This window comes from Pituophis catenifer, unplaced genomic scaffold, assembly GCF_029215685.1.
Source record: "Pituophis catenifer annectens isolate HBS135680 unplaced genomic scaffold, rPitCat1.0.hap2 SCAF_1, whole genome shotgun sequence".
Classification (NCBI taxonomy): domain Eukaryota; kingdom Metazoa; phylum Chordata; class Lepidosauria; order Squamata; family Colubridae; genus Pituophis; species Pituophis catenifer.
This window is the reverse complement of record NW_027256881.1, coordinates 315,199,055-315,257,222: the sequence shown is the minus strand read 5'-3', so window position 1 is coordinate 315,257,222 and position 58,168 is coordinate 315,199,055. Positions and strand designations below refer to the sequence as shown.

The 58,168-nt window shown below is 37.1% G+C and overlaps 1 protein-coding gene across 1 annotated transcript; it reads right to left on the bottom strand.

Annotated features, from left to right (window-relative positions):
• Positions 1–376: 376 nt before the first annotated feature.
• TDRD9 (tudor domain containing 9) lies at positions 377–53,953 on the bottom strand. The gene is made up of 33 exons (XM_070931578.1): positions 53,861–53,953; positions 52,079–52,159; positions 48,716–48,883; positions 46,017–46,120; positions 40,708–40,731; positions 37,494–37,549; positions 36,943–36,997; positions 35,741–35,825; positions 35,183–35,240; positions 32,696–32,800; positions 28,408–28,505; positions 26,740–26,875; positions 26,104–26,265; positions 25,673–25,736; positions 24,701–24,764; positions 24,364–24,408; positions 23,253–23,306; positions 20,379–20,495; positions 19,343–19,450; positions 18,688–18,788; positions 17,596–17,769; positions 16,320–16,431; positions 15,265–15,477; positions 13,967–14,056; positions 13,594–13,854; positions 11,312–11,467; positions 10,353–10,423; positions 9,653–9,762; positions 9,332–9,428; positions 8,849–8,987; positions 5,555–5,673; positions 1,382–1,454; positions 377–579 (listed from the first exon to the last, which is right to left on the bottom strand). Exons 1-33 carry the CDS (start codon positions 53,936–53,938, stop codon positions 478–480), a joined length of 3,480 nt encoding a protein of 1,159 aa, XP_070787679.1. The 5' UTR covers positions 53,939–53,953; the 3' UTR covers positions 377–477.
• Positions 53,954–58,168: the final 4,215 nt, after the last annotated feature.

Here is a 58,168-nt window from a genome sequence, read left to right as displayed (position 1 = left end):
TATTATATTGCCATATACTGCACAGTCTTCCAGGACTGGGTGGAAAATAAATACATACATATTGTATTAATATGGTGTATTCAAAATACATTGAAAATAAATCAATTTTCCTCTTCGGTAAAAAAGAATTGTTTGAAATAATGAAGATGTTTTTTATGCTTACTTGCTGTTTTTTTAACATTCTTTGCAAAAAGTTTTTTAATGCTCAATAATTTTATTTTTATTTTTCAGGTATATTAGAAATTTAACAGAGAATAACTGAAAACAAGTACCAAAATAGGACATATAATTTTTCAGAATATTTTGAAGGCAAAAAATAAAAACTTTTTTAAAAAAAACTTTAAACATATTGTAAATAATTAACTTCGTTCATAAAGGCTTTTTATGAGAACAGGTAACTTAAATCTTAAATACACTTTTTTTCTGAAATAAAGGCCAAATAAAGGCATTAACAACAGAACATCTTCCAGCATGAATTTAGGCATTTAATAACACCAACTTATGCAACTGGTATAGAGAGGAATTTCTCCTGCTTACAGCTGGCTGATCAGATTGATCAATAACAAGTGATGATCTCAGCTAAAAGGGGGAAATTAAGAAAGTTAGTAATAAACCACATTATTTATGTAAGTAAAGTAAGAAAACTGAGCAACTTCTTTCTTCGATACAGTTACAAATATAAAATAAATTAAAGTTCAATAGTACAGGTATTCCTCAACTTACAACCACAATTGAGCCCAATGTTTCTGTTGCTAAATGAGACATTTGTTAAGTGAATTTTGCCCCATTTTACGATGTTTCTTGTCACAGTTGTTAAGTGAATCACTACAGTTGTTGAATTAGTGACATGGTTGTTAAGTGAATGTGTCTTCTCCACTGACTTTGCTTGTCAGAAGGTTGCAAGAGGTGATCACATGACCCCAGGATACGGCATCCGTCACAGATATGACTCAGTTGCCAAGCATCTGAATTACGATCATATAACCATGGGAAAGCTGCAACGGTCGTAAGCTTGAATAATGGTCGTAGGTCACTTTTTTTAGTGCCGTTGTAACTTTGAACAGTCACTAAATGAAATGCTGTAAGTCAAGGACTACCTGTGCACAGTATTTCCATAGTCATAAACAGTTCTAATCATCAAATCCCAAAATTAAAACTTCGTTTCTTTCAGTTTCAAGCAAAAGTCCAAAAGTTGTCTTCATGTATAGAGTTTTTAAAAAAATTCATTTTCAATTCCTTTTTTTTCTTTTATATATTTCATCTTTTGTAGAAACAGACAGATACAACTTTTTATTTTTATCCCATCGTCTTTGTAGCTCAAACTCCAACAGGTTTTTGCTTATATATTAAAACAAGATTAAAAACTGAGGGCAAAACCTACCTGGGTCCATTCATAGGATTTCTTATACCACGTGGGAGGAATAGCTTCACGAGGTTTTGATTTGCAAATTAAGCTGAAAAGAGGAATTGCAAATAAAAGAAAAATTCATATGAATAATATCCCTTCAATGGAGAGCCGATTAATAGGGAAACAATAAAACACCTTCAAATGCTGAAAGGATGTTACAGAGAAGGTCAAGACTTGTTCGGTCTCATTCCAGAAGGCAGAAGGCACGTTATAGGAAGGCTGATTCTGAGTAATGGTTTTTCTATAAAAAAAGAAACCTTAACAGGGAATGAAGTTTAACAGTGGAAATAATTATTCAGAGAGTGATGCTGGCCTTCTCTTCACTAGATGTGCTCAAGTCATCTAATTAATTAGATTTGGGCTCCTGGAATAATCGGAGCGTTGGATTTCAAAACCTTTTTAAAAGGCCATTTCCAACTCTTAAGATTTTATCATTCTGTTATTTTTTTGGACCTAAAGCTAAAAAATAAAAAAAAAAGTACAGGTAGTCCTCAGCTTACAACAATTCGCTTAGTGACTGTTCGAATTTACAACGGTACTGAAAAAAAGTGACTTGTGACCATTTTTCACACTTATGATTGTTACAGCATCCCCATGGTCACGTGATTTACAGTCGGATGCTTGACAATTGACTCACATTTATGACGGTTGCAGTGTCCTGGGGTCACATGATCCCCCTTTGCAACCTTCCCACAAGCAAAGTCAATGGGGAAACCACGTTCACTTAACAACCGTGTTACTAATTTAACCACTCCAGTGATTCACTTAACAAATGTGGCAAGAAAAGTTGTAAAATGGGTCAAAACTCACTTAATGAATTTCTTATTTAGCAACATAAATTTGGGGCTCAATGACGGTCATAAGTTGAGGACTACCTGTAAAGGGTTAATGCAAGATTTATCACATGCTCAAGTGATCTATGATTCAGAACAATTGAGATTTCTTTCCCTTGTATCAGCCTTTTCTATTGGATAGACTCCATATGTATTGGGTTGTAACTCTCAGCATTTATAAGAAAGGGGGAAAAAAGGTTGAAAGTTATGAAAAGGAAGGAATGGCCTTTAACAAAGTCCAGAAGCTCCACTTCTAAATCTATACAAGATAGTCAAATTATTGCACAATCTAAGGTTAATGAAGTAGCTCGGACAGCAGTCCCCAACCTTTCTGGCTCCATGGACCAGCAGCAGGGGTAGAGAGGAGAGAATGGTTTCTCATTCACATGCCCGCTACTTGCACAAATGGAGCTTCGCATGTTCATACACTGCTTCCGTGGCCCGGTTCCCAACAGCCGGTAGACTGCCTGCCTGTCCGCAGACCAGGAGTTAGGGACCCCTGACTTAGGATGATGGGCACCTCTCTGTCCTTGCTTCAATATCCTACCACCTCAAATACTAACTGGAAGAATTTATTAAGTACATTCTGATGATAGAGAAAATTTTAAAATTATAATTTTAGTCAGAATGTTTAAACTTTGCACTAGCCAGGTGTATACATATAATTATGTACCATCAAGTCAGGACTGATTCTTAGTGATCACATATGTTTTCTCCATGATGAATTTGGATGTATGGATGTATATACAATATATTTATGTGCTTCTGTCTATCTATCTACTCATCCATCCATAGAAAGAAAGCTAGCTATTTTTAGAACGTCTTATTGTGTACAGCAACTTGATTGCTACAGATTCTTTCTCTGCCAACTCCTCCCTCTCTAAACTGTGCAACAGAAAGCAGCATTTGTATTCTTTCTGTCTAGACATGTTTTTCAAATATATAACTTCCTCTTAGGTAGTGAAGACACATAAGACATACAATTAAATTAAAATGCAGATATATGAATTGCCTATGATTTTATGAAGTCATTTCCCTCTATTTTTAATGCACTTTAGGATCCAGGCACGTTATTAATTTTATCTAATTCTATATTTTTTAAAAAAAAAACACTACAGAGCAGATCAACGTGGAAGGAAAGTAAACCATCCATTCAATTTCTCCTTAAATGACAGTTTTAACATTATTCCTAGAATTGCAGAATTGCAAAGCTAAGAAAAAAAATCATTTTTTTTTTTGGCATGCTGTTATTGCTCGTATTTTTCATATAGAGGAATCCAACAAAATGTGCATCCTTACCTGATCACAGAGATTGTGCTGGGAGCAAGGCAACAATATTTCCACTCTTCCTATTATAAAACCTGAAATTATTCCCTTTCAATGTCTTCCTATTTTGGGGAGATCTGCACTTCTGATTTGTGATTTTTTTAAGGCATTAGAAAACACGGGCTACTTACATTATAGCTAACTATAACTTCATACAAACCAAGTGAAACCCAAATGAATGTTGTATCCAGATGTGAACCTTAATATTATCCCATTGCACTTCTGCCTTAACTGTTTGTGGCACAATAACGTACAATCCACACAACGTGTTCATATTCTGAGTCTATTTTTAAAATTTTACATCCCAGCAGATAATGACATAATATGCTTCTTCGACCCACCTCAACCTCTTTCCACTCCCTCAACACATATAATTATAAGCACAGCTCTTTTACATAGCCGCATGCAATTAATCTCTTCCGCTCTATTTCTCCATCCATCCATTTCCAAATCCCAACACTTCCAACTGCAACAACTGTATGTTTGTTCTTTTGAAATTCAAGTCTAGAAAACTAACCCTTCCCCCCCAAATAACACACAGTGGAATTGCCTATTAGAAGATGGCTGTTCCCTTTCTATCCTCAAAACTTTCTCAATAGGGTTTTTTAAGCTCCATATCTTTGGACTTTTCCACTACCAATTTAAGCTTTCATAATTAAATCGATTCAGTCCACTTATAGCTAAAACAGAGTTAGGAGAAATAAATCACTGGTTGATACCAAAAATGACAAGATCATCTGGATGCTCAATAAAATTGCTGTAAAGAACTATGCATACAGCATATGAAAAGGTCCACTTGAGCGTGTTTTATATTATAGGTGATCTGTAATTAGATCTCTCCACATGATTTGATGAAAAACTAGCTACAGGTTTTAAAAATGCATTGAGGAGACTACACCCTACAATTTCCCAGGTTTAAATTGGCATCTTTATTATTATTATTATTTTTAAATTTGATTTATATGCCGTTATTGAGATAACATATAAAGAAAGAGCAAATAAAACAAAATCACCGCTTTCATTCCTTCCATTTCTGGCTTCTTTATTTGTCTGATACACCCCCTACCTTTCACTCAGGCGTTTAAGACAGCAGAGATAAGATAGCACTTCCTTAGAGAAAAGGTGAAGGTGATTGGGGGGGAGGGGGGAGGAAACCTATTAACCAGCCTTCCTCTAGGCTTGATTTAGGCTGACAGACTCTGGCTTCCAGTTGGAAGAACTCAAGTAAATGTCCTTCCTACTGTAATTACTGAAATGCCCCTCCAGGGTCATCTGCAGCAAGCCAAGATTTTGTTAAGATGACAAAGCATGTGTCACAACATCACAACGCAAGCGGTACTCCTTATGCATTTCCATGTGACATCTGAGGCACAAAAGGGGCAGAGTTTGCATCATGATGTCAGAACTCATTTCATCATTTATCCCTCCTGTGAATGCCCTTAGCCTCTTCCCGTACGATTTACTACATGAAACGTGGAACCAGGGTGTTTTGGCTCAAGGCTAACATGGGAAAAACAGCTAAATTTCCAAGGAGCCTTTTTTAGATATTATACAAAGATGCAACCTTGTGCATTTTCCTCTGGGTTTAGAGGATGCCCAAATATAACACACAGGGCAGGGGTGAAATCCAGCAGGTTCTGACAGGTTCTGGAGAACCGGTAGCGGAAATTTTGAGCAGTTCGTAGGCGGCAAATATCACCTCTGGCTAGCCCCAGAGTGGGATGGGAATGGAGATTTTGCAATATCCTTCCCCCAGGAGTGGGGAGGGAATGGAGATTTTGCAGTATCCTTCCCCTGCCATGCCCACCAAGCCACGCCCACAGAACTGGCAGTAAAAAAAATTGAATTTCACCACTGACACAGGGATTAATATAATTATAGAACATTAGACAAATGAACAGCCACATTTGCTTGTTCACAGAACGCAATTATGAAGAATAGAAACAAACTTAAAATATTGAAGAGGTAAAGGAAAAATAGAGTTTACCTTAAAAGCTTTTCGCGAGCTGTATTCTGCAATTGGGCAATTTTCTCAGGACCAAACTGCAGCAGGCCTTTTGGTTCATCAGAGGTTAATTTGTTAATATATGTCCTCAGAATGTTTATCTATGAAAATAGTATTTTTTTTAAAAAAAATAAGAACAGTGACAGTTGACAATTATGTTTTAAAAAATAAAATGAATTAAACTTTTTAGCTTCTGACAAAAAGAATTTGCTTGATTATATTTAGAAGACTTTTAAATTCAAGCTTCAGCCTATTAAAATTTGAGATATCCAGATTCTCTGGCCAACCTGTAGCCATTAAATCAATGATTGGATTGGAGAAAGATCATAGAAACTGAACTCCAAGGCATTTGGAATATCCCAGATTCCTCTTAAGAGCAAGACCATACAATTTAATCAACTCATGTTACCGCCTTATAAAGAAAAAGCACATAAGCCTGGTTCAGACAGAATACTTAATCAAAATTTTTAAAGTCATCGCTGTTGAACAAGTTAATGTGGCCTAATTTGTTTTTTTTTTTTCTTTCCATTCAATCATATCCAATTCTCAGAGACTGCCTGGAGAAATCCTGCAGTTTTCTTGGTAAGGTTTTTCAGAAGTGGTTTCTTCTTCCTTCTCCTGGGACTGAGAGAAAGGTCAGCTGGTTTTGTGCCTGAGGTAGGACATTATACTAAGCCAAACCCTAAACACATCATATTACAGATTCAGGGGTGTCAAACTCAAGGCTCGCGGGCCATATCCGGCCCACGAGATGCTTAACTCTGGTCCTTGGGGCTGCCCTGGAAACAGCGAAGGAACAGCCCGCGGTGCCTCTGCCAACAAAAATGGAACTTGGGAGGGCAGCGTGCAGCACCCGCCCGCCCCTCAATTTTCGCTGACAGAGGACTGCAGGAAGCCATTGCGGTCAAAAATGGAGCTCGGGAGGGCCGCGTGAGGCCCTCCCTAGCTCCGTTTTCACTGGCAGAAGGTTGCAGGATGCTGCCTCAGCTAAAAACAGAGCTCAGGAGCCCTTTTCACTGGCAAAGCGCTCAGGCCACCACAGGCGCTTCTGACATGAGTGACCTCAAGCTGGCCAAGCCCACCCCAGCCTCCCAAGGTCAAGCACAACCCTGATGCAGCCCTCAATGAAATCGAGTTTGACACCCCTGGTCTAAATGTTTTGTCTTTGCATGCAGTAAAGGTCTCCATCATTCAATAAACTTTGAATAATGGACAACGTCTTTTGTTTCTGCAGCTGAACCCCTGACATAATGTGTATATTTTATATCATAATTCACAAATTATTTAAACTAATAAATGTCCAGTGGTTAAGGCATCAGGCTAGAAAGCAGGGGACAATGAGTTCAAGTGCCGCCTTAGCGATGGGTGACCTTGGGGTAACCACTCTCTTAGCCCAACCCACCTCACAGGGTTGTTGTTGTTGTGAGGAAAATAGGAGGAAGGTGTGTTGGATATCTGTGCTACCTTGAGTTATTTGTAAAAATAATAAATACATAAAATACATAATAACACAAATGATCTTACTTTCAACAATTTGCAGTATACTAACAACTTACCTTCACAAATGGTCCATTAAACTGCAAATAATCATACTCCCTGGGAACTATGTGAGCTATAGTTCCAATGTATTTTAGGCATTTCAGATTGGGGGTTAAATTACAAAATAGTCCCAAACTAATGAAGTATGATTTCCGAATGCCAAACTTTTCCACTAATAGTAATTTTCAATTTCGCAACTGCAGACACAAGACCTAGTTCTCTGCACTTCTGATGATCCAGATTAAATCCGGCTTTATTGCCAACCAATATTATACAGTATACATCAATTAAATGAAACTACTCTTAACTGGTATTTTTAATGGTTCGCCATTAAAAGGTCTTTAGGAATGTGTAATCTGCAAGTAGCCTAGGACAGAGCTAAAGAATATACCCACATTCCTGTTTACATAAAGGCAGGCATCAATTAGATGCAGGCAATCTGCCAAGGAAGCTGTTAAAACATTTGGAAGGCAAACTGTTACTTCCTCTTCGGGCAATGAATGTTAATGTTTTAAAATGTAGTATTTTATAAGCTAGCACATACATGGGGAAAACTGAACAATCAATCAGTTTTAAACAGATTTAAATGCATGGTGTGGACATCCCCAAACAGTTGTTAAGTCTGAGCTGCTTTCCCGATTCAAAAACTCAAGAAAAAGCAGCTTGAAAGACAGAATTGGCATCCAGCACTCTCTACTGAGGCCCTGGTAATCTAAGTGGGTAAAGTCAAATGTTTGAAACTTTTTTAAAAATACATTAAAATTTAGGGCAATTTTAAGAATCAAAAGAGGTATCTTAAGACTGGCAGAAACTTGATATTGTATCAGCCATTTTTTCCCCCAAAAAGGCTGGCTGAAATTAGGGACATTTCTGCCTCTTAAACTCCACATGTCCTCAAAATAGAGGAGAAAAAAATGGCAATTATTTCAGCCTTACCCATTTAAATAACATCACAATTTCATTAGTGAATTCCCTTATCATATTACCAAACACATTTGATTTGCCTTCCCCATGAGTAGCATAGACATTCAGAAAGTTTTCTTTCTCCTATGTCATCATTATTTTTACTAGCCTTTTTTAACTCAAAAAAATAAACCCCCCAAAAACTTATTACAAACTCCTAACTTTTAGGAGCTGAATAATATATTTGAAATGGATCTCCTTCACCCGATTACCTCAAAACAGAGGCTCATTCATAAAACTTAAACTGTTTGTAGTTTCTGTAACTCCAACAAAAGTGACTCTTGGGGGAGTCACTATAGATCTTTAGCCTTAGTACACCACCATTCTCTTATCATCATTGTTTTGCAAAGCAATTTATGTGCAAAATGAATACACAATACAATGGCAAATTATTGCAGAGAAATAAAAACATGCTAGCTTCGTTCATGCATTGAATTAGGACACTGGTTAACAATGGCTTTGTACGCTGCCTATTGTTCCATTTTTATTTGTAAGGAATTGGTAATCCGGTTACTATAGGAAATCATACCATTTTGTTACCTTATTCTGCTGCAGATTTAAGATTTAGAAAATAGTTATATAATACTATGCCTACAATTGAACAAGCAAAATTATCTATCGGTTACAACCAGGCAATCTTGTTTCACAGAAACCAGACAGTTTCTTAATTCTGAAGAAGCCAGATTCATTCCAAGAAACTTAAGAGAGTAGGTTAAGATGTGACATTCCAATCATGTGCTGTCATAACATCTGAAAAGCTGAAGCACATTTTACCTGCGTTATGTCATCTGCATCAATCTGCACATCAAATGCAAGTTCCATATCATGGTCTTGGAGGACTGGGCTTCTCAGAGTCTGGTTCCAACCCAAACCACATAGGACACCTATGTATCTCCTTCTGCTTTCATCAACCCTGAAGTAACAACATTATTAATAGTAAGTGTAAAAAAATATAGCACCTATGCCTGATACATAATGTCATACCAATCCTATACAGACATAAGAGTTTGCATCATTACATCATTTCCATAAAAGAAAGAACTCTTTCCATTTGCAGAAAGCTTTCTTAACTGGTTTCAGTTAAAACAATGGATGAATTGAGACCTTCCTTATCCCATCACCAAGTTCCTAGCGCCCGCGCCTCCCCCCCCCCCCACTCCAATGAAAGTAGATTTCCAGGGGCTGCAAAGAAAAATGAGAGTAGAAGCATTTTTTCCCCAATGATCACCAAGTTCCTCCTTGGAAATGTTCACATACCTGAGGTCTATCACAGGAGCAAACAGCATGCTCAGTAATGCTGGGAGACCCGGGATATGAGGCATGAGAGAAGTTTCCTTTAGCAGCATTGTTGAGCCTATCACCATAAAAAGCAAATTATTATGACCTTTCAAAACAAAAAAGTCATACAAATAGTTATAGCTTTGATTAGAAATATAAGGCAGGAAAGATTATACTACGTACTATAAACCTGGGGTGTCCAACCTTGACAACTTTAAGACGTGCAATTTTAAGACCTGTAGACTTCAACTCCCAGAATTCCCCAGTCAGCATAAATACTTTGACAAAGCATTTTTTTACCTGTTGCATTTACAGATATGGAAGCAGCAACCAGTATTTGTTGAAATGCATTCTCAGGAGCATCAACTACAACCACAGAGTTTACGCTCTCCTTCTCTACCAAGATCGTTCTAAAGGACGGGAAAAGATTCAACATGATTTTTTAATGAGAACTTTTAGAAGTCCAATATTGCAACATTTTGTTGACGGAGTCAGTTTACTGAAAATTTTCCAAATGTTTAAAAATAAATACCGCTATTACTATTTAATAAATCTCTATATACAACTATTACACAAACCACAAAGGACAGAAAGCAGAAAATAAATAAAAAGGAGGAGCACTTCCAGACTGGAGAATTCAAAGAACTACTGGGGGATGGGGGGGATGTGTAGGTTTTCCATCTTTATTTCCTTATTGGTTAACTAAAGAGGAAAGGTTAGAAAAATGGGAGTGGTGAAATGAATTGAAGATGCTGTAATCTGCAGCTTGCATAACCTTCATAAAATGTTATGAATGGACAGGGTTAATAAGCAAACACAAAAACGTTTGGGCTGCTTTCAGCCTTAGTTCTTAATCAAACATCTGGACAAAAGGTCCATCTGAAGCAGTGTTCTGTATTCTGCAGTGGTCTACCAGATATCTTGGAGATTCCTAAAAGCAAAACATGAAGTTTATAATCTTACACAGTTGCCCCCAAAATACTGTAGAACTGCATCTTACCTGAATCTGGAAATTCTGGTCATACTGCTGAATTTTAGGTTGTAGGCATTGAAAGGGCCAAGTAGTGTGACCTTTTGAAAAGAGAAAGAGAGAGAGAAAATGGGATTAAGAAGACATCTGCAACACTTCAGTTTGTTAGCTTTGGGAGTTGTCTTTACTACATTAAGTGAAATACAATCTTTCATTTTTTTGACTTGGTTCCCTAGATAACATATACACCACCAAAAATCTCTTCTGAGGATCCAAAACAGCTTGTACTGGCATTGTAAAATGTGTTTCATAGGATTAGCATGAAGCCCAAAAGGAGGCAGAAAGCTCTTGACTTTAACAAAATATAAATAATATAATGCTTGGCCATTCTTTGAAGATACAAAAATCTTGACACATATATCTTCTCTTCTCTTTGGTCACTTCCAAAAAGGGATTGTTTAAATAACATGTGAAACCTAAACTGCAATTAATCTTAATCAGGGTATTTTGAAACAAATCTCTCTTAATTCAAAATGTAAAGTTGGTTGTTGCAACAAATTGTAAGATTAAACAGGTAGGTAGGTAGGTAGGTAGGTAGGGAGGGAGGGAGGGAGGAAGGAAGGAAGGAAGGAAGGAAGGAAGGAAGGAAGGAAGGAAGGAAGGAAGCTCTTCCACAAAATCCCAGAGAGGTGAACTCGCACCTATACCTATAACCTGGTCTTGTTCGTTTTTCTGAACCAGAAATTGTCTAATTCTCTATGAGGAAGAAATTAACAGCACAAATTAACTTTTAATAGGTACAAATATTTTTTGATTTTTCAACTGTTTTCACAATGGTTTTAATATGGAATGATGAAACAATCCTGTTATTCATAGAAACAGAAAAAAACCCAGCATTTCATACTTCAGGTAAATCATTAGATGCTCACCACTAACACGGGTAGGAGGGGTGGAAGTGGCAAAGACCTTTTAATACCCTTTAAACTTACTTTGCAGTTTGGGATACTAATCCTCTTAGCAGAGCAGCTCTCCAGTATTTCAGTCAAGGCATTCTCTTCTCTTGAGCACATCTGGAGGGATACCGATTTATTCCCATCACACCCTTCTGGCTTTGAAAACAGTTGTTTGAGAGTTTCATGATTTAGCTAAAGATTGGGGGGAAAGATTTTGATACGTGAGTGAAAAGGCAGGAAGAGAAATTTGTATTATTATGGTTGGTTGAACAGTAAGTCAGTCAGCTTACACTGGATTTGGCATTTTTATCCACCTATCGCGTCCTTCCCAAGGAGCTGACATAGGTCAATGTCGCATATTTTAAGCTGTTCCAAGTAAAACTGCTTTTGCAATTGAATGATGGTGATTCTATCAATGCAGCCGATGTTCCAGTGGTACTCCAGCTGTTTTGGAATTACACCTAAAGTACTTTATTACTATTGGTACTATTTTTGCTTTCTTTTGCCACAGTTGTTGTTCTTCTATTCGCAGGTCTACGTATTTTGTGGTTTTCTCAAGTCAGGTACTGCAATGTCCATTATCTAGACTTGTTTTTTTATCAATATTATTATTTAATAGTTTATATTATTATTTAATAGTTTATATCATGCCTTTTTCTATAGCACTCCCTCGTCTAATTTTGCTTCACAACAATCTCCTTTGATGTAAGTTGGGGAGAGAGGGAGGGAGGGAGAGAGGGAGGGAGGGAGGGAGGGAGAGAGAGAGAGGAAGGGAGAGGGAGGAGGGGAGAGGGAGGGAGGGAGGGAGGGAGAGAGAAAGAGAGAGAGAAGCCATACATTGTAACATACTCCCCATTACACCACACTGACTCCCACAATAAACATCTCATTACCCCACCCTGTTCTCTTCAATGGATGAAAAGCACTCTGGCCCATTTCCGACTTCTTCTCACTTCAAATAGAGGATTCAACAAGCTTACTTTTAATCCTTCCAGTGGAAGAGGCCATATCTTCACCCTTCCTCATGACAAGTGAGAAATTCTTTCTCACACATAAGGAAAACTGTAAGGCTCAATTGCACCAAGGAAAATTTGAAAATCAAAGTCCAAGCAACAAGTAGAATACAAGAAAAAATGAACAGAGAGAACAAAAAATTCTTGCAGAGCAAACACAAGGTCATAAGCATTATTCCTCAAATAAGAAGAGCAGTGAAAATAATTGAAATGGGAACCCACAACTGCAAGCTCAACTGGTTCTAATCTGCCGAAGTAGCTAGTGAGAAGAAAGTGCCAGTTCAAGACGTCTGTTTTATAATGTAGTTTACAAAAATAACATATTGCATAGAAGTTGTGGTACTCTATCTGTGTCTTCTAAATTTATTAGGTGCTGGAAAAACCAACAGAAGTTTAGAGGAAACTAAGATGTGTATTGTGGGACATGATAGCTCAGTGGCTAAGATGCTGAGCTTGTCGATTGAAAGGTTGGCAGTTCAGTGGTTTGAATCCCTAATGCCGCATAATGGGGTGAGCTCCCGTTACTTGTTCCAGCTTCTGCCAACCTAGCAGTTCGAAAGCACGTAAAAAATGCAAGTAGAAAAATAGGAACCACATTTAGTGGGAAGGTAACAGTGTTCTGTGCACCTTTGGCATTTAGTCATGGCGGCCACATGACCATGGAGATGTCTTCGGACAGTGCTGGCTCTTCAGCTTTGAAACGGAGGTGAGCATTGTCCCCTAGAGTTGGGAACAACTAGCACATATGTGCAAGGGGAACCTTTACCTTTACCTTAAAATGTGTATTGTCTAAGATTTCATGGATCACAGTCCCTTTCACTAGATGCATGGAAGAATTTTATACATGCATATGTAAAACCTACCAGAGAGCTGGGAAGGGAAGGGAAGACAGAATTGTGGGGGTGGGGAGCGATAAAAGCTGAATTGATATAATAAAGGTATCCTCATTATATGCTGTTGAGCTGTGTAGTGTAAGTAAGTTTACACTCTACTTAAATCATGAGAATGTTAAATCTCCCAATCAATTTCAGCTCATCTGCTTCACAATAAAGTTCATCTTTTCTAAACGTTCTTTTGTAAGGGCATTAGAACATGCCCCAAAATAGCATATTTTAGCATAGCAAAGAGAAGCACAATAGTGTGCTTCAACTCCTCTGTTTCCTGCATCCACAAGTTCAAGTAACCACTCAGAGCCCCTCTATGAAGGAGATGGGTGGTAGGGCAGACGGACAAAGACAGACAGATGCATACTATAGCTCAAATCGTTTCCCTAGCAGAAATAACATAAAGAGAAAAATCTCTTACTTTTGATTCATAAGAGTCATCTGCAGGTTCTGCATAGCCTTCTTCAATAAGTATGGTACAGATATTCACCATGTTCGCAATGCCAGAGCATTGAAACACATCCACATGCAATATGCCGTGTACAATTGAGAAAATCTTCACCATCAGAACATGGTCACTGACCAAGGAAGCAAATCTTTGGTTTGCAGCATAACTCCACTGTTCTCCACAAACAAGAGACCACGCAGAGGGACGTATTCTGCGCACCTTGAATTCCAGAGCCTGAACAAAAAATATCAAAACACATATTTTCCAAGAAAATGAAATAGTCTGACTGCCTCATTTCCCCAGAACCACTGTCCTGTCATTCATTAAAAACTAGAGAAAAGTTTACCTGAAAGGGAAGCTCTCGGAGGTCGCTTGGAATCTCTCGTAACTGGTCTAAAGCCACTTTTGATCTATTGCCATAATCTACATAGAACACCTGCACAACAAAAAACAATTGAAAGAAACTTCGTCCAAGGCTTAGAGAAGAAAAGAGTGCAATCCTAGGCGACAATGAGCTGGATTCCAAATACAACACATTACATAAACCCAACTGAACAAAACGTGGATTAACACAAAGTGCAGAGCTGTTGTGAAAGTGGAGGTCTGCTTCATTCAAAACAGGACGCTATTTCCTATTGTTGCTTCAGTCAGCTCTCTCTATTATCTCCCCCAAAGAGTATTGTAATTGACTATTCTTTTCCAAACATTCACTGAAACGTGGCCCTGTACTTAAACTTCTCCAAAACAAACCAAAGAGCATCCCAAAGAAGCAACCCTGAAAAACAATTTGATCTATGGATACCCCTGGATGCTTCAAGAGTATTCCTGCTAGTGCCAGCAAATGCCAGAAATAGACAGTAATAGCAGAAACAGTACAACTTATTGCTCAATGTGTATCTCAGATGGGAAGATAATACTGTAGAGGTACACATGGACTCTTGCTATTCAGAAGTAGGATTTTTTTAAAAAAAATGAAAGTCTTCTATTCTGTCAGAATATGAATATTCATGGAGTGAAATAGATCAGCCAATGAATAGGCATGGTAACAGGTCAGCTGATGGGACCTGTTTCTTGTTTTGGAAACAAGAAACTTAAGCTAGAAGTCTGGCGTGGCTAAGCTCTGTGCTCAGATCTAAAACGAAACTAGTCTGCTGCTGGAACTGAAAGCAATCTCTCCTCTTCCTGTGAGTCTGCTGTTGGTATTGTAAAATTTACTTCATCTGTTATTATGTATATAAAGAGAAGTTAATGAATCCTGCTGAATCAGTTATCTGTGTGTGCTTCTAGATTTGATTTTTGCAAGAAACTCTGTTATATTCCTTTCCAAAAGAGATCCATGCTTTTATTGCCTTTACTCCAAGCAATACATAATGTATTTTTAAAATGTAAACAGAGACCAGTCATTTTTTTTCAGACCCTGCCATCTGTTTAACTTGTTATGCTAGACCAGTATCTTTTAACCTTGGTGACTTAAGATGGGTGAACTTCAGCTTCCAGAATTCCCCAGCCAGCTTTGCTCTCCCCTGGAGAATTCTGGGAGTTGAAGTCCAACCATCTTAAAGTCATCAAAGTTGAGAAACACTGCACTAAACATATTCCGTACGATTATACTTGAACATACTCAAGGATTTGAAAAAGAAGCACCTCGGCACTGTCTCCAGACACATACAGGACTTGGACACGGTAGTACGTCTCTGTTTCCCGCTCAGTAAAAGGTGCCAAACAAACCAAGTCTGGATAAGGGCGAATAGGCAAAGAGGTCAACTCCAGCTGACCAATCTCAGCAGACAGTTTTTGTAGTAAAGCCATACTTCTTTCATCTGTTCTGTATCCACAGAAGTGCCCAACCTCTACAATCTGAAAAGGGCAAGATTTCTTTTTGTAACATCCTCTGACACATTACACACAGAGAAACAAGCCTGGGTTTTCAAACTGCTCTATCTATTCTATTCTATTCTATTCTATTCTATTCTATTCTATTCTATTCTATTCTATTATTCTATTCTATTCTATTCTATTCTATTCTATTCTATTCTATTCTATTCTACAAGGCAGGAGGGAAAAGTCTAGCATTTAAAAATCCTGGAACACGCGAGTCTTTGTAGAATAGGCAAATGTGATGTGTATCTGTGGTTTCGTACTTGTTGCCAGTAAAAAGGCCTATCTTGCCCACTTGTGTCTTTGCAGAAAATCAAGCCTTAAGATATTAAATGACTGGATAGCTGATATTTGTAAATGTTTCTGGTGTGAAGTTTGACACAAGTCCTTTTAAGATTTAGTTTCCTAAGAAACTGTTTATCTGGATATGAATTTGTCTGGTCATAATAGAGGAGATGGCCTTTTCCTTTGTTACTACTACATATGGAAGACTGTTTCCTGGAAGTTTTATTCAGCCACTTCCTTTGATTTAATTTGAATTTAGTTTAATAATTTAAGCTACTTTTACAACATTATAAGTATTTACATTTCACACTTTTTTGGGGTTGGAACGATTTTAACTTTTATTCTATTTATGACTGTTAACTCTATGAGCAGAACCATCTAATTAGAAATAATATAGACTTGCATGCATGGGAAATTGGTTCAAAATTTACTCACACCCAAAAGCTGATTTTCAATCTCCCCGCTTTTAAGAATTCACCCCACTAAAGTTGAACTGGTACTGCACATAATGGCACACAGAAATATTTATCACCTACCTCAGTGACACAGATAGATAAATCAAGACTATTTATAGTCTGCAGTTTTTCCAAGGTATTACAAAACTTCTGCATGGGAGTCATTGTACGCTTCTGAAAGTCAATGTTCACTCTATCAAAATAATAAACAAATGCTAGTCATTAATCATGTACAATCTAAAGACATCTCTGTCAGTAAGTTACCTTCAGCACTATTCCAGAAAGATGGCACATGAACCCTGTTTTATATATATATATATAAATATTTATACACACACACACACACACACACACACACACACACACACACATACATACACGCACACACACCAATGTGATCAGGATTGGAAGAGTAAGTATGGAGAACCCCACATTCCCTTCATTGTATCTCTGCATTTCTCTCCTGAGCAGGGGTGAAATGTTCCCGGTTTGGACCAGATCGCCCGATCCGGTAGCGATGATGGCGGGTGGTTCGGAGAACGGGTAGCAAAAATCCCTGCGCCCTGCCCCCCCCCCCCCCCAAATGCCCAGCTGAGCCTACAACCTCTTTGGCCGAAAAAATGCTTTTAAAAGTAAAAAAGAAGCCTCTGATGATTGCGCAGCTCAGCTGGGATCGTCAGAGGCTTCTAAAAGCATTTTTTTCTACCTCTTCGGCCGAAGAGGTTGTAGGGAAAAAATGCTTTTAAAAGCCTCTGATGATCCCAGCTGAGTTGCCTGATCGTCAGAGACTTCTAAAAGGATTTTTTACTGCAACGTCTTAAGGTTGTAGAAAAAATGCTTTTAAAAGTTAAAAAAAAAAAAGTTACCCCCCACCCCACCAAGCCACGCCCACAGAATCGGTAGTAACAAATTTTAGATTTCACCCCTGGGGTGAAGCCCTTTTATTTTCTATACAAAGAATGGACGGTTCTTGCATGCCTCCAACAGAACCATTTCTTGCCTATGACTGTTATTAAAATATTAAAAAAATATTTTAATATTATTAAGATATTAAAAAAACCAAACAGTGGACTAGAAAGGAGCTAATGAAAGTTACTCTTAATTCATGTCATAAAATGCCAGATCAGGCAAAAAAAGTTATATGCCATGTTCTTGGACATTCCAAGCCTCTTCTCCATTTCAGAGTTTCACATCACTCAGTCTTTAGTATTCCAAACTCTGCATTTTGTTTCTTTTAAAGCTCATTTCCTATTAGACTCTTGCAAAGTATATTTTGGCTCTGCTTAGGCGTCCTGAATCAAAGCACAACAGCTTCCCTGTCAAATAAGGAACCAAATCCAGTTTCATAATAACATACCTCATGTCCCTTAGAATGGTGCTACTTCCACCTGCCATTTTGTCCTCTATCTCCTCTGGGGAATGGATGTTCAGTTCAAATGGAATCCTCATCTGTGCCATTTTAAGAGCAAAATACACTGCAGGAAGTGTTTTAAAACGCTCTGTAGGATTCCGAGTAAATTCTACAAAGGCTCTAGGTAAAAAAATTTAAAAGAAATAAAACTGTCTCATAGGGACTACAATAGGTGTGCATGCGTGTATGTACAAGCACACACACACACATATACAGATATAGATATTAAGATATTAAAAAGATGATGATAGATGATAGCTAGATAGCTATATATAGATCATGGCTGTCAAACTCATAGCCGGATGCGTCATGCGCTGACTATGGCCACGGCCAGTTTAGCGAAGGGGGAAAAGTCACAATACATCATGTGATGCCGCCACGACGACGCAAGTTTGACACCCATGATTAGATGGATGGATGGATGGATGGATGGATGGATGGAGATAGAGAGATAGAGAGAGAGAGAGAGAGAGAGAGAGAGAGATTTGCCCTCACTTCATTCACAAATGGTGTAAGAAAGAATGGAAGTGAGGTGCATGGGAGAGGATGTGCAAAAGAAGAATAAAGTGAGGTAGGATATTGTTGGTAGAACTGTCCTAAGAAATGCTCCTGGTGCCATCTGATTCTCCAGGATTCCCATGGAAATATACAGAAACAAAGCACAGCTATCAGGAGGACTCTTCTAAATATTGATGGAAGTAACGTAAAACTGGAAATGTAGAGCAAGCAAAAGGGAACAAGAACCAAGAGAGGGGCAATTCCTATTTAAGTATTTTCTGTTGCTTCCTGGCATAATGATGTCTTCTTGCCATAATAGAGCCACCGTCGACACACAAAGATCTGAAACCACAATACAGAAATCTGAGAATTCCCAATGGGCAAAAGGAGAGGCCAGGAACCTCAGAAGGGCTGTCAGAAGAGCGACCGAACAAGCCCCTGGCTAAAGAGGAGAGAGAAGAGCTGCAGCCAATTACTCAGAAGATGGTTAACAAAAAAAAAAAAAAAATGCATAGAGTGAAAACATATAAATCCCCTTACTTGGTTCCATCATAAACAATGGATTTGACTTGACCACATTGTCTGAACAGAGATTGCAGCTGCTTGTAATACAGGAAGCCATAATGAGGAATGTTCTTTAACTGTTAGGAAAAATAAGTATGCATCTTAAGAAAGGTAGCATTCTGATATTTTTAAACATGATCTTTACATTATTTTAAAAATAACCATAATAATTAAATAGCATGAATTACACTTAAATCATTATTCAACACATATATTTTAAGACAGATTACCAGGGCAAATACCAATTGATTATAAAATCCAATTCTCCTATCTTGAGCAGCCTAATTTCTATTAGTATCCAATTTCTGCCAAGTGTGACTTTACTTCCTGTTAGAAGAATATAGTTTCCTGGCTGCCATGAAAAGTTCTGGGTTTTTTTCTTTATTCCCAATCTATTCTTCCAACATTTTGCTCTTCTCCTCATATTCTTCTTTTAATCCGCTATAAATGGACTTGAAATAAATTGGGAAATGGAGCAGCTATGGTTGCTCTAGCCATGAAAATGTATGCCATAATAAATACTTAAAAGTGCCACAAAATTCTGTTACATCGGCCACAAATGATTAATGCAGCTACTATGTGGAAAATTAAGACCCCATTGTGATAGCCACTTAAAACTTAATTTACATACCATCACCGTTGTTTTGGGATCTCTGCCTGACAATTCCCTCACAGCAACTTCTTTATCATGGTACACAAAGGTAAAATAATTTGGATAGAAAGCTCCAGCAATCACCACCTGAGAAATAAGAGAGTGTCATCATCATCACCATCACCTTTTTTGTCTATCCATTTCAGGATGAGGCTTCTACTGCATGTTTCCAACCTGAGCTTCCTTTTGCCAATTGGGCCCGCAATACTTGCTGATTTCAAGAGGGAGTAAGTTGCTGTAAAACAGGCATTTCTCTTAGCAAGCCCCTTCTTCCCTCTGCAGTTACTTGTATATGGTCATGCGAACCACGCTTATTCCTAGTTATATGATTTTACTCCTCTAACTTACATTAGTTTTATCCCGTTGGCTACAAAGCTACTTGGCCATGACAATTCTGTATGGAATAGCTCCTTAAAATATGAGGATGATTTTTTTCACCATTTGTCACTACACCTCCTGAATGATAAGTATGCATGCGTGAAAGTCTTGCAATAGTCTCAACATTCAGCTACAGATCACATATTTTCAAGCAGAAAATGTAGGTATAACGTTTGGACATTTGTAATAAGGATAGGAAGGCCTCAATTAGGAACATGGAAAATATGACCCCAAGGAAAATTATTGAAAATGTCTGCCTGTCTGTGTGTCCGACCTTTTTATTCTTGGAGGGAAGTAAGTGGCATACTGTATAAATGTACTGTAATAAAGAAACAATACAAAACACTAAACCATGCAAATTAATTGGATTTCCATATACTGTATATCTCATATCTAAAGTAACAAAGCACTCATATTTAAAATCTAAAAAGAAGAAAATTATGATCACAAAATCCATGTATCTTTACTTTAACTATAGTTTTGTTTGTATGCTTCTAAATTGTACAATTAAAATAGAAAAGAAGGAATATAAAAATTCAAAGCCACACTCTGAAATTAACCTGTGTTTAAGTCTCAGCAGATTCATAAATATTTTGAATATCCTTGAAAACATTTCTAATATAATCAACTCTCTCACCTGCAAAATAAAACGCTGCTTATATGCATGCTCTTGATCCATGATGGGAGAATGAGTGTTGACATGCATATTGAATACAGCAATTCTTTTTTTCAACTCCTCATACAACTCAGCCACCTAAAAATTGTAAAACTGTTTTAAAGTACATGAGGACCTAAAAGGTAAAGATGTATCACTTTATTTTGTACAAAATAAATTCTCGTATATTTATGTCCGAGACCTAGGCCTTTGCTGATAACCTACCTAATATTACCTAAGTAACAGATTGAAGTTATCAAAAAGCAGCCGTCCCATATTCTAACACAGTGATGATGAACCTATGACATGCGTGTCAGAAGTGACACATTATGAAGTTTTGGGTGACATGAGCCAATGTTTACCATCAATAACTATTCTTGAAAGTACGTCCCTTTTTTGCACAAATTCTGGAAACTGCAGAAGCCACATGAGAATGGGGTATGCTCTTGCGTGAAAGTCTGGGCCGTCCAGAAATCACAATAGAGGTCCATATTCTCACAAGGCCTCCGCAGACTGTGAAAATTGCATGAGAACAGGGCAGGCTTTCATGAAGTTTTCAGAGGCCATGGAAGAGCATTTTCCAAATCTGATTCAAGAGCAAAGGCCTCATAACCCAGAGCAGCCTGATATGTTGCAAGGGCTCGTCAACAGAAACAGAATACTGCCTGAGGGTAAACAATGTGTGACAGATCCTGGAGAGGATTGGGCCGCAGGGGCATTCATACTTTGCAGGATGGTGCAAGGTAGCCCTTTAGAGTGGCAACAATGATGTTAGGGCAGAAGTAAAGGCCTGGGCTTCCACTTCAGGCCTAGTCTTGGCACTGCTACCAAATGCTACTATTCAGGGTAGCCTAGACCTGGGGTGGCAGAGGGTTAAATAGATAATTGTTTCTCTTTTGTTTGAGGGAGGTGACATGCCAACAGATTCAATTTAGGCATTTTCCAAATTTTTGACATGCTGAGCCCAAATGTTTCTTCATCACTGTTCTAGTGCCTCCCAGATGTGTGTTGTTAGTAATTTCCAGAATTTCTAGCCAACATGGTAGCTAGGAACTCTGAGAATTCTTTCAATAAGATCCTCAATTCTCAGTGTGCATATGATTTGAAAGTTGGCTGCTGAATGCAACGTGAGTTTTGCATGATAGAAATAAAGCAAAGCACCTATGGAAATTAACAGGCTGCTGAGCAAACAGTTTAACACTGAACAGGAATAAGACAAGTAATGTCCCCTTGGCTATTTCATGCACTTTAGTTTAATAATACAAAAATACTGTGTATTGGTTGAGGACATGAATAAGTGTACTTTTCTCTGCATATTATGTGCATTGTTAATTAAGATCATGAATGCTTTGCAGTTATATAGCTGAATGATTCAGAAAGGAACATAGGTTTGAATATTCAGTAATTATGTTTGATCTGAACAATGGGGTGAAGATACATGGCAAAAAAACTAGAGTCAGTAATTGAATTTGTGTATTTGGCAGAATGTTTACCAAAGATACAGGATGGACGAGACATTTTAATACATATAAAAGATGGCAAAAACAGAATAGGTAGCATGTGACATGCTGTAAGAATTGTTAAAAGAAGCAAAAATATCTGTTTACAACAACATGTTTCTGTCCACTTATAGAAATGAGAGCATGGTAAGAACATGAAGAGAAACAGAGAAGTAAGTTGAAAGGGCGTTATTAGCCCCCTCCATTACTAGAAGAGAAAGGGAGAGATCAGGGGAACAAGAAGCAGGGAGTGTTAGTAGATTAGAATATTAGTCTATATTTTCTCTTTCAATTTGCTCCCATTACAGAACTAATACTAAATGCAAGAGTTACCTTAGTGAAAGAGTACTCAAAAGTACCCATAAGCAATCTATTCTAATTGCCTACAGCAGGAACATGCAGTTTTGTTAAGCAGTGTCATGTGATTCCAGTCAACAAATTGCAATTTTCCCTTTCCACTCCACTTTAATAGAATTTAACTGAGATAGTATATGATTGTTTGTCTTATACGAATGTGTTTTATTTCTCTTGGCCGTGAATAAGTCTACCTTTTCTCAGGAGAAAAGCTATTCTTGGAAGCTAAAGGCAATAGGAAAGTAAGTTTGCTTGGAAAGGAACATGGGTTCAAATTTACATCTTTGGGCACTAGGCTTCAAATTTTTATATTCTCTTATCATTCATAGCTCTCTTGTATCATTCAGAGTTTGTTGTCAAAAGTTAATGTGAAAATTCCTACCTCAAATAAAACTTTAAAAGTATTTTTAATACTTTTCAGTGACACAGAAAACATCCTGGGGATGCAGACCTGATTAATCTGGATTGCCTTTCTAAATCATATTTGGAGAGCCAGGTCTTATATTTCCATCTTAAAGGCACTAGGTAGATGGTCAGTTCTAGTTTTGCCTAGGCATGGAAGTTGGCCAGATGACTCTGAGCCAGTCACTGTCTCTCAGCCCATATTATCTCTCATGTCTTGTTGTGTGGGAAAAATGTGGGGAGGAAGGAGTACTAGATATGTTGAACTATTTATAAAAAAAATAATAAATAGGATATAAATAAAGTGAAGTGGCACCATAGGCAAATGATGCTTTAAAAATTATAACCTATTTGAAAAGAAGGGGGGGTATTTCTAACTAGGGAGTAAAGTTTTATTAACCTGAAAAAAATTTGCAAAAATAAAAAGCCTATCTAAAATTTGGCACATCTACTACCAAATATCAGCAGTGTAAACTGGAAGCTGCAAACAATACAACTAGGGGGCTGCAAAAAATATGTAATGAGATGGCCAAGCAATTATTTTTATGATGTGATGGGAAGGGAAGAACAGTGAAACAGGCAAAGAGATTATCAAATTCACCTCTCTCATTCTCTTGATGTAAATGTAGTTGGAACGGCCCCAGTCCACTTCATTCTGGAGGGGGAAACAAGAGAGTTAAAAATAACTAAAATTGTAAACAGAAGTTGAAAAAGCAACTTGCATAACCTCAACTGTTTTTATTTCTGTGCCATGCCCTAATTTTAAATCTACCAAGGTTTTGTTCTTGTAATCATTAGCAGCCTTTCAGAACTATTCAGGCAGTTGAGTGAAGAGCAAACAATGAAGAATTTTTACTCTAGATATAGGTTCTTCCCAAGCCACAGATTATGTGTCATGTGAAAACACAAACCTCCATGCTTGTATCATGCAAGCACTCAATTTTTTAGTTGCAGGATATTTTATATGTGTAACCAGGATTCCAGAGGCAGGCTAAATTGTGGTGTTCAGACTCCCTTTAGCTTCCAGTTAAATTCTTCTCTATCCTACAAGAATTTCTGCAGGTGGGCCAAATCCAAAAGGAAGAAATCAAGAGAGTCCCAGCTCTCTACAATAATTACTGCTAAATACACAAAATCTTAAGAGAAATCTAGCAACTCAAATTCATGAATATGCAGAGTGGAATCAGTGCATCAGTACCCCAAAATAGCTTGGCAGCTTAGAAAAGTTAGAAAAGCTTAACAATCATCTCATGAATTAAGACAGGACAGAAATATTCTAATAAACAAATGTTTTAAGGACTCATATCTGATTAGCTGCTTTCCTTAAAACAAACAACCAAGGTAATATTCTCAATGCCAGAATTATACCAATCTGTTCAAATACTAGTGCTGGATGAGAAACAATGTTGTTAGTCAATATACACCAGATGCAAGAAAACTTTCTACATACAGCTGTTAGGATAAATGGTCTATTTGAGTATCAAGACTCATTTATTAGACACAGATTTGTGCACACTAATCTCTTCTCCTACAATTGGATGGGTTTCCCTCAGTTTCTCCTCTTTTCTAAATTTAGGACACTAATCCAGCATCTTGAAAGATCAAATCAGCACTACTGAAAGATGCAGAAGGGGAACATCCATCCCATCAGTGTACAGAACATTGATCAAGTAAATATCCAAGTTAACAAACAGATTACCAATAGAACTAACCTTTGGATGCCTAAGCTTTCCTTTTTGCCTGTTTCCTTGCCATTCCTAACAATAACAAAAGAAGTCATAATGTAATTTGTAATTAACCTTGATACAGCATATGAAATGCACATGGATCCAAAATCCTATAGCCAAATAGCTTTGATTTTTATTACATGGAAAATATTTTATATTGCCCTTTAATTTAAAATTTTAAGGACAATTTGCAGTAGCTCATTCAATAGTAATAATCACTAATGGATAGGAAAAACAAATAAATGCAGGCAGTAACACAAAGAAATCCCCAATTATGCCAGTAACATAATATATAAAAGCAGGAATAAGGAAGATTAGTTACCTTAAATGCATTAACAATTGCAATGCAATCACTACTGCTGTTCCCAGAAAATTGTAGCTTGTTCCTGCAGAGCAAGAAGAGGTCTAAAATACATATATTCTTTTATATAGTATTCTCTATACTATTTCTTTCTGTTTTGGCCAGCCCTTTTATTTCATGAATTCAAAAAAAAGTATGTCTGTAGCAAAACATATTTTATTTCTGAAATTATTTGCAGTTATATGAAAAAAGAAAAAAGCCAAGTCAATTTTTATAGTCTTCAGAAACAGCAGATACAAAGTCTGTAAAATATTTGAATCTGATGTGGAGGGCTTAAGAACATACAGGAACAAAAACCCAGCACCTGTCTGAGATCATGGAGACTGATGTGAATGCTTTAAAGAGTAGAAGTCCTATGTTCCATATATTTCAATGTAGTTCTATTAAACTGAATCAGAAGCACTGCATAGCCCTAGGTACATTGTATTAAAGATTTATATTGTGAAGCTCCCAAGGCCTAATATGAACCTACTTATAACCAAGCTTAAATACATGCAGCTGTTACAACTACATAATGCCCCTTATTTATTTGTATCCAACTTTATTATTTTTACAAATAATTTGTATGTATTGAACATATCCAATACATCTTCCTCCTATTTTCTCCAAAATAACAACTCTGTGAGGGAAGCTGGGCTGAGAGAGAGTGACTGGCCCAAAGTCACCCAGTTGGCTTTCATGGCTAAGGGAGGACTAGAACTCAAATCTCTGGCTTTCTAATCTGGTACCTTAAGCCCTAGACCAAACTGGCTCTCTTCTGAAGAAAAAGTGGGATATAAACTTGCCTTCCACTTCGCGGTTGCTTCCCTTTATGGAATTTTAAGATGTTTAAAACCTTGGAGCAAATTTTATGAAAAAGAGTAGTATATACACACACATACAAAATGAATGATCAAATGTCAATAAATCAGATGGTGGCTTTAGGGAAAATACCTATATCCATCCAGATGTTGCTTGAAGGGTATCACAAAGAAACTGTTCAAAGAGAGGGCTGCAGCTGTTAAGAGAGAGAAAAAATAACATTTATTGTTACAAATTGTATTTGCCCTTTTAATCACAAAAAGGCAGCAGACTCAAGTTTTATTTCCATGTGCAGAATTTATATAATCTAATTATCAGATGCAGGGGACTAATGGGGTATTTATATATGTATCCATTCCTCATTACATCAGTATCTCCCTTCCAGCATCACTGATTTTAACAAATTTCTTTCATCAATTTCAGTACATTATTTTTAGGTGGCTCTTTGGCTATAGTCATGCATTTCTAAGTTTAAAGATCTGCCTCATTCTTATTTTTCTATTGTGAGCAGCTTGTAAGATATTACTAACCTAAGTTGAGATATGTCTGTATTTGTTACTCACCTATTATAAGTGTTTCTTCCAGACATCCAAAGACATGTCCAAGAACTATTAGTTTGCCTAGGTGATGATTCACAGGTAACTGTGCCAGCACCTTTCCCAGAAAGGTCAACTCACCATCGTAAGGATTTCTTTCTTCAAAATGATCATTAATAGCAAGTGCTCCTAACTATTCCAAAACAAAATCAATAATAATATGAATTGGAGACACAATCATGACTTTTAAGACTAATCTTTAGTATAAGCCAAAAGTTACATTCAAAGCTTGGTAGCAAATGTCAGGCTAGCACAATTTGCAGCCCACCAATGCTGAATGCACATATGAATGAGTAATGACAAAACAATAGACTTTTTTGTGAAACACGTGGTCTCATCCCCTGATTTCATTTTTAATTATTCACCTCCCCAAAACTGAATTCTGGAAATTAGTTATCCATGCTCAGCAGGTAGCACCATACTGGTTAGGCTGATTTACAGTGACACAACATAGTCAAATTACAAATGTTACGGATTATTTAACTTTTCATCCTCCTATTAACCAAACAGATGGCTTGGTTTTGAAAAGAAAAGAAAAGAAAAAAAAACCACACCCCCTACTTAAAAAGAATTGTGTACAATTGTTTTAACTTAATAAAACACCTACCTCTTTAAGGTGCAGAATCGTGCGTTCAATATCACTGCTAACAGGAGGAGAGAGAGCGGTTGCTAACAGAGCTCTTGGTTCTCCCATGTCAAGCATCTTCACTTTTAGTACAGTAGTTTCCAATGGACAACGCTAAAAGGATAAATAAAAGTCCTGTGTTTGACACTCCCCAATTCTGCAGGGATATTTTTAAGGATTTTTTAAACAGTAGTAGCTGGTAAAGCTAGTTGATTTTATGTTATAAGCAACCTATAGATAACAGAATAACACAGTTGGAAGGGACCTTGGAGGTCTTCCAGTCCAACTCCCTGCCATGTAGAAACATTGTCATATTTTTTATTCAATAAGCAGAAATACTCTCTTTTTCTAAAAGTGTACGTGAAAACTGTAACAAGCATATGGGGGAGTTCAGCTGATGTGAAAGAGGAAGCACACCCAGATGTTTACGGCGGTCTAAAAAAATGTTTCAAGGAGACACTGCCTTAGTTGATTTGCTGTAAGGCTGCCTGGAAACTTAACATTTAGTTTGCAAAATTTACAGTTTACCCATGAGTAGTATTAATGAGCTGAGCAGCAAGTTGGAAGCCATATAACTGGCCACACAAGAAGTGAGAATGATACAACAACATTCCCTATTCTTTTTCTCACTTCCTTGTTACTAAATGCAGAAAGTCTTGGCCAAAATCTCAGTCCTCAAACTGCACATTCTAACAGTATGTGGCTTCCATTTTGCTGCTCAGATCCAAATGGACAACCACAACAATCCAAGGCCACACAAGAAAATGATCAAGAGAAAAATGGCCAGCTGTAAAAAGAATGGATTTTGTGGCTCTCCAAATGAACACTAAAGCAAAAGTTTATGCAGCCAAATGCAATCCCAAAACATAGGAAGCAGCACTTGAACACCAACAGAATTGACAAAACACCAGTCAATTGCAAAACGCAGCTTTTCTTGGAACAGCTTACATCCTGCAAACAGCTCCTCCAAAAATTACTTATAACCTGTCCTTGAAATTACAACACACATACCACATACACATGGTCATAATTCAGGCACTTGGTAACCGGCTCACATTTATTTATTTATTTGTTAAATTAATTTGCCACCAATCTCACCATGTGGTTACTATAAGCGGCTTGCTCTAGGCAGATTTATGACTGGCTGCAGTGTCCCATGGTCAAAAGACCACAGTTTGCAACATTTTTAGCAATGTTGCAAACTGGAACATTCCAGGATTCTGGGGAAAAAAATTCACTCAGGAGAATAGATTTGTTTAATGATCACATGATTCGCGGAAAGACTGTGATGACCATTGTAAAAATTGTAAAATTGAGTCAAATGAATTGTAAAAAAGAAAAAAGAAAAAAGAATCAAGGTAACAGCCAGAGAAAAATATTTCTCTTTCAGAGTTGTGTACTGAATGTACCAGATTTAGGTAACAATTGTTTGCTGATGGCTTAACGATAGTTAAACAGTTATCAATTGTTCCTAAGAATGTCAGAATGTAAAACTGCCCTTCTATCATCCTTTGACATTTTATCAGTGCGTTCTCATCACTTCCTGCCATTGTTCTGAAACATAATGGCTATTTTTTGGTGGTCAGCAGAAATATAAGTGGTTTTCCCAATCTAAAGTCCTGCAAATGGGTGTATGTTATTCTTACCGTCATCTCAGGAACAGTGCTTTCCGGTATACAGTTTGTCCAGAAGTCTTTGTATACTAGTCTGTAGCAGTATCCTTTAGACACACGGCCAGCTCGACCTTTACATTAAAAGAAAAATCTTCAGCACTCACAATTCGAAAGCTGCAATACCACTTAACACTTATTAATGGCAGCAGGGACCAGTATTGGAACACACTGGTTGCCTGTTCACAATCAAAGCCTCAATATCTCAGCACAGGCTTCTGGAAACATCAAAAGATTGTTTCGGTCTAGTGCAGGGGTCAGCAACCTTAAACACTCAGAGAGCCATTTGGACCCCTTTCCCACAGAAAATAAAACACTGGGAGCCACAAAACTCTTCCCGTGCCTGACTATTTCCTGAGTGGCCACAAAACTAGCATATATAGTTGAATTAAGATTCTGTTTTCTTCTGAAACTTTTCTTTTCTTGGATTTATCCATGGTTGGCCTACCGAGGGTCGAAAAGCTTAATAAATTGTGTGTCGGTGGGTGTCACACATCGGCAGTTGTGATGCATATTTTGAGCTACAGGGAGCCGCAGTAGAGGAATGAAAGAGCCACACGCGGCTCCAGAGCCATGGGTTGCTGACCCCGGGTCTAGTGAAATGATGGAGATCCTCTTGGGTTCAGGGTTCTCAAAAATTGGGAAAATGCCTAATTTGACTCTGCCTGTGTGTCATTAGCAAAACACTCCACAATGCAAAGGTTGTGAAATAATGATTTAAGATATATTGTTACAAGGAACACCATTTTTTAATTTAATACAGGATAATTTTAATTAACACATTTTATGAATACCACTGCTCTTAATCATAGATCACTGTACTTTAAATGTAGAATTATACAATCATTGAGTTGGAAGGGACCTTGAAGCTGTTTTTCCAGTCCAACTCCTGGCCGGTGAATGAATCCTTACACCATCCTGGAAAAATGGCTGTCCAACCTCTTCCAAGAATGGGGCACTCATAATTTCAGGGGCCAAGCTGTTCCATTGCTTAATAGCTTTCAGCTATTGACTGTTGTCTAAAGTGAAATACTATCGACTTCCGGTTGGCTCCGCGAGCCTCGAAGATGCTCTTTTATGAGCGCCCAATCCCCGGTTCCGTAAAAGCCCCAGAACAGCTGAAAAACAGCTGTCTGGAGGCTTGGAACCCTCTCCCCGGGCAAAGGGGAGAGAGAAGAGCCGACAGGTGGAGGTAGAGCCCCCCCAAGTGCGCTAGGAGGAATCCTGGGGCGTGAAGGGTGTGGGCTCCCTATTGTCAAGCTGCTCCGGACCAGGGACGACTCCGCTAAAGTGGAGCTAGAAGCCGTGACCAAAATCTGCTGAAAATAAATGGGGGGACTTTTAACATCTTTACTTTGATTGCAGACAGAGCAAATCAGGAGAAAAAAGGAAAAATTGCAAGTAACACTTTAACTCCGTTTTAAAATGCAGAAAATGGCGTCTGAGAGCGGGAGGAGGAAGCTACTAGGGAAAGTGCTTGTTAACGCTTGTTAACATTTGCAACAGTGATACAGCTACTGGATTACACCTTAAGAGAAAGTTTTAAAGTGGAAGCGGCCAGGAAAAGAATTTGGTACCGAGGAAAAGAATTTGGTACTGACTTTAATTAAAAGCTTGCTTTTATACTGTGTGGAAAATAGTTGGAATTGTCGTCCTGATAGCTGGATGAATACAAAGTGGCTGAAATATGGCTGACATCAGGGCTGGTGAATCAGCAAATTCCCAAGCTGTGACTGTTAAGGTCTTTCAAGAACTTCTAGACTTTTTTAATTCTGCTCTTTTGGATACAATTGAAACAGCTTTTTCAAAAAACAGCTTGGGAAAACATAAGCAGTTGTTGGAGGGATCAGCAAATTCTCAAGCTGTGACTGTTCAGGTTTTTCAAGAACTTCTAGACTCTTTTCATTCTGCTCTTTTGGATACAATTGAAAGAGCTTTTTCAAAAAACAGCTTGGGAAAACATAAGCAGTTGTTGGAGGGGCAGCAGGAAATTACTCAGAGGAGTTTGTTTTTGGAAGAGCAAGAGGCTGTCAGGATTGAAAGGCAGGCTGGCACAGTTGAAACAAAGGTTGTGGTGGATGTTTCCATTCAATTGATAGAAAAGCAACAAATAGACTCTTTATTGCAAGCTGACAATCTTTATGGCAACAAATTTTGGCTGTATGGACAAAGGAATGGACTGAATGATTACACAAGCAAGAAGAGTCGAAATGGGGATTTCAAATTAGAAAACATGACCGCAAGAAGAGAGCGAGTATTTCAAAAACATCAACCTCAAATCAACATTTTAAAATTTCCAAAAATAAAATTGGGGGGACTGTTGAAAGAATTTATTAAAAAAAAGGATTGGAAAAAATATAGAAAGAAGAGAAGAACAGAAGATTAAGAAAGATATCTTCCTGTAGATTTTGAAATTTGCATTTGGCAAATATGTGTTTTAATGGTATTAAGAGATTTTTAAAATGTTTAACATAAGATTATATTATTTTAAAGGATATGAGATAAATTGTGTAAGCTTTCAAGATGCCCAACTTTTTGAAGCAAAGACGATTAATGTTAAATTCAGAATTCTATTACAAAATGATAATTAGTTTTGGATAGTAAAAGGGCTGCTTTTTTAAAAAAAGTTAGAGATATTAAAATGGTTAATTGAAAATCTGAAAGATATCCTCCTGTAGATTTTGAAATTTATATTTGGTAAATAAGTGTTTTAATGGTATTAAGAGATTTTTAGAATGTTTAACATAAGATTATATTATTTTAAAAGATATATGATATAAAATGTGTAAGATTTCAAGATGCCCAATTTTTCTGAAGGAAAGAGGATTAATGTTAAATTCAGAATTTCATTAGGGAGTGATGTTCAAAAAGAATGATGTTCGAGGGTATGGAAATGGAATTTATTCATGATTTTTACTGTTTGTAATACTGCTAAAGTATTGGATTATACATCAAGAAAAAGGTTTTTTTTATAATTAGGAAGAATGAATTTAACTTAATTGGTTGTGAGAATTTATAAAAGGGAGGTTGATGAATTGGAGCAAGGGGAATTAAAGAACGTGTGGGAGTTTTGAACTTTATAATTAGTTAGTTTATTTTAGCATATGTTTGTTAGATGCTATACCCTGTTTTTGCTCTGGGAAGTCGGGGGGGAGGGTGGGATAAGGGTTGGGGTGGGAAAAAAGTGGTGAATAGAGAAATGTTTTAACAGAAGAAAGTATCTACGATTAGAATACAGGAGTTGCTCAGATAGGAGAATATTTCACAGCAAAGAAGTTAGAAAGGAGAGAGGAGGAGAGGGTAGGAAGAGGAGAGGGAGGGAGAGGAATGGAAGAAAGGAGAGGAGGAAGGGAAGGGGACAGGAGCAGGAGTGAAGGTGAGAAGGGGGAAAAGAAGAGAGAAGTGGGGGAAAGGAAAAGGAAGTAGGATGAGGTAGGAGAGGAGGTAGGAGAAAGTAGGAGAGAAGAGGAGGGAGGGAAGGGAAAGAAAGGAGGAGAAGAAGAAGGTTTGTTGTGGAATGAGGGAAGAAAGAGAAGAAGAGCAACTCCGAATGTAATTAAAATGTTTTATTTTAATGCTTTCTTTAAGGGAAACATGTATATGTAGGATTTATTATGTATAAGAAAATGTATATTTTCTATTATGTGGGGAGGGGGAAAGGGTGGGAGGGAGAAAATTGTTTGTATTTCTTATAAAACTTTTCAATAAAAAAAAATAAAAAATAAAGTGAAATACTATCATAATTGTGCCAACCTTGGATAAAGATTTAATGATAGGGAAGGAACTTTCCCCCTCAATCCATCACATGCACACATATACACAGTAAAGTTAAATTGCTTTGTCATTAAAAGCGGCTTGGCCATCTAATCATCACTGCTTTTATTTCTGAAATACATACGTGGTTACTTAAACCAGTGGTCCCCAACCTCTTTTGCACCAGGGACTGGTTTCTAGAAAAGACCATTTTTCCACAGACCAGGAAGGATGGAGGGGGATGATATTGTGTGGTACCTAGATCCTGTGCATTTACAGATGAAGCTTCACTTGCTTCCACAGCCTGGTTCTTCAGACTAGTACCGGTCGGGACCCCTAACTTAAAACAACCAGTAGGAAGAGCAAGTATGTATGTCTTAATGTAAACAAATAACTGCAGATTAAGTAAATACTTTGACTGCACATATGTAAGGCAGACTCCACATGTAAAATGTTTTCAGGATTAGGGTCTTCAAAAGACCTGGCATTTTATACAATGAAATCCCCTTACCCCTCCTCTGATCACAGCTGTTCTTAGATGCCCAACAAAGTCTCAAACTCTGATAGTTGGTATCTTCATCACAAACAAGGTTTCTACTCAAACAAAAATCAATGACTGTGGAATAAAAGCAAAAGATAAAAAGAAAATATATTAGAACATTCTGAAGTATTTTAAAGAGAAATTAGATTCAATTCCACCTTGTGGGAACAAAACTATTATATACAACCTCAGGTAACATAGTTCATGGTTCTCCCAACTCAGTTAAATGAAGGGGCAGAATCTGAAATAACAGCATGGAATTATGAAGTAGCTATGGGGATAGGACAAATACTACCCTATTTAGAATCTTTTCCTGCTAGAGTGACATTGCTTTACTGGAAGCAGATAAATAAAGATAATGGTTTTAATTATATTACAATGATATCTGAAATCCCTCATGGCTTTCTGTAATTTAACTCAGGAGTATCTCTTGAACTGAGCAAGAGTTTTTTTTAACTTTAATTAGCAGATTCCTTCCTAAGACTTCTTTCCGTATTTTCTTTTTAGAAAGCAAAACCAATAATGAAAATGCACATAAAGGAAGCAGGAACCAAATAAGAAACAAGTTATGTTCTCACTATCCTGTTCCTGGATTACAGAGGAAAACGGTAGAAGATACCATCTCATAAAGAAGATATAATATTGCTATAAATACATTAGCTTTTTGATTTCCAGTCAATATTGTCCTAAAACTAGTATACTTTAAGTAAACAAAAAGAAAGAGTAAAAGCACTACTCTGCTAGTAAGTGCAGAATATATATTGAATTTCCCATTCAATATATAAGAAAGAAAGAAAGAAAGAAAGGGAGGGAGGGAGGGAGGGAGGGAGGAGGGAAGGAAGGAGGGAAGGAAGACAGAAGCTAGGTTTGTCAATAGCCTCTGAACTTTTACTTTGTCAAGTGAATATCAAAGAAATTGATGAGATTAACCACTCAGATATGTCACTGATTTCCAAAGCATATAGAATGCTAGGCTTTCTTTAACCTTAACTTCCTGAGTACAATTTACTGATGCAAGAGTAAGAGTAACATCCCATGAAACTATTATAGCATACCTGATTAAATGTCACTATTTCTGCACTGTTACATTAAACCTATGGTCCTACCTATTACTATGCAACATGCCGATTCTTTTTTTATCAATGTGATTCTATTTGGGCAGGGTTTAATTCACTATTTCAAAACTGATTTCTCTTTATACAGCCATTATAATATGTGTAGTTTTTATGGATGTGTGATAATTTTTGTCGGTATAATTTATTTTTGTACTTTAGATTTATTTTTAGATTATATCGTTTTGCATTTTCTTGTTTTTCCCTCTTTTGTATTATGGTAATAATAAAATTATTAAAATAAATTAATAATATAAAAATACATAAAAATGCGAAGTGTTAGAATATTTAGTTTGTTGTAATTGGTCACTTCCAATTTTAAAAGTTTCAATTTCTAGCCCAATGTACTATTTATTATTTTTATGTGAGTTGACTGTGGAAAACACATCAAACCAAAATGGTTTTGATGAAGACTTCCTACATCTGCTATGGGCTGAAAATGGTACAAGAAAGTTTACAACTGTTCTATATAGCCTTATCCTTTGCCTGCATACAGTAACTACCCGACATCTATTCTCCTCCCTTTAATTTCTACCCTTTCTTACCTCTGAGGTGTTTGTCAAAGATAAACATAAACAATGAACAGGACAGATCAGAATAACAGAGTTGGAAGGGACTTTGGAGGTCTACTAGTCCAACACCCTGCTCAACCCATTTCAGACAAGAGGTTGTCCAATCTCTTCTTAAATGGAGTACCCTTCTGAAGGCAAGCAGTTCCACTCATTAATTGTTCTCACTATTAGGAAATGTCTCCTTAGTTCTAGGTTTCTTCTCTTCTTGATTTAGTTTTCATCCATTGTTTCTTGTCTTGCCTTCTGGTGCTTTAGAAAATCGGTTGACCCCTCTTCTTTGTGGCAGCCCCTCAAATATTGTAACACTTCTATGTCAGCCTTAGTCTTTCTTTTCACTAGACTAGACAAACCCAATTCCTACACTGGGCTTGATGCTTCAAAAAACAAATGAATCAAAACAAATTAAAATGCTATATTTAATTTAATCCAAAGAGTTACCGATCATAAATAAATATCATTTAATAGTTACTAGCACTAATGACATTTTTCACCCTTTTTTGCACAAATACAAGTTGGCATTAACAGAATTTATTTTTGCACATTAACAGAATCTATTTTTGCACAGAACAGTGCTTTTCTGAAAAGCTGCTGAGGGGGAAAGATTATAATAAAGTTGTAGTAACTGTGCCCTTCACTTTACAGAAACAGCATTTTCAAAAGTTACTTCTAAACAAAGATTTTTAAAGATTCTAATCACTGTCAAAGCCAGATTACAAAATAAAAGAACAAAATATGCACAAACTTTGTTTCCATAACATAAGAAACATACCTACCATATTTAACATCTGGTACTGTTACAGAGCTCTGTGCTATGTTTGTAGACAGAAGGATCTACAAGGAGGTTTTAAAATAAGATTTAAGACATTTTAAAAAATCTAAATGTTGACTTCATTTACAATAATTTCATGCAATCACAGATTTTGATGTGTGTTCTTTTGTTATATTATTTACGTATTTATTAAATTTATTTGCTGCCCATCTCACTGTTACAGTGATGCTCAGCGACTTACAAAATGTAATTATACATTCTCCTTCTCCAAATCTAAATGGAACCCAAATAAAAATGACAACTCATTCCAACAAAACTATAGTATTTAAAATATAAAATTGTCATTTTGCACCTGGGGGATCAGAATTAAAATATCAAATTTTAATGAACTTCATTAATTGTTTGCCATCCATATATCAATCAATCCATCTCTTCCTTGTCCTCGGCAATATTTTACTGTAAGCATTTTTTATTCATAATTCAGCTATTGCTGCCTACTCATCCCTACCCTTCACCTTCAAAATAAGAAATCACAGTACTAACTCCCTAATTAAAAACTCACTTTTCGATAACCAGGAACTGGAGCCAAAAACACATTATTCTGTTCTTCTAATGTGACGCTGGAGTGAAGTGGATATACTTGTAACCTAAAAAATTCATTTGAGAAACTGTACAAAGGAACATGTAGAAAGATGTACATTTTCCCAGGCTGGGTCCAAAACAACATATTTGAAATTGTCAACAGATACCTTAGAAATATACACTGGAAATAAGTACTTCAACCACTCTTGTTCCCTATGTTCCAGTCATCTTTATACATGTTTTATGACTTAACCTGTTGTGTGAACCTAGCTAATTGTGGTTTATTTTTTAAAACATTGTTAAAACTGATGGCACTTAAATGTATTAACTCAGTTAACAAATGTGCTACTGTCTAATTCCATCTAAAGAAGACAAAAAGAATGTAATCATCTAGCGGAAGGAAAGCTGCATTGAGCCATGCAGCCAAATAGAGAAACCAGCTCATTCTGGCACTTAAATCCATTACTCTGAAAATTCCTTCCCCTCCTGTTTTACTCTGTATGCTTAAGGGGCTGTGCATAAAAAGAAAAACAAACGGACAACCCCTGCAAAAAGCTTTCAGTTAACTACAGAAATGGAGAAAACCAAAAAGGAGAAAAGGCAGGCAGGAGTGGGTAGGAAATTCATAACTCCTAACCACATGGAAAAAGACAAAACAGATCAAAGTTGTCTGCAAATAACTAGTTGTGAGTTGCATGAATTGGGGGTGGGGAGATTGGTAAAGCCAATTTCATGTAGGAGTGGGAGATGATGGGATTGCACACCCAAGGATTGTATAATACACAGTCCTTTAATATTTCAAAGTCCATTCATCAGGGCTTTGGCCTGTATCTGATGCTTTGATGAGGCTTCTAGTCAATAATCCTTAAAAGAATATGCTCCCCGACAGATAAAAGACCACTATGCTTCCATTTCTTGCATTCCACCTCATGTAGCAATGAGATGAATTAACATACCAACAGCACATTTTGGTTCTCATGCTATTTGCATATTTCAAAATCCTCCTCCTTTTTAAAAAACCTCCATACACATCCAGGGATATTCTGTGCTACCACATCAAACTCTGTCTTCATCAGTTACTTCAGCCTTACCCCATTCTTAGTGCATTGTCACAGAAAAGGCACCCAGCAAGACACTGTGTGACTTTTTAGAATGTCTGGCACAGAAAAGAATTGGTCTTACCTCCTGTGAACCATGTTTGTGAAAAGCTCAAGCAAATAAGTTATTTCCGCCAAACCTAAAGAGTAGAAAATAAAGTGTAATGATGCTCATTTCCTCTCAATGAAAAAAATAATGTAAAATTATTAAAAAGAATAATTTGGAAGTTTCTTCAGTTGAAAATAGCTATCTTAGCATCTCTGATTCCAGCTTAGATGATGAGTTAATGTTCTCATTTTTAGTCATCATACTTATTAGGTGTGTAATTATTTTTATTTTACACCCTGTTAATGTTTTGAAGGACCCCGAAGACCTGCCTCTTAGCCTAAGCGTTTGGCAAGTTTAATTGAAACCCCTTTTCTTTGTTTTCTTTATTCTCATCTGGATTTGCAATATCTAACATCTTTATTCCTTTTTGTTTTCTTTCCCTTTTTTTTAAATGGTTAAACGATTTGTTAATTGCCCAGTCTCTGGGAGTCAGGTGACATAATTTGCAAAAGAAAAGATTAACATTTTTCCCCCGAGTTAGAAAACTAGTTCCTATATATTAAAAAATTACACAAAACAAAACTCACCTGGTAAAAATACTAGCACACTGCCACGTTCTGATACAAATTCCAAATTACGATCCCTAATATTAAAAACAGTTTTTGTCTTAGTTTACATTAAAGCAAGTATTTCCTCCGAAGACCATCAATACATATATGCTTAAAGACAGATTCACACACTTTTCCTAGCACATTTCCAACTCAAGCAGCCTTTTAATGGGTGGATATCAAATCCCAGAAGTCCCAAGCCAGACTACTGAGAATTCTGGAAATTGAATTCTGGAAATCGCCAGAATTGTCTGGCGATTTCTGGACTCTGGAAATATGAGTTAACTGGGTAAACAAATCAGGGATGGTATTCACTTACCTACGCTATCAGTTTGCAAGTGGTCTTCCGGGTGCGCTTCAAGGTTTTGGTTACCACCTTTAAAGCGCTCCATGGCTTAGGACCTGGTTATTTACGGGACCGCCTACTATCACCAATAGCCTCCCACCGGCCAGTACGCTCTCATAGAGAGGGACTCCTCCGGGTGCCGTCAGCCAAACAGTGTCGACTGGCGGCCCCTAGGGGGAGAGCCTTCTCTGTGGGGGCACCTACCATCTGGAATGAGCTCCCCCCGGAGATACGGAGGATCCCGGATCTGCGCTCCTTCCGCCGTGCTGTGAAGACCTTTTTATTCCATCAGGCGGGCTTGGCCTAATTTCTTCCCTTTTTAAATATGTAAATTTTAATCTGTTTTTAAATTATTGGGGTGTTTTAATCTGTCTGGGCCAAAATGATTTAATTTGATTTTATCTGGTTTTTCATTTTTTTGTATTTATGTATTTTATTGTTGGCTGTTCACCGCCCTGAGTCCTTCGGGAGTAGGGCGGTATACAAATCAAATAAACCTAAACCTAAACCTAAATGTAAGTGTGCGCGCAGGGCCTTCCACCCATGCGCAGAGCATCAAAATCGTGGATAAATGGGATGTGATGATGTCTAGGCAGGTGGGCGGACCCTCCCACAGCCGCTGCTACCAGTTCGCCCAAAATGGATAGAACCGGCTAAATACCACCACTGAAACAGATCTATCTATTCACAAAGACTTACTTAAAACTAGGCTTGTGGTAATATATACGGGGAGGGAAGCTAATTGCTAATTATTCACTTATGCAATATTTAATTTGAAATAAACTGGAGTTATGTAACAAGCTTTTGCAGTATGAGCCTTTTCTCTTACATCAGGGATGGGAAAGGGAAAGCTTTCCTAGGCAAAGGGCCTGAAGTAATATTGGATTCTTGGTGTTTTCTAACTCTGTTTTACCGTGGATTACTTGGTGCTCAGTTTGGTTGTTTATTAATTAATAAATAATTATTCTTGCTTATTATAACAGAGCAAAAGTTATTATTATAACCTTATTATAACAGGCAAAAGAGATGGCTGGGTTTGTTGTCTGAACACAGCTAATTGTAATTAATTTAGCAAACTAGGTTAACGATGTGATCCAAGTTACAAAGATGTTTGCATTTCAATCAATATCTTAGAATTTAGCACAACTTAAAATGACATTAGTTTCCCTTAAATAGTGGTTGAATTTGTCTATGTGTTGGGAGATTAAGGAATTTTAAGGTATTTTGACTGCTAGTTGATGTTCATGGATGCATTCTGTCAATCTGCTCCATTTGTCCTACATAGTCACTATTACTCTCTTTATATTACATGTTGTAGAGGACTTCTGCTTTTTGCTGTTTTTGATTGGTTATTGGGTCTTTGATTTTGTTTAAGATGCTTTGGAAGGATTTTGTTGATATGTGTGCTACAGTGATGCTTAAAGGTTGAAATAATCTGGATTGTCTCAGATATGTTTTTGCTGTTTGCGAGAGTTATCTTTTTCATAATTTATGATACGTCATATAACTTATTAACTTATTAAATATAGTTATGCACTGGATGTAACAATAAGATCAACAAAATAGCACTATGCAAGTGTGCTTTAAGAATTATCGTATACATCTTTAGGTTATTCAGCTAAATGCATACATGCTTTCCCCTAACACTGACATAGATGCTTGCCATAGTTAATATCAATCCAATCCTATAGCATTTTATTCTTATTTAAAACTTGGATGACTTTGAAGTTGATTCCAAGGGCAATCAACTACAGGTGAAACTCGAAAAATTAGAATATCATGCAAAAGTTCATTTATTTCAGTAATGCAACTTAAAAGATAAAACTAATATATGAGATAGACTCATTACATGCAAAGCGAGATAGTTCAAGCCTTGATTTGTCATAATTTTGATGATTATGGCTTACAGCTCATGAAAACCCCAAATTCACAATCTCAGAAAATTAGAATATTACATGAAATCAATAAAACAAGGATTGTACATAGAACAATATTGGACCTCTGAAAAGTATAAGCATGCATATGTACTCAGTACTTGGTTTGGGCTCCTTTTGCATCAATTACTGCCTCAATGCAGCTTAAAATTTTTAACTGGTTAATTTTATGGGTAAGGGGTTTTAAATTGGGGAAGCCAAATTGATTTAATTATGTTTTAAATTATTTTATTTTTCATATTGTATGTATTTTGATCTTGGCTGTTCACCGCCCTGAGTCCTTCGGGAGAAGGACGGTATAAAAATTTAAGTAATAATAATAATAATAATAATAATAATAATAACAACAACAATAATAATAATAATAAAAATGCGGCGTGGCATGGATGCTATCAGCCTGTGGCACTGCTGAGGTGTTATGGAAGACCAGGATGCTTCAATAGCGGCATTCAGCTCTTCTGCATTGTTCGATCTCATGTCTCTCATCTTTCTCTTGGCAATGCCCCATAGATTCTCTATGGGGTTCAGGTCACGCGAGATTGCTGGCCAATCAAGCACAGTAATCCCATGGTCATTGAACCAGGTTTTGGTACTTTTGGCAGTGTGGGCAGGTGCCAAGTCCTGCTGGAATATAAAGTCAGCATCCCCATAAAGTTCGTTTGCGGAAGGAAGCATGAAGTGCTCCAAAATCTCCTGGTAGACGGCTGCGTTGACCCTGGACATAATGAAGCACAGTGGACCAACACCAGCAGATGACATGGCTCCCCAAATCAACACAGACTGTGGAAACTTCACACTGGATTTCAAGCGTCTTGCAGTGTGTCCCTCTCCATTCTTCCTCCAGACTCTGGGTCCTTGGTTTCCAAATGAGATGCAAAAGTTGCTCTCATCAGAAAAGAGGACTTTGGACCACTGAGCAACAGACCAGTTTTTTTTTCTTTAGCCCAGGTAAAACACTTCTGACGTTGTTTGTTGTTCAGGAGTGGCTTGACAAGAGGAATACGACATTTGAAGCCCATATCCAGGATTCATCTGTGTGTGGTGGCTCTTGATGCACTGACTCCAGCCTCAGTCCACTCCTTGTGAAAGTCCCCAACACTTTTGTTTTTTTAAAAAAAATAATCTTTATTTACATTTATAGTTAAAAAAGAAGACAACACATCAAACAAAAAACAAAACAAAACAAGACAACAAAACAAAAAGCATAAGTGAATGTAAATAATGCCTTAATGACCTAATATTTAGTACAAACCTTTACAATAAATTCATACTACATTCCGGGGGAGATAGAACAACCTATTTTAAATTTATAAATCAATCAGGTCTATCCGACCTCACTTTATACATATAGTAAAATATTTTCAATAAATACAATGCCTATTTATATTATTCTGATTTTGGTTTTGATTTTCTTTTCGATAGCCAAGTATACCATTTTTCCCAAGATAAACATGTTTGCATTTGATCTCTATCTTTCAGGTTTTTTGTCAGTCTATCTGCTTCCGCACAGTCGAAAATCTTCTTTATTATTGCTTCATCTGATGGGGTATTTTTGTCTTTCCAGAACTAAGCAAATGTTATTCTCGCTGCAGTAATAATATATAATATGAGGTACCACGAGTCTTTTTTAATGTTTTCCGGTTTGGAGCGGAGCAAGCATGTCTCTGGTCGCAATTCAAACTCCTGATTTAAAATTTCTTTTAACCATTTTTTAATTTTCTCCCAGAATTTAATTGCTTCTGGACACGTCCACCATTGATGATAATAAGTACCATGTTCAAGTCCACATTTCCAACATTCAGCGGACTGTCCAGTGAACATTTTTGCCAATCTGTCTGGCGGGAGATGCCATCTATATAGCATCTTATAGATATTTTCCTTGTATGTAGTAGATACTACTAATTTCATATTTCCCCACCAAATCTCTTGTCATTTTTCAAGGTGAATTGGGTGGCCAAAATTTTTCCCCCAGGCAATCATCGTGTCCTTTACTACTTCTTCGCCAATCTCTATCCTCATCAACAATTTATAACATTTAGAGATCATACCCTTTTCCTGGCCCATTAAAATTTTATCTAACTCCAGCAGGTCAACATTTATGCCATTTCTATCTCGATCACTTTTATATTTTGATTTGACCTGCAGGTAAGTCCACCAATCCATTTGAAATCCCTGGGAATTCAACTCCTGTCTTGACTTTAGCTCTCCTCGTACGTTCAGCAAATCTTTATATGTTAATTTTTTTGCAATATTAAATAATTTGGGATATGTCAAAGCTTCCAGAGGTGATATCCAACACAGTATTTTAATATAATATTTTTTAGTAATCTTCTCCCAATTCTGAATTAGAGTGTTCCTTATATAATGCCAAGTGAACCATTTGCTTTGGGGGGAGCTATCCCGCCAGAGTGCCATATGCCAACCTTGTTGTAAATCGTGGCCTTCTATCTTAAGTAGACGATTACTACTTAGAGTGATCCATTCTTTGACCCAAACTAATAAAGTGGCTGAATAATAATTCTCCCAACACGGTAAACCCAAATCCCCCCCTTTCTTTTATCTCCTGCATCATTTTCTTTTTAATCCGGGGTTTTTTCCCCTGTCATATGAATTTAGTTACTGCCTGGTTTAAATCTATGAAAAATTTTTTAGGTAGATTCGCTGGAGCTGTTTGAAAAAGAAAATTGAATTTTGGTAAGACATAGGATTTTATTGTTGCTATCCTTCCCAGGAGTGATAATTGAATTTTGCCCCACTTATCAAGATCTTTTCTTACTTGGGTTAATAATTTAATGTAATTATCTTCCTGAATGCTCGAGCATCTACACGTTAACCAAATTCCCAGGTATTTAATTGTACTGACTACTCTAAATCCTATTGCTTCCTCTAAGTCCTGCTTATCTTTCTCTGAGATATTCTTGGTTAAAATATTTGTCTTCTTTTTATTAATTAACAGACCTGCTACAGCCCCAAATTCCTCTATTTTCTCCAGCAAGGATAAACAAGATTTTATAGGATCTTCCAAAATAAAGGCCATATCGTCTGCGAAGACCTGCATTTTGTATGTCTGATCTCTAATTTTAAGGCCTTTTATTCCTTCCTCGTTTCTTATTTTACTCAGTAAAGTCTCTAACGATAATATAAAAAGTAAGGAGGAGAGAGGGCAACCCTGTCTTGTACCTTTACCAATAGGGAATTCTTCTGTCAAATCACCATTTATCAATAATCTGGCGGTTTGTTTAGAGTAAATAGCTTTAATTGTGTTTAAAAAATTTTGTCCAAAGCCCATGTGTTCTAATTGTAATAGTATGAACTCCCAACTGGCCCTGTCAAATGCTTTCTGGGCGTCTATAAAAACTAAAGCGACCTGTTTACCTGGATGGTTTTCATAGTATTCAAGTACATTTAGCATAACTCTCAGATTATCTCGACGGTAACAATCCGTTTTGATCGATATGTATAAATTCATTTAGAAAACCTTTTAACCTATTTGCTAAAATTGCTGTAAATATTTTATAATCTGAGTTCAAGAGGGATATTGGTCTATAATTTTTTATATCTTTCAGAGGAGGATCTTCTTTAGGTATTAAGCTAATATTGACCTCCCTCCATGAATGGTGAAAGTCCCCAACACTTTTGAATGGCCTTTTCCTGACAATCCTCTCCAGGCTACGGTCATCCCTGCTGCTTGTGCACCTTTTTCTTCCACACTTTTCCCTTCCACATAACTTTCTATTAATGTGCTTTGATACAGCACTTTGGGAACATCCAACCTCTTTTGCAATTACTTTTTGAGGCTTTCCCTCCTTATGGAGGGTGTCAATGATGGTTTTCTGCACAACTGTCAGGTCAGCAGTCTTTCCCATGATTGTGATTCCTACTGAACCAGACTGAGAGACCATTTAAAGGCTCAGGAACCCTTTGCAGGTGTTATGGCTTAATTAGCTGATTAGAGTGGGACACTTTGAGCCTAGAATATTGAACCTTTTCACAATATTCTAATTTTCTGAGATTGTGAATTTGGGGTTTTCATGAGCTGTAAGCCATAATCATCAAAATTATGACAAATCAAGGCTTGAACTATCTCACTTTATATGTAATAAGTCTATCTTATATATTAGTTTCACCTTTTAAGTTGCATTACTGAAATAAATGAATTTTTGCGTGATATTCTAATTTTTCAAGTTTCACCTGTATATCTTAAGAGCAAAATGCTATACATTGCACACTTGTTTTTTTCCCCTTCTACTTTCCCAACATGCACTCCTATTACCCCAATTTGTTTTTAATCGTTTTTCCTCCTAGGCAATTAAGTATCCTATCTTGCTTCCAAAAAACAATACTGAGATTCATCCACTCACTGTTTCAAAGAAATAACTATGTGGAGCCTAGAGACATTTGTGCAAATAAAGATGAAATTAGAAGCTGGTATTTTGCTTTACAGCATGTCAACATCTCATTTAACATTTTTGTAAATTAAAATGATTTTTAAAAATAAAAGCAGGCAGTGTGGTGAGTCATCCATAGGCACATTTGATTGCCTATCCCTGCCTGAGGAATAGAAGGAATTTATATAAACTCAGATTATTTTTATATCTAAATGAGCTTTTTCTATAATGGCTTGCCATGTTGTGTTTCATAATACATAATCTGATCTTTTCAACAGGAGGAACCACAGGCTAGCAACTAAAAAACATTCTCCATATATGTTAGGCATTCTTTTATCTATGATCTCCCTCTTAAAACAAGAGCTTGATGGTTCCTTCAAAATTTGTCAAATTTGCACTTTTTAGGGAGCTTTACATGGTAATCCCCTGCAGTTACCAGACCTGCAAGCTAATAAATTAATAGCATTGTAGTTTGAGCCTTATTAAAATAAAATTCCAAACGAAGAGGAGGATGGTTCAAGGAAGCCTTATAGCATTTATTTGAAAAAGATCTTGTATTTTCATGATGCAGAGTAATTATCTGTTCAAAATTTTTTTCCATCAATTATTTTCTTGCTGCAGTGCAACATAGTTAATGAGTTTTTAAAAAAAAGCACTGTACCAAACTTGTCTTTTTAAAAATTATACTTGTATACAATTTAAAGCACAAAAAGTCCCGATTAAAAATATATATTATAGTTTACATTTCTCCACTCCCCTAAGTGCTAAGCTTCAAAACTCTTACTAAACTAAATTGCTTTAATCTACTTTGCACTCTGAACATATTTTTGACTTTTAAATATCAAAATCAGATAAACTGAACAAAATCAGTTACATTGCTTTCCTTGCTATTTCCCTTCAAGCATTTCATGTTTACAAAATGGAATCATATTAAACATCTTGCCTGCAGCTAACAAAGCATCCTCCTTATTCAAGATTGCTTGGCAACTCACTCATATATAGTTGTTACTGAGAATATTTTGAACATGTTTTAAGAAAACATAATATGTAAACATTGATTAACCTGAGCAAAATTTTGCATAATTCTGAAAAAAAAGTATAGGAAAGAAAACAGAATGAAATCAAATATTGGGACATCTCTTGGTGATGTTTTCACTATTTCCTACATGTTTTAATTAGAGTTGACAATGTCTATTTTAGCATAGCAGTAATATATAATTAAGCCAGTTATGGTGATGAGAGACGAATATGCCACCCCTTTAAGGAAAGGAAAAGAAATACTCAAAATCAGTAAATGATTTCAAAACAGGATTATCTACAACTTCCATAATAGTCTTACAAAGTCCAAGTAATATTGATAATGTCTTCATGATGCTCTCATGAGGCAGCCAAGGTCAACAAGGATTTTTCCCCATCACAGACTCTAATACTACAACACCAAAAAATTAAACCAGATAACTCCTTCATACAAGTAGCAATGATCTAATCTCAGCCAGACTCCAAGTATCAGTATAGGCAGGATATGTTGATTTTTAAGAAGCACAAATTTTGTCTTTGTTTTAAAGTAATTAAAAAGCAAAACACATGGGATAAATCTTCAATAGGTGCCATCTCCTGCTGTGAAAAAAATGTCCTTAAGCCAAGGACATATTACTTTAAATAACCAACCCATCAAGAAATTAAGGTACAAACTTTCTTCTTGACACCTAATAACAATACATTAAAACAAAATCAAGGTATACGTCTGTCAACTCTTTGCAAGATTCTATAACATTCCAGGACTTGAATAGAATCAGTCCACTTCATAGAAACTATGAAGAAGAAAATAGCTTACCCATTTTCTTTTGTCTCCAGCTCATCAAACCACTGTATCAGAGCAACGGCAACTTTGTACATATCTAGGTGTATCAGTGGTTCCTCAATAATTTGAAGAGGAATCTAGGGAGAAAAAAAGGGGGGAGTAAAGTCATTGCTGGCATTCTTGCACTACATAAGCCATTCTTTCACTGTAGGCAATGGAACAGAAACAGATATGCAAAGACCAAACAAAGACTTTGAGAGAATCTGGCTGAGGGCAGAGAATAGATGTTACAACTGATTTGTTAATATTTTCCCATCCGGAATACAGGTAGTCCTCGACTTATGACCACAACTGAGCCCAAAATTTCCCTTGTTAATTGAGTTTTGCTCCATTTTACGTCCTTTCTTGCCATAGTTGTTAAGTGAATCACTACAGCTGATTAGTTAGTAACCTGGTTGTTAAGTGAATCTGGCTTCCCCATTGACTTTGCTTGTCAGAAGATCACAAAAGGTGATCACATGACCCTGGGACACAGCAATGGTCATAAATAGGAACCAGTTGCCAAGCATCTGAATTTTGATCACATGATCATGGGGATGCTGCAAAGGTCGTAAGTGTGAAAAACGGTCATAAGTCACATTTTTCAGTGTCGTTGTAACTTTGAACACTCACTAAATGAACTGTTGAAAATTGTGAACTACCTATATACCAGATTGGTGAAGAAGAGTACAGAATAATTTCTAAGAGCCCCTTCATGTGATATGCTTTTGCCTCAAATGGGTTTATTTTGCATAAATAAACCAGGTAAGGTAGCATGAGAAAGGAGATTTCATCTCTAGCGGGCTTGCTGGAACAAAGGACGTAGTGGAAAGGTGTATGTTACTTTAAAGCTTGTTTTAGCTCTGTTACACCATACCCACAACACAACCTGCTTTGCACTGTTCCTTTCACAGTATCAGGCTCAAGGCCCTGAGCACATTCATATAATCAACCAAGTTTTCTGAAATTCATTCTGTCTGTTCTACTGTGACTTCATTTCTATTTTTTAGAATTGGACAACCATCATTTAATCAAGCTGATATGCAAAGCCTTCTTTTCCAAGCAAACCTCCTTTTAAACTGCACGGGAGCTGTAGAGCAAACCATCATCTATAGCATCCTAGTTTTCATTCTCAGTTAAGGAAAGAAAAGGTGGCTACTAAGGAAACAGATCAGTGAGAGGGGAAAAAGAAGAGAAATACATAGCAGCCAGATAAAAAAAACATTAGAGGATTAAAGTCACATAATCAAAAGAAAAAGTAAGCCAGAAACCCAAAATAACTCCTCTCCCATTCACGAGGATGCCGGGGTTGGAGTATGCCAGTTAATCTACCCTTGAGGCAACTGCACATTTGACAGATCTAACCCAACAGCAAAAGGTCATCCAGTGAACATCCTGGTTATTTTTACAGTTGTCAACCCATCACCAGCAATCTTTCATAAATGTCAGATACTATTAAATCCTCCCTCCTGACACTATCCATTGAAGCTGACACATAATTGACAAAACCCTATCAAAGAGTTTCTATTCTTTTAATGTTTTTGCAAGCCTATTCTCTCTGCCTAGAGCATAGAATCAATCATCATCATCTCCCATTGCCTCCTGTAATTCCTAACACATAACTTTATAACTATTAATCAATTATCTGGTATGATTCACCATTTCAACTGCATCATACTAGATGAACCCCTATAATAGAGTTTTAAAAAATTAGCCATTATGATTTGTAACCAGCGTTATCTTGCTTATTGAATTCAGATTTTTTTTCTTTCTTTAACTTAAATGGCTATAGTTTATTCAAGAAATCCTGGTTGAAACAGTGCATGACACATAGTAAGCGTATGAGCTCAGGTACTGATAGTATGGAATCTCATTAGATTTAAAACCAATATGATTTCAAAACCAGAGGAGCAGTGGCTCAGAGACTTAATGACACTGGAGATGGCCTTTGCTCCGATGATGCAAGTCCTAGCACTGTGTGGCAGGGTGAGCTCCTGTCACTTGCCTCAGCTTCTGTCCATGTAACTATTAGAAAGCATGCTTTATGCAAGTAGATAGGTACCATTTTGAGGGGGAGACCAGTTGGTGCTCTGTGCAGCCAGTCAGATTCCTGATGGCTCTGAACCTTCCTGGTTGCTGTGCCTATTGCGAGGCAGCTCTGGGAAGGGGCCTTGGGTAATACTGCAGGAAGAGCCCTCATCTTCTCTCTGGTATGAAACCAGTTCGCCCTCCTGTGGAGCATCTTGGGAAGGGTGCAAGTGCGTGCTACAACAGGGCTGGTACCTTGGCAAGTCAAACTATTACTCTGCACTTGCATTGTGGTCTCCTGGCAACTGTAACAAAGCCATATGCTAATAATAATAATAATTTCAAAACTGATTGGAAAAATTCTCTATTTCAATAATCTCTGCAATTTAAATATTTTAGATAGAAATAGTAATAGCACTTAATTACCACCCCATGGTGCTTTACAGCACTCTCTGGATGGTTTACAATGACAGCATACTGCCTCCAACAATCTAGGTCCTCATTTTGCCAACCTTGGAAGGATGGAAAGCTGAGTTTACCTTGAGCTCAGTCAGGATCAAATTCCAGGCTACAGGCCTACAATACTGCATTCTAAGCAGTGCACCAACAGGGCCCCTCCTTCTGGATATCCAATGACAGATAAATCAAAGTTGGTTATTCCATACCTTAATATGACTAAGGACAGGCTTCAGATCATCCAAGTAATATTCATCAATCGCATGAGGTTTTCCTTCCACTTGAAATACATAGGCTGGATACAATTTGTTGCGAACTGGTAGTGCAAAATAGTTGGCAAATTCTTGGCAGTCAATAGTTGCAGACATCAGAATTATCTTAAAAAACAATATTTTTAGAAGGTTCAGGCCAGGCAACAGCAAATTTTGATGTGACTGCACTCCATCCACCCCTAAACCCTTCAATTTGGCCCTTATAGTCCAAGCAACATCACATAAAATAGAACTTTCTTAATACAATGTGTAATTTTAGTCATATCTCTCAAATTCAAAAATGAAATATATATGAGAAAATATCACATTAATGTGAAGAAGAAACTTTCTTATATGTCTAAAATCAGTTCCAAATTTATATATAGGAGAATGTCATAAAACATTTTTGGGTTTAGGACTGACGATTAAAACCTGAGTGGGTTGTTAAGATGCAACACTTCGGTTTCAGGCCAGGAAATATTTTTAGTTGCCTACTTTGTTTTTTATCCGCACCCACCTGTATCCCTGGGGTTCTCAACTGTCAATCAGGGGTGGGCTGGTGGAGGTTTGCAGGGATTCGGGAGAACCTCTAGCTAAGATTCTGTGCAGTTCGGGAAACCCCCAAAACCCACTCCTGGCTGGCCCCGCCCACCCCTCCCCTCCCAGGAGTCCCCTTGCGGCCCATTTTGGATGCAGGTAAGTGCAGGGTGTGCGTGGAGGCTCGGGCAGGATGAAAATCAGGCCTACTGGAAGTTCGGGAAGGCCGGAAACAGGTCCGTTTCTATCCTCCAGAGGGCCTCCGGAGTCTGAGAGGCCATTTTTACCCTCCCGGAGGCTCGAAGAAAGCCTCTGGAGCCTGGGAAGGGCAAAAACATCCACTCCCACCGTGGTGCAGGAGGCCGACTAGGCCACACCTGCCATGGCCACGTACACCCAGCAACCGGCAGAGAACCCCTTGCTAAAATTTTTGAAGCCCACCCATGCTGTCAATGTCTGTTGAGAACCACTTCACAGTGTAAACATCATCGTCTTGAATTTCTTTCACAGTTGAGAGAAAGTAATATTAGAGCCATCAATATAACACACTAAACTGTGCATAGTTTTTATTGCCATAAAGTTGTTAATGTCACAGTTATCCCTTCAAGCATTTTATGGGCAGAAGCCAATGTTTAAAGATGGATGCTCAAAAGGGGCACTCTGAAGTTTTATGGCTACCCCCTTATTAATGCCATGCAGATCTCTGAACTCTCCAGATGAGAACATTGCCCCCCCCCCAATACAGGGGGGGATGGGGACAACGGGATTGTTTCAGAATAAACTTAGCTGCAACTCTTAGATTTAAGAGGATTGAATTTAACTTTTCAGCAGTTGGGGAACAACTTAAGCATTAGTAGCAGATGGCAGTGGAGAAAAGACTGAAAACAAATTCAGGCATGAGAAGAATTTATCTTAAGCTAAAGATTATTCACTTTCTTATTTACAGAGCAATGCTGAAGCCAAACATTTTAAGAATAAGGTACAGGTCAGTGGTGAAATCTAAAATTTGTTACTACCGGTTCTGTGGGCGTGGCTTGGTGGTGGTGCGGTAATGTGACTGGGTGGGTGTGGCCAATTTTTTTTTTTTTTACTTTTAAAACCATTTTTTCTACAACCTCTTTGGCGAAGAAGTTATTAGAAAAACCTTTCAAAAGGCTCTGACGATCCCAGCTGAGTTTTAAAAAGCCTCTGCCGATCAGGCAACTCAGCTTGGATCGTCAGAGGCATTTAAAAGAAAAAAAGGGTTTTTTTCTTTTAAAAGCCTTTGACGATCCCAGCTGAGCCACGCGATCATCAGAGGCTTTTTTTTTTACTTTTAAAAGAATTTTTTGGCCAAAGAGGTTGAAGAAAAAATGCTTTTAAAAGTTTAAAAAGTCTCTGATGATTGTGCAGCTCAGCTGGGCATTGGGAGGGGGGGGCAGGGATTTTTGCTACCGGTTCTCCACACCACCCGCCTCCATCGCTACCGGATCAGGCGATTGGGTCCGAACCGGGAGCATTTCACCCCTGGAACAGGTATTCTTTGACTTATGACCGTAATTGAGCCTGAAATTACAGCTGAATGTCACACCGGTTGTACGCAACTGATTTTACATTATTTTTTGTGCCGGTGATTAAGCGAATGCCATGATTATTAAATGAACACTGTGTTTGCTAAGAAAATCCATTGTTTACAATGGGCATTTGGGCATTTCTTTGCCAGAAATCAAAAGTAAATGCCAATTTCCAGCCAAAAACAAACAAATTGTAAATCATGGTCATGTGATCACAGGACACTGCAAACACCTATAAATGTGGGTTGGCTGCAGAGCACCCCAAATGCAATCATGTGACTGAGGAGGGGTGTGTGACATCACAATTTTGAATTTGCGTGGTCAGTAGAGGTAGTCCTCAACTTACAACTACAATTGAGCCCAAAATTTCTGTTGTTAAGTATTCGTTAAGTGAGTTTTGACCTATTTTCCGACCTTCCTTGTCACAGTTGTTAAGTGAATCACTGCAGTTGATAAGTTTGTAATCCCTTTGTTAAGTGGATCTGGTTTCCCCGTTGACTTTGCCTGTCAGAAAGTCACAAAAGGTGATCACATGACCTTGGAATACAGCAATGGTCATAAGGAGCCTGGATAGCTCTGCAGACAAGGCACTGTAATTTAACACCAGCTGTCTGCAATTAAAGTAAGTTCAAATCTTGCCAGGCTCAAGGTTGACTCAGCCTTCCATCCTTTCTAAGGTAGGTAAATTGAGGACCCAGTTTGTGGGGACAATAAGCTGACTTTGTATAAAATATACAAAAGTATGAAGGCTAGTGCTTAACGCACTGTAAGCCGCCCTGAGTCTCCAGAGAAGGGCGGCATATAAATCAATTTTTTTTAAAAAAAAAAAAGTATGAACCAGTTGCCAAGCATCTGAATTTTGATCACATGACCATGGGGATGCTACAAAGATTGTTAATTGTGAAAAATGGTCATCAATCATTTTTTTCAGTGCCATTGTAACTTCGAATGGTCACTAAATGAACTGTTGTAAGTCAAGGACTACCTGTATCTTTTGGGGGGTCCATAGTAACTTTGATCAGTTGTTAAGTGAAGACTGCCAGTATTGGTGTTCTTCGTGAACGAGAAAAATAATGAATGTACGTACATGATCAAAAGCAATGAAAACTTTCTACAAACAGCTGCCTATATCCTATTGGTAAATGTTAATAACAGAAACTTAGGAACTTTTCCCCACAGCTGTGGTAGAGTATCACTATATTACTGAATAATCCTGGAAATTCTCAGTTACCTTCACAAATCGTGAATTTGTTCGCAGCAGTTTACGGATCACCAACAGCAAGAGATCCATGTCTTCTGTACGCTCATGTATCTAAAACATTATTTTAAAAGATGAGACAGTTCCAATTTGAAATGAGTTTACTAAAGATGCACATGGATTCTGAGATGAGCCATTAGCAAACAGCAGGCTTTCAATAGTTATATAAAAAAGGAAGGTACACAATGAAAGAGCTTTGCTAAAATACATGACCTAAATGAGAGAGTTACAAACGAAAGAACTAAATTAGACATGTATGTCCTAAGGCCTCAACAATACTGTACAATTTTTAAAAGCTTTGAATATGGTCCTAAAATCTTCCAGCAACAGTTATCAAATTTTAATTTTGAATTTTTGGAGAGGTTATAACATACATGCCAGGCTCAACTATTCAAGTGGAAAACTAAACCAGGATTATTAAAAAAAAAAAAAAAAAACTGGGTTCAGGGCAATTATAAACCATGTATCTTGAAAACTGCCCAGAGATGCCAGACATATAACTCACCTTGAGAAAATTAAAAGGTAAGACCCATGTATACAGTTAATCGACTTATGATTCATTTTACAACAGTTCAAAGTTATGACAGAAAAAACATTACAACCTGCCCTTGCAGTTATGATTGTTACGATTGTCTCCACTGTCACATGCTTGCAAATCAAGCATTTGGCAACTAGTTGCATTTATGACGGTTGCAGCATCTTGCGGTCACGTGATCACAATTTGCAACCTTCCTAGACGGCTTCTGACAAGCAGCATTGGGGAAATCAGATTTGTTTAATTATAGTGTGATTCATTTCACAGCTGCAATGATTTGCTTAACGACTGAAGTAAAAATAACTGTGATCCTAAGTCGAAGACTACCTGTATTCCAAAGAAATGGGAACTTATTCCTAAGGCATTAATCTCTCAAAGGTGCTTTTTCAAAAGGCAATTGGACTTTCTTTGCATTTTGGTTTTCATCCAAGAAGCTTCTTCAGTTCTTGGATGAGAAGTGAAAAGCCTTCAAGGAAAAACAAACTCCAGTTGCCTTTTGAAACAGCACCTTTGGGACAAACATAACCTGAATGACTGAGAATCTCCATAAACATTAATACATCAATGTTTTTACTGTTTAAGCAAATGTTGTATACTATATATCATTAACAGAACACTCATGAAGACATCAGTGGTGAAATGTAAAATTTTTACTACCGGTTCTGTGGGCGTGACTTGGTGGGGGTAATGTGACCAGGTGGGTGTGGCCAACTTTTTTTTTTTTACTTTTAAAAGCATTTTTTCTATAACCTCTTCGGCCGAAGAGGTTGTAAAAAAATGCTTTTCAAAGGCTCTGACAATCCCAGCTGAGTTGCCTGATCATCAGAGGCTTTTGTTTTCTTTTAAAAGCATTTTAAAAAAAGCCTCTGATGATCAGGCAACTCAGCTGGGATCGTCAGAGCCTTTGAAAAGCATTTTTTTTTTACAATCTCTTTGGCCGAAGGGGTTGTAGAAAAAATGCTTTTCAAAGGTTCAGATGGGCATGGGGGGGGGCAGGGAGTTTTGTTACCGGTTCTCTGAACCACCCGCCGCCATCACTACCGGATCGGGCGATCCGGTCCAAACCGGGAGCATTTCACCCCTGGAAGACAGCCATAGAAAATATCTGTGATAAAAACAAGACTAAATATAATTTTACATATGCATAATCCAAAGAAACCAGAAGTATTCAAGATAAACAGGCCAGTTTTAAATTGATGTTCTACTTTTCTCCAACTTACTTCATCTATGAAGATATGGGTGAACTCCAAAAGACTTTTGGCTCCAACTACTTTCTGCAGCAGGACACCAGTTGTCATGTAAATCAGCTTCGTGTTCTTTGTTGCAACTTTTTCTAAACCAACCTGGAAAGTTGGAAAGATACAGCACATGTTGCATTTATTTAGAAATCATTAGGAAAACTGTAAATATCCGTGATAAACTCACCACTACATTTTAAAATATGGAAGTATTAAATAGAAGCCCCACATTTATTTGAATGAACAGCATGGGTTGCAGTACTGCAATCTCACTTGCCAAAATAATTCCATGATCTTTAAGACATTACACACACAAATGGTTGAGAATAAATAAAAAGATACAAAACTTATCATGTGATACAATTTTCTTAAAAAAATTAAAATTAGCCCAGAACATTAATGTTGCATTGTCCCCTCATTTGTAGATAATAGAATCCATGTTTAAGTTGCTGGCACTATGTGTCTTTTAAGTTTGTGCCTGTATTCCAATTATTTGTATATGGTTTGTACTAATGTACTTCAGTGCCATTAAGTCAAAGACATTTTGGTGCTTAGTGACTTCTATTCTTTAGATGAAAGGAAGATTTCCCAGAATATTTTATGAAAATTTAAAACAAAATTAAATTATAACAATTTGAAGTCAAAAACAATGTATAATGCATTAATAAAACACTGGAACAGAAGCATTTTAAATGTCTGATTAAAGACAAATTCAGGAGAAACTATACAAACATATTTACAAAGAAAATATAAAAATATAAGCTCAGTCATCAAACTGGGAGATTATAATGATAGACTACAAAAATACCTTTTAGTCAAGGATAGGATTTATCAGTGGAAGGAATCCAAGGAACCTCAACCGTAAGCTTTCATCCAAAATACCAAGGGCATAGATCCAATAGTGGTTGTTCAATGGACAAAAGGCTTTACAGATTGAATTTCTCATTCCTCCTTCAATCTCAAGACCCACTCCCAAGAGTTGACTTTAGACCAGTGGTTCTCAACCTGTCGGTCATGACCCCTTTGGGGGTCGAACGACCCTTTCACAGGGATCGCCTAAGACCATCGGAAAACATATATTTTCAATGATTTTAGGAATAATTTTATGGTTGGGGGCCACCACATGAGGAACTGTATTAAAGCGTCACGGCATTAGGAAGATTGAGAACCACTGCTTTAGACCAAATTTAGACATAAAGAGGCTACAGATGGAACGATGGGAAAGTAGACTCCTGTTCCACTTATACAATCTTGTGTTTTGACCATTGTCTTTTCTACAAAGCTACATTTCTAATTTTAGTACACCCAGAAGCTATGAAAGAAATTAAATGAACTGTCTCTTGCAGTACAGGTAATGAATTTTAAAAGGGGGGGGGAGGCAAAACCTGGATGTAATTTCCATTGCAGAGATATCATGTGATGCAGAGTAACACATTGCTCTACCTGGTAGCCCACAAGTTCACCCAAGGGCCACGATCTCTGCTTGCTAATCCATCTTGCAATGCTGCTGGCACCAATTCTCCTGGGCTGTGTAACTACAATGTTACAATAAATAGAGTGCTGCGCACAGTGATCCAAAACATACTGTGGAAGTTGTGTGCTTTTGCCACTACCCGTAGATCCATGTACAATTACCACTGAGTGGTTTTCTATCAACGAAACTATCTGAAATTTAAAAAAAATATATTAAAAGATGACAGACCCAAATCTTAAAATATTTTTGCAGTTTTGCCTTCTTTTTTATGCCTTACCACTTTCTTTCAGTCTTAAAAATTCTGAATTTCTCTTTTTTATATTCTCTGTAGAAAATTCTTGTTGGTGTACTTTACAGTTTCCAAAACTGCTTTGTCTCACTTTTTAACCTCTTCTACTTCTACCATATTTGGCTGCCTACCCCAAAAAATTATCATTTCTCATCTTTTTGCTGATCCAGCTACTAGGTATTCTCCTCTAGAACATCTACATCAAGAGCAAGTCTCCAGATATTGTTAAATCCCAACTGTTGTTTTTTTAAACCCACACTTTTAAGCCATATTCCATAAAACCTTTGTTTATACATGTATTTCCTTTTATTTTCCAATCTTTTTTAACCCACACTAATTTACTTCACATATATTTAATTTATGAAGCATTCCTTAAATTGCTGGAGTACAATCAGCAGAAGATTGTTTACCGTATTGTTAAATTTATTTTCCATTAAAACAAACATATACTAAAAACGACACAATACACTGGAGAGTTGTGTTTAAGCCAAATGCCTGGCAAGTAGTATAAGACTATACCCTTGCTGCCTTATTGTAAGGACTGCAGTTCTTTTTCCCTAGCAACTCCATGCTTCTGAATAATTTCTTTGAGACATTATTGAAGTGTGAATAACTGTGGCAACATTATCCAAACTAAAGAAAAGATTACCACTGTCACATCAATGCTGTTGAAGAAAAGCATTTCAGGCCATATACATCTCTTGAATTTGCAAAGTACAGTAATGGACAAAATTGTGGAAACCTTTTGGGAAAAGTGTATTTTTGAGGTTTGATGGCTAATAACACCACTTTTTTTTGGAGTTTCAAGATAATCATATTCCACTGCTGGAATGTCCTGGGAATAGCCCAGACCTTAACGCAATTGAAAATCTATGGAGCTGACTAAAGAAACTTGTTAGTCAGAAGCAACCCAGCAATAAAAGCCAGTTAATAGAAGCAATCATTCAATCTTGGCTTCACATTGTAACAGCTGCAGAACTAAAAGGCTTGGTTCTCTCCATGGAAAGACACTGTAAGGCCGTAATTCATGCTAAAGGTTACCCAACTAAGTATTAGCTGACGTGATAATTTTTGTATATCTCATTTTTTCTACGTGTTTCACTTTTCTTCTTTATACTGTAACTGCTATTCTAATAGCAAATCCTTCATAAAAATTATTACATTAAATTATCTTTCCATTGATATATAATTTTATGGTACTACTCCAAAAAAAAGTGGTGTTATTAGCTAGTTTTATAAAATACATTTTTCCCAAAAGGTTTCCACAATTTTGGCCACTACTGTAAGTGGCATATTTACAAGCACTTTTGGCTCTGCATTTGTTACCTTCTGAGGAAGTGAATTTCCCATTCAAAATAGGGTGAACAACAAACCCAGTTAGCCTAATGTAAACTTATATTTATGGAGACAAGCTTGAAAGACTGAAAAATAAAGTTAATTCAGCATCAAAAAAATCATTAATGGACAAAAGCAAAAGAAATCAAAGAAAAGTGTTGGAACGGGGGGGGGGGGGGGGAGAAAGACCTAACAGTTGTAATTTTAGTTATATTTAAAAATAAATTGGTAACCTCTTCCTTGTATCTTGAGATGGGCAAATCAGGGTATTTGTAATTGCCATCTGGTATGTAAGTCCCAAAAGTAGATTCATGCTGAGGTGATTCTGGAGACACTAATGAAGAGATAAGAAATGCAGGTTAATCAAAATACTGTACTCGGAGATCATAAAATCTAAGTTTCCACAGATCAGATCAGCAGTAAATACTGAACACAAATTAGCACAAGAGATTCGTGCAACCACCATAGTTTGCATCTCTTCTGATTGATTGCCTGTTTTCTAATTCTTAATATCCAAACTATTCCTTCAACTGTGCATAAGATCTACAGTTGGCTCTATCACACAGCAGCATTCACACAGTGAAGAAACCTGCTTTTGACAGGAATCATGTAAGAGGATGAAAAGAAATGAATGCAAGAACTGGTATCTCAGTGATCTAACTGAAATTTCTTCTCATTCATATGCACCATTTATATTTTGCTATTTCTTTCAAGCATCTGAAATTATGAATTTAGAAAGATAACAAATGTTCTAGTTTATTCAACACATTAAGCCGTAATGTTATTTATTCTTAATATGCTCTGTGGACTCAGCAATGCAGTTAATAAATTGTTATTTGTTTATTAATTTATAGCAATGTAGTCATAGTTGCCCATTCTTTAGCAGGTCTTGGTCCTCGTACGCATTGAATTCTTCCCAAGTACCTAGTATGTCATAATGTATTGGCATAGCATATGTGCAGATCCAAGCCGAACAGTCTATTGCAATTGACAGACGAAAATTTTGTCAATGCACAGATTTTCTAATTGATGTCCAACATTCTTTGGTATGGCACTTATTGTTATCTTTTAAGAATAACACAATATAAAGAATCAACAAAAGAATCTTTGGCTTATGTTCTTTGGAAATCTGAATATCCTATGCCCAACAAAACCATGCTGGCACTTCCAAAATTTTACTCATCACCTCTAA

Bases quoted from the DNA above. Each gene is read 5' to 3' on its own strand.
- TDRD9 (XM_070931578.1), bottom strand. From the start codon at position 53,938: ATGACAACTGGTGTCCTGCTGCAGAAAGTAGTTGGAGCCAAAAGTCTT. The intron at 13,855-13,966 runs GTAAACTTTTCT...TTTTTTGTTCAG, and splicing joins TCCGAGAGCTTCCCTTTCAG to GCTCTGGAATTCAAGGTGCG. The intron at 9,763-10,352 runs GTAAGATGCAGT...CCCGTCCTTTAG, and splicing joins ACCAGAATTTCCAGATTCAG to AACGATCTTGGTAGAGAAGG.